This window comes from Garra rufa, chromosome 2 (genome assembly GCF_049309525.1).
Source record: "Garra rufa chromosome 2, GarRuf1.0, whole genome shotgun sequence".
NCBI lineage: Eukaryota > Metazoa > Chordata > Actinopteri > Cypriniformes > Cyprinidae > Garra > Garra rufa.
The window spans coordinates 47569619-47633323 of NC_133362.1; the positions used below are offsets into that span (position 1 = coordinate 47569619).

General features: G+C 38.9%; 2 protein-coding genes and 1 long non-coding RNA gene across 3 annotated transcripts; 1 reads left to right on the forward strand and 2 right to left on the reverse strand.

Annotated features, from left to right (window-relative positions):
• Positions 1-4832: 4832 nt before the first annotated feature.
• On the reverse strand, positions 4833-15214 carry LOC141326504 (uncharacterized). Its single transcript, XM_073835247.1, has 2 exons — positions 14698-15214; positions 4833-7857 (listed from the first exon to the last, which is right to left on the reverse strand). Exons 1-2 carry the CDS (start codon positions 14780-14782, stop codon positions 6506-6508), a joined length of 1437 nt encoding a protein of 478 aa, XP_073691348.1. The 5' UTR covers positions 14783-15214; the 3' UTR covers positions 4833-6505.
• A 33340-nt stretch (positions 15215-48554) lies between these two features.
• On the reverse strand, positions 48555-59405 carry LOC141325559 (uncharacterized). Its single transcript, XM_073834311.1, has 2 exons — positions 59276-59405; positions 48555-52894 (listed from the first exon to the last, which is right to left on the reverse strand). The coding sequence occupies exons 1-2, from the start codon at positions 59358-59360 to the stop codon at positions 51372-51374; spliced, it is 1608 nt and encodes a 535-aa protein (XP_073690412.1). The 5' UTR covers positions 59361-59405; the 3' UTR covers positions 48555-51371.
• On the forward strand, positions 52762-56832 carry LOC141325560 (uncharacterized). Its single transcript, XR_012353778.1, has 3 exons — positions 52762-53620; positions 53996-54097; positions 54990-56832. It is a non-coding gene; the product is annotated as an uncharacterized lncRNA (long non-coding RNA).
• Positions 59406-63705: the final 4300 nt, after the last annotated feature.

A 63705-nucleotide genomic window follows, 5' to 3' on the forward strand; every position in this document is an offset into this window, starting at 1 on the left:
GTTGTCTTCACTTTGAATAATATATTTACAGTTTAAGTTTATTTCATTAATGTCACAAATCTGGTCTGTGGCCTTCCATCTGTTCGGCAGCAGATGTCTCTCTTTTACCACATAGGCTGTATCCGAAATCGCCCCCTATACCCTCAAATAGGGCACTATTTGAGGGGACAGCCATTTTAAGTGGTGTTCGAAACCATAGTGGACGTTCTAGAGTGCACTCATTCAATCCCACAATGCACCGCAAAAACGAGTGTACAACCGATGTACGCTCAACAGCTAGAGATAACCCATAATGCACTGTGAGAGTCGCGCGCCGACTGAATTCCCGCGTCTCTCCAGACGATGGCGCCCGCAGCTGTATCATCCATCTGTTCATTTTACAACGCGCTCGTCCACTGCGTAATGCAGCGTACAACACAGGTACAAATTTGTTGTAAATTGATTATTAAATTGTTTAACCAAGGTTTATACATAAACTCCTTGACATAGTTCAAGATAAATCCTTTAATCTTACTACTCGAACTGTCCGTTTTAAATGATTGTTAAACAGTAAGCAATACTATGCAAAAGCGGCAGTCCTTCCGGTGCACTTAGTGTCCGAATTCACTCACTCGTTTTCATTCACTCCTTCAAGTGAACTGTACGAGTGGACTAATGTAGGGAATAGTGAATAGGGTATAGGGGGCGATTTCGGATACAGCCATTGACTCTTACACCACACAGACTCTTACATGTCACCACAGACTACATCTCCCATCACCCATTGTACTAATTACACCCACACAGCTGCCACCAATCAGACACCCTATTTAGGGCCATGTCCACACTAATACGTTTTCGTTTGAAAACGCATCTTTTTCTCTCCATTTTGGCCTTCCGTCCACACTGAGACTGCGTTTTTGTCAAGGAAAACGGAGCTTTTTGAAAACGCTTTCCAAAGTGGATAAATTTGAAAACGCCGTTTTCGCGTTGTAGTGTGGACTGTGAAGACGGAGGCTTTTGAAAACGGTGACGCATATTTAGTCATGTGACGCATATTGTACCAATAGATATCTATGTTTACACCAGTAATTGTGCCTGTGCTATTCACTGTCACACTGCTGCTAAAGAGATTTACCTTGTACACTCCTCAAATTACAGTCCTAAAATGATGACAGAAAATTTACTCACAGTTGATGTCCTGCAAAACATAACGACAACTACTTTTCAGATAAAATATGAATGAGCGCGATATAGACGCATCAGTGGATGATGAGATATTTCCGTAAATTATCCCGCCAGAAGAATTGCATGAAAACTTATTATGTCTGTATAATTTGAGGCTTTACGCATGCGCGGTAAGGCGAATTTGATGTTTTCCTACGTTTCAGTGTGGATGAGAAACTTTTGGAAAACGCTTGGAAACGCTAGTGTGGACGGTGAGCGTTTTCAAACGAAAACTCCGTTTTCAAATGTATCCGGATTAATGTAGACGTAGCCTAAGCCTGGGATTTCCTAGTTCACAATGCCAAATTTTGTTTTGCCTACCATTCATACAAAGTGTTTTTCCCTGTCTGTTTCTCTGTTGCCTACCTAGATTGTTATAACGTTTCCTGATTGATCACTGCCTGCCTTTTCGACCCTTCCTGCTCTTTGGATTTACTCTGTGTTTTTGCTTGCTGCCTGCCTCGACTCTCTGCCCAGACTCTGATTACGATTAGCTCTCTCTATGTTGTGTTTGACGCTGTCTTTCGACCCCTGCCTGTACGACCTTGATTTTCATATTAAAGCTTGCACATGGATCCGCACTCTTTACAATTACACATTACAATTAATTTGTGTTGCAAGTACATTCATTTTTATTTTTGACATAACTAGCTGGGCAGTGGATCTGTAATTGATTGTTGATGATTTGGCATGATCTTGGATTGTTTGGTTCCTCAAAGCTCATCCCAGAGTTGCTGTCATATAGCAACAGGTCCATAAGCTTAAACCTGCTCAGGAGCAGGCTTATTTCATGTGAACCCGATTAGATTGCATCTTAAAATCTGTCCCAACCACTGCTACTTTTTACAAGAATTCTAATGATCCAGGAAAAATAATAATTTAATAATAATATAATAATGTTGTGTAGTCTATAATAGACACAGTTAAGCTTACTCATTGAAGGATTTACTCGTAAAAAAAAATAAAAATAAAAATACTTTATAAAAGTATCAGAGTCTTACACATATGCCATACAGATAATGTAGAGTTGTGCAATAATTTGAGTGATGACAGCTATTATGGGAGTGGGTTATAGCTGTCATCACAACCTCCTTTGTCGCATTTAGACAGACAGAAGACTTGGGAAAGACCTCCTTGGTCGCATTCAGACAGAAAACTCAGAAATAACTTTCTTGGTTGCTTCTAGACTTGCAGGAAATCTGGGCAAACAGGGAATTCAGGAATTCACCTCCATGGTCATATAAATACAAGAAATTTGGGTGCAAATACCTCCACTTCACAAATACCACCAGGCACTGGGCTGAGATCTGGGATGAAAACTGTTACTAGGCTGAGCTCTGGGAATAGAGCAGACTCCTGGTTTGGGGAGGGGGGAAATTTGGAGTGAACTCACAGATGGGAACGGGCACTTGAATAGAATCTGTGGTTAGAGCAGGCTTTGATGCAGATTCAGGGGTCAGAGTGCGCTTGAATTCCGGGGCTACGGCAGACTCATTACTGAACTTTGGGACTGGAGTGAAATCAAGGTTAAACTCAGGGGCTGAAGAAATCACTAGGACTCAAGTCAGAGGCTGGAGCCATCATAGGACTACGGTCAGAAGCTGGAGCCATCAATGGACTCACGACCCAACTCTACGACAGAATTAAATTCAGGGGCTGGAGCAGGCTTTTGACTGTGTTCAGCGAAATGAGCGGATTCTTGGGATGGAGCCAAGATCACTGGACTATATTCTGTAATGGACTTTTTGTCTGGGTGGAAATGTCGTACAGACTTAAATACTGAAAAAAAATTTATAGTTATTTCAAAGGTATGAGTGGGTTCCAATTCATGGGATAGAGTGAGTTCCCATGTAGATTTAGAGATTGACACTGACCTCTGTGGCTGGAACACACTTGTTACTGAATCCTGGAGCTGGAGAGGACTTGTGACTAAACTCTAGGACAAGATTAAATTCAGGAGCTGGAGCAGGCTCTTGACTGAGTTCAGGGAAATGAGTGGATTCTGGGGCTGGATCCAACACTGAAGTGGACTCAGGAGCTGGAGCTGACACTGAAGCAGACTCAGAGGCTGGAGTGAACATGGAAGAATGTCATTAGCACATCATCCTCCAAATAGACAACAGAGGCCAGCTCCAAGAATTCCTCTGTCTATTTGACTAAGGGACGGCTATTTTGAGTTAGGGAGTATAGTTGGCCAACAAGACTGAGAGAAGTGCTCATACTGCAATTTTTGCTCTGGTCTTCTGTCAGAACTTATACACTTGCACAGAGGTTAGGTGAATCCAGCACAGCTTTATGGCCTTGTTGGCTGGCTTGAAATTGACTAGAGTGCTTGCTGGTGTCTGGAGTGCCGGCTGGCTTGCCGGCATCTGGAATGCCGGCTGAGAGACTGGATAAAGAAACAAAAAGAGAAACAAAGAATTCTAGGCCCACCTTCATGGCCGAGATGAGAGAACATTGATATGCCTCCGTAGTCATGATACTGAAAGGGACGTTGATCAGACTTTGTGGCTGTTTTCTGTGATTGGTTTCTGTGACCGTGCTTGAATTGATGTATACCTGCCTCTGTGGCCACTTCAGGACAAACAGGTAACTTGGGGTTGACAACTTTGGTCTCAGACAGACAGGAACTTTAAGAATGACCTCCTTGGTTGCATTCGGACAGAAGACTCAGGAACGTCCTCTTTGGTTACATTCAGACAGAAAGAAGACTTGGGAACAAGCTTGGAAAGGTTCTAATGACCTCACTAAGGTTTATCAAGATACCTTGCTCTATTGCATCTTACCTTTCCCTTGAGTCCAGTTAAGTGGATCACTCACTAATGTCATCAAATAGCTTTATAACAGCTTTTTAACACTCCACCTATTATAGTAACAGTTGTGGCCTAATGGTTAGAGTCAGACTTGTAACCCAAAGGTTCAATTCTCACTGCTGATGGTGTCTCACATTTTGAAAAATCTGATTAGTGTGGGCCAGCCTTAAAGGCACAATATGTACGTTTTTGCCGATATAGGTTGCATTTTCAAAACAATAACAAGGTAAACCTTGAGAAAGAGATGAACAATGGAAGATGCTGTTTTCACCATTCAGAGATATACTGAATTCACAAATCATTTTCATGGATGAGATGATGAATGAATGAATTAATAACCCTATTACCTGTGCCAGGGGTGGCAAACTCCGATCCTGGAGAGCCGCAGCCCTGAGTTCAGCTCCAACCCTAATTAAAACTTACCTGCCAGTATCTTTCTAGTAACCCTTCAGACCTTGATTAGGTTGTTCAGGTGTGTTTTGATTATGGTTGAAGCAAAACTCTGCAGGGCTGCTGCTTTCCAGGACCAAGGTTCGCCACCCCTGACCTGTACGTTTGATCACTCTATTATACGTCACCGTTATGAGCTAGCTGCAAGGAATGTGAAATTTAATGCTATTTTAGCCTGTAACTTAAATATGACTATTTGTCAAATGAATTATTGGGTTAATGCTGCACAGTTTACATGTTTAAAACAATCCCACAGTATTTGCAAGTATTCACTCAATATTTTTGCCATTACTTTTTTTTATCAGCGGGCTCACTTCATTTTTATTCACATTACATACATGCCATGGTTGTTACTGTTGGAAACTCAGAAGCAAAGGCCAGGAGACTCAGTTTTCTTTATTAAGAAGAATGTGCTGTTGGTCACTGCTGTCACCAAGTCCAACTAGAGATCTGTACACGGTAGTTTTACATAAATACATACACTTTAAAGAAATTAACAATGCAGATTTTAACTTGAGACACTGGAAAATATTGTTTACCTGCTGCCTCATGGTATAAAGGATGAGGCAGTTGGTCAGAAGGCATCCATAACACCACTAGTAATGGCATCACTAGTGCTAAATGAAAAAATGTTCATCAGTTTACCCACCACCTGTTATGAACTTCTGTAGCAGTGCTGGGTCCAGTGGGACTTAGCAGATGACCAATACACAATTATCTAATTAAAGGAACACTCCACTTTTTTTGGAAATAGGCTCATTCTCCAACTCCCCCCGAGTTAATAAGTTGAGTTTTACCGTTTTGAAATCCATTGAGCCGTTCTCCTGTTCTGGCGATATCACTTTTAGCATAGCTTAGCATAGATCATTGAATCCTATTAGACCAATAGCATCGCGTTCAAAAATGACAAACGAGTTTCCATATTTGTGACCCTGGACCACAAAACCAGTCATAAGGTTAAATTTGACAGAACTGAGATTTATACATCATATGGAAGCTCAATAAATAAGCTTTCTATTGATGTATGGTTTGTTAGGATCGGACAATATTTGGCTGAGATACATCTATTTGAAATCAGAAATCTGAGGATGCAAAAAAATCAAAAAGACTGAGAAAATCACCTTTAAAGTTGTCCAAATTAGGTTCTTAGCAATGCATATTACAAATCAAAAATTACATTTTGATATGTTTACAGTAGGAATTTTACAAAAAATCTTCGTGGAATATGAACTTTACTTAATTTCCTAATGATTTTTGGCATAAAAGAAAAATAAAAATTTTTGACCCATGCAATTTATTTTTGGCTATTGCTACAAACATATCCCAGCGACTTAAGACTGGTTTTGTGGTCCAGGGTCACATTTGTTGTATTTAAAACTTGACTCTTCTGTAGTTATATCGTGTACTAAGACTGATGGAAATGCAAAGCTGCGAGTTTCTAGGCTGATAAGATTAGGAACTACACTCCCATTCCGGCGTAATAGTCAAGGTAGTTTGCTGCCGTAATATGGCCGAAGCAGACGGAGTATTATCAGAAATGAGTTCCCAGCTAGTTTAGCATTTGCACATGTGCTGCGTGGTATTACTGCTCCTGCTTCAGCCTTATTACAGCAGCAAACTTCCTTGACTATTACGCCGGAATGGGAGTGTAGTTCCTAATCTTATCAGCCTAGAAAATTGAAGCTTTGCATTTCCACCGGTCTTAGTACACGATATAACTACAGAAGAGTCAAGTTTTAAATACAACAAATATCGAAACTCGTTGGTCATTTTTGAACGTGATGCTATTGGTCTAATAGGATTCAATGATCTATGCTAAGCTATGCTAAAAGTGATATCGCCAGAACAGGAGAACGGCTGAATGGATTTCAAAACGGTAAAACTCAACTTATTAACTCGGGGGGAGTTGGAGAATGAGCCTATTTCCAAAAAAGTGGAGTGTTCCTTTAAATATTAGATTCCTGAGGGAGGAAACCTCTAATGCATATCTTATGCATATCAGCCTAACTAAAGGAAAACATCAGTTTGGCCCACATTCACTTGCGATGTGAAAGTAGCTTTGATTTCACAGACGTGCATGTTTTCTTGTGCCATTTTAGACTGCTGAGCCATTTAAAACTCTTTCTACAAAAACAAGAGTAGGGTCTTACTTCCACGTGACTTTTCAGGTGTATTTGTAAGTGTAACGGCAAAATAAATTTTTTATAACACAGATCACAATTAAATCGTCTGTCTCCAGGGTGAACGTGCAGATGTTTCTTTAAATGGCTCCTTTTAGTAAACTTCTTGTGACACTCTGAATGCTTTAGTTTCTTTTCAGCATGACTTTGCAAATGACATTTCAGTTCTCTATGATATGTGAAACTCTTCTTACATTTAAGACACTTGTAAGGTTTCTCTCCGGTGTGAAGCCTCATGTGAACCTCAAGGTTTCCTTTGAGTGCGAAACCCTTTCCACACCGAGGACAGGCGTAAGGCTTCTCTCCAGTGTGAACTCTTATGTGAACCTCAAGGTTTGTTTTGTTTTTGCAAGTCTTTCCACAGTAATGGCACATGAAAGGCTTCTTTCCCAAATGAATCTGTACATGATTCTTGAGATGTTTCCTGTCTGTGAAATCCTCTCCACACTGATGACATATAAAACGGTTCTCTCTTGAGTGAATTCTCATGTGGTGATTAAGAGTTACTGTAAATCTGAAACTCTTTCCACACTGACTGCACACGAATGGCTTCTCTCCAGTGTGAATTCTCATGTGGGCATTAAGGGTTCCTTTATGCTTAAAACTAGTTCCACATTGAGGGCATGTGAAAGGCCTCTCTCCAGTGTGAACTCTCATGTGGCTTTTAAGACTTGCGTTTCGGATAAAACCTTTTCCACACTCCTGGCAGGTGAAAGGGTTTTCTCCAGTGTGAATTCTCATGTGGACTTTAAGGCTTCCTTTCTGAGTGAAGCTTTTTCCACAATGTTGGCAGAAGAATGGGCTTTCTCTTGTGTGAATTCTCATGTGGACTGTCAGGTTTCCTTTTCTATTGAAACTTTTTCCACACTGTTGGCAGGAGTAAGGGTTCTCTCCAGTGTGAACTCTCATATGGACTTTAAGACTTACTTTTTGGCTGAAACTCTTTCCACACTGCTGGCATGTGTAAGGCTTCTCTCCAGTGTGAACTCTCATGTGGACTCTAAGGTTTCTACTTTGACTAAAAATCTTTCCACACTGTTGGCAGGTGAAATCACCTTTAGCCGCTGTCTTTTTAGCTTTTTTTCTTGACAAAGTCTTATCAGTCTCGAAACAACCAAAGAGTTTTTCTTCACCCATGGAATCATGTTCCTCATCTTTATCTTCCTTTCCATTCAGTTCTTGATTCTCCTCTTTAATCACCATCAATTCTAAAATGAAAAAAAAACAACAACAACAACAAAAAGAAATAATCTGGTCAATGGCACAAAGCAACAGACACCTAAACAATTAGACACTAAAAGCTGGGGCTGTATTCACTTATTTAGATACATTGCTCCCAAATTTCTAAATTAGAAGCATTTAACCTTAAGATTTTTTGTAAATGTACTATAGACCAATCTAAGATTCACCATTTATGTCCAAACATTAGAAAAATAGTGAGAAACACAATGGAGATTTGTAAAGAATTTCAGGATTTAAGTCACACCGTAGAGCAGAACATGTGCTTAGGAAAAAGTTTCCTTTTGACAACATAGACTATGACATTCTCTTGGATAGCTTGACAATTATGTTGTCATCTGTGGACAAACATTAGCAAATTCAGGTCCTAGTTATCCAACCATTACAACTTCTGTTTGTGTGAAGAAACATCTCATCAGACACAATTATAGAGTGCCACAGGGCTCAGTATTAGGTCCTTTGCTTTTCTCTTTAAATATGTTGACTAGTGATTCAAAGATGGCGGTTATATCCGCAGGCGCTGAGGATAATCTGTGGGTCAGGTAATAAAAAAAATGCATTCTGATTATTTGCGGGTGGGTCGCGGGTAGATGAGATAAATCAATAATGATGCAAATGTTAACTACTTTTCTTAAATATGAAAAGTTTAAATATTAAACTGTTTTAAATATTTTTTTTATCAGGCAGACAAATTCATTTGTGTGTTTTTGCCTGTTCGAGAAGTTGCAGTGACAGAAATTGTGATATTTCAGATAAAGTTTGAAGGGAGCTACGCCTGTGTTAATGCTATAGAGTACGGTATAATGCAGTGGTGTAGTGCATCAGTTGGCTTTGTGTTTACCCACTAAATCCTCTCTGTTGCGCATCATTCATTAGTGTTCTGCATTAGCCAAACTCATGACAGTCCACAAGAATAGCTAATTCAATTGGATGTGAATAAATGCAAATATTCCCTAAAAACACCCAGTAAAGGCAGTGATGTGGTCAGGACCACAGAGCCAGCTTCTTTTGAAATATATTTGATGAATGCACTTGATGCATCTGCTCTGTGTCCACTCCTTCTCTTCAGATGCTGCCTGTTCATACGCGAGAGCATGTCAGGGAAGGCAGGCAGAGTGGTAAAATAATTATGTTAAACCTCTGTAAACTTTTCAGTCCAAGGATCCAGTATGCATTCAAATAGTAAGTTTAGAACGGCTCTAAAACAGAGAAAACTCAACCGATTTCAGATTGTGGGGAGTCAAGTCTAGATGTCAGTTAACCGTATTTTTTTCAGCGAGGATTTGGCTTAAAAGCACGAGTGATTAAGTGTATATGCACTGTGTAGTGTGCAGCAATGTGCAGATCAGCTGAATCAATCTACTGTTAAAATGAACCATCCATTCATCATATCATGCAAAACTAAGAATTCGAATAACTGTAATATGACGATTGGGTGCACAAAATATATTTTTTAAAGAATGTGGATAACAGTAGCACTTTGATAGTGGAAAAAAAAAATAACCAAAATACTACGGAAGTGAATCATGATATTTCTGAAAAAATCATGACATGATATTTTTGCCATATCGCCCACCCCTACCCCACCTGAACTTTATTGCTTCCTTTTAAATAAATGTATTGCTCTTTAAACGCCTGCTGTTGTCCCAGGTGAAAAAAATATATACTTAAATGCAATTAAAATACACTTAAATACCCGCAAATACATTTTTAGTACATTGGGTTTTTTTTTGTGTTAAATAAAAGTTTGATGGTTATACACTATAAATTTACTAATTAAAAGTATGTTTATACTTCAGTAGGACTTTAGTACACTTGACAAAAGTATACTAAATACCAGTAATACTTAAATATTTTTTAGTGTACTACAATAAAGTATACTACAGAAAAAACATCCAAAAGAGTTTTATTAGTGTGTTTTTCAAAAGTGTGCTTTAAATGCTTTAAACATTAGTTGATTTTTAGTACACTGTTTACATACTAATCTTGAGTTTAAAATAAATTAATATATAAAAAAATCTATTAGTAATGTATTGTAGTAGAAGTACATTTTCCCAAAAGTTGTACTTAAGTACACTTAATATGAATGCATTATTATTACTAACACTTAAATTGTTTTTGAGTGTGGTAATTTTAAGTTGACATTAAATTGATTTTATTAAAAATCTATTAATAATGTACTGTAGTAGAAGTACATTTTCCCAAAAGTTGTACTTAAGTACACTTAATATGAATGCATTATTATCACTAACACTTAAATTGATTTTGAGTGTGGTAATTTTAAGTTGACATTAAATTGATTTTATTAAAAATCTATTAATAATGTACTGTAGTAGAAGTACATTTTCCCAAAAGTTGTACTTAAGTACACTTAATATGAATGCATTATTATCACTAACACTTAAATTGATTTTGAGTGTGGAAATTTTAAGTTTACATTAAATTGATTTTATTAAAAATCTATTAGTAATGTACTGCAGTAGAAGTACATTTTCCCAAAAGTTGTACTTAAGTACACTTTATGTGAATGCATTATTATCACTAACACTTAAATTGATTTTGAGTGTGGTAATTTTAAGTTTACATTAAATTGATTTTATTAAAAATCTATTAGTAATGTATTGTAGTAGAAGTACATTTTCTCAAAAGTTGTACTTAAGTACACTTAATATGAATGCATTATTATCACTAACACTTAAATTGATTTTGAGTGTGGAAATTTTAAGTTTACATTAAATTGATTTTATTAAAAATCTATTAGTAATGTACTGCAGTAGAAGTACATTTTCCCAAAAGTTGTACTTAAGTACACTTTATGTGAATGCATTATTATCACTAACACTTAAATTGATTTTGAGTGTGGTAATTTTAAGTTTACATTAAATTGATTTTATTAAAAATCTATTAGTAATGTACTGTAGTAGAAGTACATTTTCCCAAAAGTTGTACTTAAGTACACTTAATATGAATGCATTATTAGCACTAACACTTAAATTGATTTTGAGTGTGGTAATTTTAAGTTTACATTAAATTTATTTTATTAAAAATCTATTAGTAATGTATTGTAGTAGAAGTACATTTTCCCAAAAGTTGTACTTAAGTACACTTAATATGAATGCATTATTAGCACTAACACTTAAACTGATTTTGAGTGTGGTAATTCTCCCAGGTTAAAAAAAGTGCACTAAAATACACTTTATTTAAGTATACTTAGTACACTTTTCAGTAATGTACTAAAAGTACTCTATTTTCGCACACTAATTGTGTACTTATTGTACTAAAAAATAGTATTAAGTACATGTTAAGATAAACTTAATACCATCTAAGTGTACTCAACTGTGCTATTTTGAGACACCATGAAATTGAACTAAAATGTGCTTTTAACATACTATATCTGTATTTAAAAAAATATATTTAGTTACAACTAGAAATACACTTGAACCCTACTTTTGAACATTTATAAATATATTTATGACTAATTTAAAGTATAGCAATAATATATTAAAAGAATATACAAAGTGTGAAAAAAGTGTGCTAAAATACAATTTAAGTACACTTAGTGCACTTCCCTAATGTACTTAAAATGCTCTATTTTCGCACACTAATTTTGTACTTATTGTACTAAAAAATAGTATTAAGTATATGTTAAGATAAACTTAATACCATCTAAGTGTACTCAACTGTGCTATTTTGAGACACCATGAAATTGAACTAAAATGTGCTTTTAACATACTATATCTGTATTTAAAAAAATATATTTAGTTACAACTAGAAATACACTTGAACCCTACTTTTGAACATTTATAAATATATTTATGACTAATTTAAAGTATAGCAATAATATATTAAAAAAATATACAAAGTGTGAAAAAAGTGTGCTAAAATACAATTTAAGTACACTTAGTGCACTTCCCTAATGTACTTAAAGTGCTCTATTTTCGGCCACTAATTTTGTACTCTATATACTAAAAGTTATTCTTAAGTATATGTTAAGATAAACTTAAGATCATCTAAGTGTACTCAACTGTGCTATTTTGAGACACCATGAAGATGAACTAAAATGTGCTTTTTACATACTATCTCAGCATTTCCAAAAAATGTATTTTGTTACCACTTCTAATAGGATTGAAACATATTTCATAAACCTTTAAATATACTAATTATACATAAAAAATAAACTTACTGATTATTTAAAATACCTGAATAATATATAACAAATGTATACAAAGCGTATTTATAATGTATTGCCCAGATATTTTTATCAATAAAAAATACACTTGTTGATTATTTAAAATACATAAATATATAACAAATGTATGCAAGGCGTATTTATAATGTATTTCCCACATATTTTTATTACAAAAAAAATACACTTGTTGATTATTTAAAATACATGAATAATATATAATAAATGTATACAAAGCATATTTATAATGTATTGCCCACATATGTTTAATAATAAAAAATACACTTCTTAATTATTTAAAATACATGAATAATATATGATAAATGTATACAAAGTGTATGTCACGCCCTTGGACTGTTTGTCTTGGTTTTTCCCAGTGTTTCCCCCATTGGACTGTCTGTTTGGTTTCTCCCATGCCCTTTTTTGGTCTTCCTGCTCATTAGTGTGATCCCCTCCACCTGTTGTTGTAATTATCTCCCCTTTATAAGTTTGTTTGATTTCCTTGTTTCTTTGTCCGGCTACAAGCGTTACACCTATGCTCCTTCGTTGTGTGCACGTCTTCTCCCGCCATTCCTGTCTATTGTTACTCTGCCTGAGGATTTATTGAAGACTTTTTATTGAAGACGTTATTTTTTGCTTTCCTACACGTTTCGTGACAACGTATTTATAATGTATTGCCCATACATTTTTATTCATTATAATACACTTATTAATTAATTAAAATATATCAATTATATATAATAAATTTATTCAAAGCGTAATTATAATGTCTTGCACACATATTTTTATTAATAAAAAATACATTATAAATACGCTATGTATACATTTATTATATATTATTCATGTATTTTAAATAATCATCAAGTGTATTTTTTATTAATAAAAATATTTGGGCAATACATTATAAATACGCTTTGTATACATTTGTCATACATTATTCATGTATTTTAAATAATCATCAAGTGTATTTTTTATTAATAAAAATATTTGGGCAATACATTATAAATACGCTTTGTATACATTTGTCATATATTATTCATGTATTTTAAATAATCATCAAGTGTATTTTTTATTAATAAAAATATTTGGGCAATACATTATAAATACCCTTTGTATACATTTGTCATATATTATTCATGTATTTTAAATAATCAACAAATGTATTTTTTATTAATGAATATATGTGGCCAATACATTATAAATACGCTTTGTATACATTTTTTATATATTATTCATGTATTTTAAATAATTAATAAGTGTATTTTTTATTAATAAAAAACATGTGGGCAATACATTATAAATACGCCTTGTATACATTTGTTATATATTATTATTGTATTTTAAATAATCAGTAAGTTTATTTTTTATGTATAATAAGTATATTTAAAGGTTTATGAAATATGTTTCAAATGTATTATAAGTGGTAACAAAATACATTTTTGGAAATGCTGAGATAGTATGTTAAAAGCACGTTTTAGTTCATCTTCATGGTGTCTCAAAATAGCACAGTTGAGTACACTTAGATGATCTTAAGTTTATCTTAAGGAGTACTTAAGAATAACTTTTAGTATATTAAGTACAAAATCAGTGCCCGAAAATAGAGCACTTTAAGTACATTAAGGGAAGTGCACTAAGTGTACTTAAATTGTATTTTAGCACACTTTTTTCACATTTTGAATATTCTTTTAATATATTATTGCTATACTTTAAATTAGTCTTAAATATATTTATAAATGTTTAAAAATAGGGTTCAAGTGTATTTCTAGTTTTAACTAAATATATTTTTTAAAATACAGATATAGTATGTTAAAAGCACATTTTAGTTCAATTTCAGGGTGTCTCAAAATAGCACAGTTGAGTACACTTAGATGGTATTAAGTTTATCTTAACATATACTTAATACTATCTTTTAGTACATTAAGTACAAAATTAGTGTGCGAAAATAGAGCACTTTTAGTACATTACTGAAAAGTGTACTAAGTATACTTAAATAAAGTGCATTTTAGTGCACTTTTTTTTTTACCTGGGGTGGTCTCATGATATGATGTGCCTAGGTAGAAAGAGAAGTAGCCAATTTACATTTTTGAAGCTAATGCCAAGAATATCCCACAAGTCTGCTGCCGCACAGAGCTCAGGGTTGCATCAGACGTTTATGAGTTTTTATATAAACTGTCATCCCAAGAGGTTTAGTATATATGTTAGTTCGTTTGTAACGGTGTTCATTTCTATAAGCAACATGGATTCAATTAAACCAAATGTTAAACAAACCATGTTATAACATAAATATGAAACTAACTTAATTTTTCTTAATGGCTACATTTCCCTTTAATGATCCAACAGCATTTGGATCAGTTTTTAATATGCAAATAACTTTTAGAAACGTATTTGCAATTTATTATTATTATTATTATTATTATTATTATTATTATTTTGCATGCACAATGCAGAGAATTGCACAGCGATGACGTAAAGTGTGCCATTTAGATTATGTTTGTGTTAAAGATTAACTTTTTGTTCTAATAATTATGTACTGTTATTTATGACCCGTACTCTTTCTTTCCGTAAGGTCAACACTTTAAAAAAGACCAAATGACTGAGTTCAGCTTTGAGAATGATAACCAACCTGTTTGTGTGTCAGTATCTTCATGTTTTACTCTAAATGCTTCGTCAATCTTTAAGTCTTCACTCTCCTCTTTAATAAATGCCATCTTTATGATAGTCACGTGGATCTCAGTTGCTTCATCAGGCGTTCTTCTTCTTCTGTCATGTTTGGGAGGGGAATAATGAACAGAAAGCAAAACTTTAATGAAAACATTTGCAGATTTGTTTGTTAAAGTTGTCACTGCATGTTTGTGTTCTCATTGCATTTAACGTGCACAGTTTTGAACATCTGTTGTAGCTTGCGGTGATTAGAGTCACTGAATCATTTAGTAAAATAACTGGTTCGGTTCACTCTGAGTTTTGAAAAGCTCCGTTTCTCTCATCCCTGCTTGTAAAATATTGAATTCGTGTTTACGATCATTTGAATTACGACATAAGTGTCAAAACGAGATGCGCTTCACTCATAAACATAACGTTAATCATAAACACTGATGTTAAATAAAGCGCTACAAAGTTATATTCAATAATAAATAACTCGTTTTACAGTTATTGTATAAACCAACTTATCTGAACGAGTTGCACTGATTTAAACACTGTTCAATGGTTAAAACACAAACCTTAATTCAGCCAAATCACAACAGATGCAGGAGCGCAGTCTTATGACATCACATCGCAGGACCAAAACAAAAGTCTTCTTCTTCTCCTTTTATTTTACCGGCGAACTGGTGATTTGAGCACATGCCGCCACCTACTGTTAAAAGTACTGTTCTCACACACACACACACACACACACACACACACACACACACACACACACACACACACACACACACACACACACACACACACACACACACACACACACACACACACAAATTCACAATAGTGCATAGAAATTTACATACATGAAAGGACATAAATTAAATAATGTCAGAGATACTCAGAGTTGAATTCTTGGTGAAATGCATATTTTGCTGTTTACAGGTATGTGCCAAAAAAAAATTAGAATATCGAGGGAAAGTCCATTTATTTCAATAATTTATTTCAAAAAGTGAAACTTGTATGTTATATTAATTCACTACACACAAAGTGAAATATTTCAAGCCTTTATTTGTTTCAATTTGAATGATTATGGATTAAAGATAAAAAAAAACCAAATCCAGTATTTAAACAAAGTTAGAATATCATGATAAAGTTCAACATTGTAGGCTCCCTGTGTCCCAAACTAGTCAGCTAATCAACGCAAAACACCTGCAAAGATTTCCTCAGCCTTTAAATTGTCTCAGTCTGGCTTAGTAGGCTTCAGAATCATGGGGAAGACTGCTGACTTGACGGTTGTGCAGAAGACCATCATTGACACCCTACATAAGGAGGAAAAGTCTCAAAAGGCAATTGCAAAAGAAGCTGGATGCTCACAGAGTGCAGTATCAAAGTATATTAACAGAGTGTTAAGAGGAAGGGAAAAATGTATCCAGAAAAGGTGCACAAGTGACAGGGATGACAGTAGCCTTGAGAGGATTGTCAGGCAAGGGTGGTTCAGAAATCTGGGGGAGCTTCATAAGGAGTGGACTGAGGCTGGTGTCAGTGCATCAAGAACCACTACATACAGACATCTGCATGACATGGGCTACACTCCTGAACCAAAAACAACGTCAGAAGCGTCTGTGCTGGGCTAAGGAGAAAAGGTACTGGTCTGTTGCCCAGTGGTTCCAAGTCCTGTTTTCAGATGAAAGCAAATTTAGCATTTCATTTGGAAATCAAGGTCCCAGAGTCTGGAGGAAAACCGGAGAGGCACAAAAGTCAAGCTGCTTGAAGTCCAGTGTGAAGTTTCCACAGTCAGTGATGGTTTGGGGAGCATGTCATCTGCTGGTGTGGGTCCATTGTCTTTTATCAAGTCCACAGTCAACGCAGCTGTCCTGCTGCTGACAAGTTTTTTGGAGATGATGATTTTATTTTCCAGCAGGATTTGGCACCTGCCCACAAAGCCAAAACTACCAGTACCTGGTTTAATAGCCATGGAATAACTGTACTTGATTGGTCGGCAAACTGGCCTGACTTAAACCCCATTGAAAATCTATGGGGTATTGTCAAAAGGAAGATGAGGGAGCAGAGACCCCGAAATGCAGACGAGCTGAAGGCCAATATCAAAGCAACTTGGGCTACCATAACACCTCAACTGTGTCAAAGGCTGATCGCCGACTTGATGCTGTAATTAGTGCAAAAGGAGGCCCAACAAAGTACTGAGGATATAATACAGTACATTAATACACTTTTCAGAAGGCCAACATGTGTTTAAGATCCTTTTTTATTGGTCACATGAAATATTCTAATTTTGTGAAATACTGGATTTTTTTTTTGCCTTTAATCCATAATCATCAAATTTTAAACAAATAAAGGCTTGAGATATTTCACTTTGTGTGTAGTGAACTAATATAACATACATAGTTTCACTATTTGAAACAAATTATTGAAATAAATGGACTTTCCTTCGAAATTCGAATTTTTTTGGCACATACAGTACCTGTTGTACAAAATTACCCGCCTTGCGCATGCGCGAGTTGAACTCGTCCAGACTTGTCTGGCACATGCGCAAAGAAGTTTCAGTTCAGCATCCAGCATCGTAGAGTAATACGGAGTTTCCCTGGACTTGTTTATTCCTTTAAAGTCTGCTGTTCCTTTGTGTGGTATTGCTGTGCGTTAATAACTCAAGACCACACACACACACACACACGACTTGTGCATATCCACACAAACTAATAAACATTGAGATTGGACATGTTCACTCTGGAGTAGCTGCAGTTCTTTCTAACCGAGGAATTAGGCCAGCTGAGTTCCAACCATCCAACTGCGCACAGAATATCTCACAAATTGGTCCTTCGAGCCGGATCAGGATATCAGCTGCGCTATGGCTACATCCAGAGATTACTACGAGGGAGGACAAGTGGCAGATCCTTGTCCAAGTCGTACTCGGCGGGTACCAACCTACTTGGAGGATTATGTGCTTGATCATCCACCTCTGAGGCATGATCATCTTTCACCAGTAGATGTCACTCAAGGAATACCTCTTGCAAGCCAGGACCCTTATAGAGGCTATAGTACTCCTGTTCCCAGGGACAAAGACTTTGAAAATGAAAAGCTGCATCATCTGGAAGCACGATGGAGAGATTTAAGCAGTGAGATGCGAGAGCTTCAAATCAGAATGGACAGTGCTAGACAGGCATCTTTCACATCTAGATCTCCCATTTGTGGACACTATCAAAGCCTTCCTCACACTGAACTCGGTACCATTGGATTACAACCTTCAGCTGTAGCATCGTCCCCACACTATGAGGAAACTCTCTATCATGAGCCTCCTATGCAGTAGCGCCCACAACCAGGCATGCAGCCATCCAATATAGTGTGGCTTCTCTGCCAGGGCCACAGCATCAAAGACTGTTTCCTGAATTCCGACGGTCTGACTCATGGCCCCCCACAGCTGCTCAGCCTGCACCAGTCCGCATACAGACTTCTTATCAGTCAGCTGTGGTACCGCCTGTGCCTTCTTATGTGCAGCCCCAACGTCAGCTAGTTGCTGCACAATCTGCTTCAGCCTCTCATTCCACCACAGTACCAGCAGATAGCGCCAGCTCCAGTTCAGCCCGTGTCAGCACAACCAACAATGGATCCGCATCATCCTTATCAAACACTACCTCCTCCATGGCCTGGACCACAATCACAGCATTACTATCCACACACTGTGACGCCTGGACTGATGGAAATCGCCATTGCTTCCTCCTATGGCATACCCAAACCAAGGCTGACAGTATTCTCCTCAGGGAAAGAGAGTGATTTCCTGATGCTCAAGAAAGGTCTGGACAGCATCCTTGGCCCACACAGACATTTAACAGAGGACTATAAGTATCAAGTGCTCTTGGATCATTTACATCTTCCTGCTGCTTACCAGGTTGCTAAGAGGTATGTCAACAGCTCATATCCCTACACCAGTGCCATGCAAGCTCTTGAGCAGAGATACGGTCAACCACGACAGTTAATTCAGAGCGAGCTGAGAGCTATCCTTAATACACCAGCTATTCGACCAGGTGATGCACAGGGATTTGAGGACTTTGCAGCAGCTGTTAACACACTGGTTGGCATGTTGAACACGATGGAAGGGCCCTTTAGATACGAACTGCAGCGTGGTTCCCATGTTGACACCTTACTGACAAAGCTGCCAGTCAGCTACAGAGAATCCTTCATAGAGTACTGTCTCAACCAGCACATCATTGTGAGTGGCAGTTCCAGAACTTACACATTGCCAGAATTTTCTGAGTGGCTTCTTATGTTGAGGAAACAACATGCATTTCTCGTGGGCACGAGTTTTAATGCATAAACAAATCTGCGTGACCATAGTAACCCTGGATTAGCCTATCAGAGATAGGTTTATTAATATTTTATTTTTAATTAAGAAATTATTATATTAATTGTTACAGAAATTAATACAATATTAAATTATTATATTAACAATGGGCGATGCTGTATATGCGAATACTGATGCTGTCTGTGCGCGATGTAGACATATGCATCCCACAGTCTTATTATCTCCTCTTTCCGTAATATTTGTAGGCTATTATTAGTTTATATTCGTTATTTTCCCCTTCATTTCGATCTCTTTACTTAACGATCTGAATGTAGGTTCTATACCTGGGATCTTTACTGGAATGCAGTTCAAATGCTGAATTGAACATATATTGTATTTTATTTAGTCTAATTAATAGACAAATATATTTTATTTAGTCTAATTAATAGACAAATATATTTTATTTAGTCTAATTAATAGACAAATATAGTGTTTCAGTGAGAGTGAATTATTCACGTAGTTTCATCTGGAAATCATTTATCGTCACACCGCATAAAACGTTTCCTGTAGGACTATTTTATTTGATGTACTTTATGTAATATTTATTCATGATAAACTTTTGAATGTACTGTCTACATCGCACACAGACAGCATTCCCACTAAACATTGGACGTCGGATAGACGTGCAGATCATGTCTATATTGGGTCCGTCGGTCCATGACCAATTCTGGATATCTATTCGACGTCCAAACTAGGTCCACTATTCGGACGTCCAACCAACTTGGACGTCACTTTGACGTTCAACATTTGACCTAATCTGGCTTATTTTTTTGGACGTCATTTGGACGTCTATGGCAGTTGTGATATACACATTGGACGTCGGATAGACGTGCAGATCATGTCCATATTGGGTCCGTCGGTCGGACCAATTCTGGACATCTATTCAACGTCCAAACTAGGTCCACTATTTGGACGTCTATCCATGACCCAATTTAGACGTCATTTTGACGTTCAACATTTGATCTGGGTTTTTTCGGACGTCATTTGGACGTCTATGGCAGTTGCAGTAAATGTGTTTTACAAAATAGAACCTATTAACATGATTATACATACGAATACAGATTATTTATAAACAAACAAGATTTATTATCTGTATGACTATTTATTTATTTGGTAGTCCATATGTTTTTTTTATTATTATTTTTATTTTTTTTACACTTTCCTGTTTTCCTTTAACAGTTTTTATTTTATTTAAAGTAGCCTATAATCAAGTTATTATTTTTTTATGTTATATATAACGGAGGCCATCTAGTAAGTGATGAATATGTAAACCGCACTTCGTGATATCGAGAGATGCAATAGCCTCATGGAGAGGGCGTCCGCCTCCCGTCCCGGAGACCCGGGTTCGAGACCTGCGCGGAAGTGCGGAAGGACCTGTGTGTGAGGGGTTACATATACAGTGTGTATATATATATATATAAATTTATTTATTTTATATAAAAAAAAATCACTTTTGGAGTAGCCCTTATAAGGAGGTCCCACCAACGTCAACATTAGACGTGTGGTAGACGTCGAAAAAAGACGTCGCCTGGCGTCACAGAACAACCCCATCAATGGACGGAAATTGGACGTCCAAAAATGACATGGAAAAGACGTCACTACGACGTCACATTGCGCAGTGGGTTGGCATATAGCCTACAGCATCGCCCATTGTTAATATAATAATTTAATATTGTATTAATTTCTGTAACAATTAATATAATAATTTCTTAATAAAATAAAATATTAATAAACCTATCTCTGATAGGCTAATCCAGGGTTACTATGGTCACGCAGGTTTGTTTATGCATTAAAACTCGTGCCCACGAGAAATGCATGTTGTTTCCTCAACATAAGAAGTCGTGGCCACGAGAAATGGATCTTGTTCCCTCATCATCGCATCTTGTGGCCACGACATAAGGATGTCGTTACCTCGACAAAATGATCTCGTGGCCACGACATAATATCACGTTCCCACGAGTTAATATGACGTTCCCACGAATTAATATGTCGTGGCCACGACATAATATCACGTTCCCACGAGTTTATATGTCGTGGCCACGACAAACATAAGTGAACCGAAGGTGTCCCCTGGCGGGCACCGTAATTTTCTGAGAGAAGCGGAGTTTTTGAAACTCCTCGAATCACCGTATTCTGACGACCCCTACTGGTCAAAACAGTGTTTAAACATCTATAACCGCTTTTACAAACCAGTAGCAAATGTTTTCATGAAATGCTAATCTATAAAGATAATCAAATATCAATAAATCAATCAATAATATCATAAATAATTAAATATGTAAAGTCCTAACTATGACTCTGACAGACCAGAGTTCTGTACTTGGGAGCTGAATGAGACGCACCCAGAGAAACCCAGGTAAAAAAAAAAAAAGTGCACTAAAATACACTTTAAGTATACTTAGTACACTTTTCAGTAATGTACTAAAAGTGTAAAAAAGGCCACCCCTCGAAAGTGAGCTAGTCCAGACACCCCCGCCTGTATCTGTGATTTGGACTGTTCAAAAAACTTTCCGTGCTGTAGAAACCGAGACTTTATGGAGAATGGATGTGTGGACGTGTTTATAGTCAATTGTTGATAAGTTAAAGTAGTTAGAAGTGCACCGTTTAAGGATTGTGTTTACATACTTTCTTGCGAGATAAGTTAATGAGAAAGATGAATGACCGCTACAGCGGCATTCCGCATAAATGTTTACGTTCTTATCATACTAGCATGTTATCCTGTGAACAAAATGTTAGTTTTCTCCTATGTTATTTGTTTAAGTATTTAATGTTATATATATAGTAGGCTTTATGTAGACTTGAAACGGACCTCAGTGAACATGTCTGGGCTTGTTTGCATGCCCAGTTACACACTTGCGCTAGGCACGTGAGCTACGCAAATTGCGGTAGTGCATTCATTGAATAGAACGTCAATTCGTTTGTATCTATATTATTTTTATATTTTTTACTTCATGTTAAGTTCTCTAAAATAGCATTTATTTATACTGTTAATTCTGAATATTCAAGTACTGCTGTAAAGATCTGTTATTGTACATTTATTTATTCATTTATTTATATTTGTATACTGTTTTATATTTACAGAACCACACACATCTTTGCACAATAAATCATCCTAAAGTACGTTCCTGGTGTGAGACTTAATGTTCTGACCGGACATCCTGTAGCCATTCAAAGAATCCGAACCTGATTTAGACAAGAGTATTGAGCAGTTTTTTCATGGTCCTTCGAGCCGGATAGGTGGATTGCTACGGACATGTCTCACCCAGAGAGAGAAGCCCCTGCTGTGCGACCAAGGAGACGAGTTAACCCTCCTGCCTACTTAGAAGACTTTGAGCTCAGTGGACCTGGGTCTCATCGACACCAATCACGGTCGCTTACCAGCCAGAGAGAACTGGAGGATAAACCAGCAAGTACAACAGGTGATTCCAGATCCACTTCACCAGTAAGCCAAGCATCAGAACATTCCCAATGGATACTGACTGACCAATGGGACAGCATCACTGAAAGGCTGAGAGAGGAGAATGCCGCATTGCAAAGGCAAGTAGAACATTTGCCAGAGCTGACAGCCAGAATGGAGGAGATGAAGCGGGAGAATGCAGCCTTGCAACGACAAGCCAGCCAGCTCCCTGAGATCGTCTCAGCAGTCCAACAGATGCGTCAACAGAACGCTGCACTTTATCAAGAGATTCAAAACTTGAAATCGGAGCGGAAATCTTCACCTAAGTCAGTCACTCCACCAATGCCATCACCACGTTCTTACTCACAAGCAGTCAACGTCCAGACTTCACAGCTGTACCGCCCAATACCAGCTCCCCGCTCCAGGCTGCCACCCACTGTCACTAAGAGACAGCCATATTCAGCTGCGCCAGAGGAAAGCTCAGGGCTAACTGAAGATCTGAGAAACATGAACATTTCTTCATCACATGAGAAACCCCCCTTTATTGCACAGTATAGTGACTTGCCGCAGTTAAAGTATCCAGACAGTTCCCCGTATTCCCTGCCACATCAGCTGCCTGAGTTTATGGTCCCAACACAGGACCAAAGGAGGCCAGTCCATACAGAATACAGCTCAGATCATTTCATACCCTCATCTACACAGGAGAAAATTTACAGAGGTCCGGCCCCTACCATCCCTTGCCTGACGTCTCCCGACCCTAGGGAGTTTTCAAGACTGAGAATTGCTTTGGAGAACATGCTGCCAGACGATGTCACAGAACGATTTAAGTTTCAAATCCTCACAGACCATCTGAAACTGGAGGAGGCCCTCTTGGTGGCAGACTCTTACAGCAATTCCAGGTTTCCCTTCTCCAACACAATGAAAGCCCTTAATAAGATGTATGGTCAACCCCACCAATTAGCCCTACAACGAATCGCGGAGCTGATGGATGGTGCTAACATACGCAGCGGAGATGTGAAAGCATTCAGGATGTTTGGACTGCAGGTGCGCTCACTTGTCAGTATGTTGCAGCAACTGGGCCACAAAGGTAATGTAGAGTTGGAATGTGGATCACATGTGTCTCGGCTCCTAAGTAAACTGCCACATGACCTCAGATCGAGTTTCAAACGGTACACCCACCCTTTACAAGTTACCATTCCCACTTTGCTGGACTTTGCTGATTGGCTGGAATATGAGCTTCAAGTACAGGAAGACTTGAACCAGTTTGCTTGCCACCCAAGGCAGGAATCTTCAGTGCGTGGCAGAGAGATAAAAAGAGAGTCTAGGCAGCCGCGGAAACCGACAACCATTCTACTTGGTACTGAGAAGTCGCCATCCACGCCAACGTTGTCAGCCATGTCCAAACCAGCTTCTGTTAGGGAAGAGAAGGGGAGAGCTTATTGTCCATACTGTGACAACAATAAACATTATCTAAATGCCTGTGACAACTTCAAGCTCCTCAGCAAAGATCAGAAGATAGACTGGATTAAGACTAAAAATCGTTGCTGGCGTTGTGGTCGTGGACATCAAGCAGCTAACTGCACGCTAAAGACTCTCTGCCCAACATGCAACAGAAGGCACCTTTTGGTACTACATGACGTCAACGATCAGGGTAAACCATCTCAGCAGAATGCAGCTCCTTCTAGTGCAGTTTTGTATGTTGATCGCCCAACCTCAGGCAGTAAAGTGCTGCTCAAAGTGACTAAGGTGTTGATCAGGAACGGCAACATGGCAATGGAGGCCTACGCTGTGTTAGATGATGGATCAGAGCGGACTATCATTCTGCATGATGCGGTGCAGAAATTAAGACTGGTGGGGCAGCCAGAGGACCTTGTACTCCGCACAGTGAGACAGGATACCCAGGTCATTCACGGGGCGGCCGTGACTTTCACTGTGTCCCCAACTGTTAACCCTAGCAAAGCCTATAAGATCCGTAACGCATTTACAGCCAAAGCACTCGGTCTGGCAGAGCATACACACTCTGTTAGTGTTCTGCAACGAAAATTCAAGCATCTTGCCGGGTTGCCTTTACAACAGCTGGACAAGGTACATCCTGTTCTTCTTATTGGCTCTGATTGCCCCCACCTCATAACTCCCATAGAACCAGTTCGACTGGGACCCCCTGGTGGACCAGCAGCAGTAAGAACACGTCTGGGATGGACACTGCAGGGTCCAGCTCAAGAACTGAGCAATCATTTTTCTCCCAAACAATGCCTCTTCACCTCACTGCGGCCTGTCAACGACCTTTACGCAAATGTTGAAAGATTGTGGCAAATGGACGTTCTACCTTACCAGAGTGAAAAGGTAATCACCAGGTCACGCCAAGACAAAGAGTCCATTCAGTTTCTGCAAGAAAACACAGTAAGAGTAGAAATCGATGGTGTCCATCGATATGCTACGCCTCTGCTGCGCGTCAAAAACATGCCTCGTCTCTATGCCCCCAAAGAAGCTGTCTTACCCCAGTTAAGGGGAATCGAGAAGCGGCTGGAAAGAGACCCAGAGTTGGCCGCAGTATACCAAGAGGAGCTGACCAAACTCGTGCAAGCTGGGTATGTAGTCAAGCTCAATCAGGAACAGGTGGACAGAACCAGAGAAGCCTGGTACATCCCGCACCACATGGTGCACCATAATGGGAAGAATAGGGTGGTCTTTAACTGTTCGTTCTCATACCAAGGGCACAATCTGAACGAGCTCCTGTTACCTGGTCCAACACTTAGTTCATCTCTCCTGGCAGTCCTTCTGCGTTTCCGGGAGCACTCCGTTGCCATCAGCAGTGACATCCGCGGCATGTTCCATCAGGTACGCCTATTGCCACAAGATAAACCATTGCTGAGATATATCTGGAGGGACATGCAAAGAGACAGAATCCCAGATGTCTATGAATGGCAGGTACTGCCTTTCGGGACCACCTGCAGTCCGTGTTGTGCCTCGTTTGCCTTGCAGAAGCACGTTTTAGATCACAGCCAGCCTGAAGAGGACACACGAGTTTCAGTGGAGAAGTCATTCTATGTGGACAATTGTCTTCAGAGTTTTGCTTCCTGTAACATGGCCAAGAACCTGGTCGACAAACTTCGCAGTCTCCTAGCGTCTGGTGGCTTTGACCTACGACAGTGGGCTAGCAATGACCCTTCAGTTATCAGCCATCTGCCAACTGACATTCAGTCTCAGAGCAGCATCCTCTGGCTCAGGGAAGGCCACCAAGAAGCCCAGGAATCAACTCTTGGCCTGCAGTGGAATTGCCTAACGGACACCCTTTCATACAAGCGGCGCAAACCAGACTGTCAAATGCCAACAATGCGAAGCATCTACCAGATTCTTGCTAGCCAGTATGATCCCCTTGGCTACATTGTACCATTTACCACTCGAGCCAAGGTGATAGTACAGAGATTGTGGGACAAACGGAGGGAATGGGATGACCCACGGTTGCCAGAGGACCTACTAAACTCTTGGAAACACTGGGAGAGCGAATTGGAAGATCTGCAGCACATAACTCTACCCAGGTGTTACTGCAGCAAAGAATTTGACTGCTCCTCTAGTAGTAGACAGCTTCACATCTTTTGTGATGCCTCAGAAAAGGCCTATGGATCGGTAGCGTACTTAAGAACAGAGAACCCTCAAGGTAATGTGGAGATTGCCTTCGTAACAGCTAGGTCCCGTGTCGCCCCCAAGAAACAGCAAAGCATTCCACGTCTTGAGCTGTGTGCAGCACTTACAGGTGCACAGCTTGCTAAAGTTCTAAGGACAGAGCTAACGTTACCACTTGCTGGTGTCACGCTGTGGTCTGATTCCACCACAGTGTTAACTTGGCTTTTATCACATTCCTGTCACTTTAAGGTGTTTGTGGGGACCAGAGTGGCAGAAATACAGGACCTAACCGAATCCGACACCTGGCGTTATGTACAGTCGAGAGACAACCCAGCGGACGCCATCACAAGAGGGAAGTCTCCTTCTGATCTCCACAAAGAAAGCAAATGGAACCAAGGCCCAGCATTCCTCAGACAAAGACCAGACAGCTGGCCTGAGATGCCACCATTAGTCCACATGAAACAAGACAGTGAGCTGAAAAAGTCAACCTTCTGTGGACTGTTAACCTCTGCTCTGTCACTGCCAGATCCTCAACAGTTTCAAACTTTCACCGACTACCTAAATGCCATTCTCCAACCATCAGCTGAAAGCTCTCCCTCCACTGTAACTGCCGAAGATTATAAAAAAGCTGAACTCGCAGCTCTCCATCAGATCCAGGCGGAGTCATTCCCAGATGAGGTATTTCACTTGAAATCTGGTAAAACCCTGCCAACCAATAGTCGGCTTCTGTGTCTAGCCCCTGAACTAGATATAAGCACCAATCTCATACGTGTTGGTGGTCGTCTCAGACAAATCAGTTCACTAGAAGAAGATAACATCCACCCCATCATCCTTGATCCACATCACCCACTCACTAAGCTCATCATCAAAGACTACGATGATCGTCTGCATCACCCTGGACCAGAGAGGGTGTTTTCGGAACTCAGAAGAAAATACTGGATATTAAGAGGGCGAGCAGCTGTCAGACATCATCAACGCCAGTGCACAGAATGCCAGAAATGGCGGGCCAAGCCACATCCCCCCAGAATGGCAGACCTCCCACCAGCCCGGTTGAGAATTCACCAGCCAGTTTTCTATTCAACAGGGATAGATTGCTTCGGTCCCTATCTCATAAAGGTAGGACGCCGAAATGAGAAGCGTTGGGGGATCATCTTCAAGTGTATGACCACCCGTGCAGTGCATATCGATCTCCTCACAAGTCTGGACAGTGATTCCTTCCTAATGGCCCTTCGTCGCTTCATTGCCCGACGAGGAAAACCTTATGAAATCCTATCAGATCAGGGAACAAATTTCAAAGGTGGAGAAAGGGAACTTCGAGATGCCTACACTGCTATTCAGCCTGAGCTCCAAGCTCAGCTCGCAAGCCAGCAAATAAAGTTTGTGTTCAATCCACCTAATGCCCCACACTTTGGTGGATGCTGGGAGCGGGAGATTCGGTCCCTGAAAACAGCCCTGCAAGTGACCCTCGGAGCACAGACAGTCACTGAAGAAGTATTGCGGACTGTTCTCATTGAAATTGAGGGGATTCTCAATTCCAAACCCCTTGGTTACACATCTTCAGACATCGCTGACCCAGACCCAGTTACACCCAACATCCTGTTGATGGGGCGGCGGGATGCCTCGCTTCCGCAAGTGACATACCAAGATTCTGAGCTTCTGAGTCGACGGAGATGGAGGCATAGTCAGCTATTGGCCGATCACTTCTGGAAGCAATTCATCCGCAACTATCTGCCTGGCCTTCAAACTAGACAGAAATGGATGTCAGAAACAGACAACCTACAGATAGGTGATACTGTTATGATTGTAGACCAGCAACTACCTCGTGCACTCTGGCCCATTGGAAGGATAGTTCAAGTTTTTCCTGGAACGGATAATCGAGTCAGATCAGCTGAGATCAAGGTGAAGGACAGAACTTACCTAAGGCCAATGACAAAGATCATCAGCCTACCTCCATTGCTTAAGTGAAATTTCAATGCAGAGTAGGGCCTTTCTTATTGTTCAAATTCAACGTGTGAATTTGGGGGCGGCTGTAAAAAAGGCCACCCCTCGAAAGTGAGCTAGTCCAGACACCCCCGCCTGTATCTGTGATTTGGACTGTTCAAAAAACTTTCCGTGCTGTAGAAACCGAGACTTTATGGAGAATGGATGTGTGGACGTGTTTATAGTCAATTGTTGATAAGTTAAAGTAGTTAGAAGTGCACCGTTTAAGGATTGTGTTTACATACTTTCTTGCGAGATAAGTTAATGAGAAAGATGAATGACCGCTACAGCGGCATTCCGCATAAATGTTTACGTTCTTATCATACTAGCATGTTATCCTGTGAACAAAATGTTAGTTTTCTCCTATGTTATTTGTTTAAGTATTTAATGTTATATATATAGTAGGCTTTATGTAGACTTGAAACGGACCTCAGTGAACATGTCTGGGCTTGTTTGCATGCCCAGTTACACACTTGCGCTAGGCACGTGAGCTACGCAAATTGCGGTAGTGCATTCATTGAATAGAACGTCAATTCGTTTGTATCTATATTATTTTTATATTTTTTACTTCATGTTAAGTTCTCTAAAATAGCATTTATTTATACTGTTAATTCTGAATATTCAAGTACTGCTGTAAAGATCTGTTATTGTACATTTATTTATTCATTTATTTATATTTGTATACTGTTTTATATTTACAGAACCACACACATCTTTGCACAATAAATCATCCTAAAGTACGTTCCTGGTGTGAGACTTAATGTTCTGACCGGACATCCTGTAGCCATTCAAAGAATCCGAACCTGATTTAGACAAGAGTATTGAGCAGTTTTTTCAAAAAGTGCTCTATTTTCACACACTAATTTTGTACTTATTGTACTAAAAATAGTATTGAGTGTATGTTAAGATAAACTTAAGACCATCTAAGTGTACTCAACTGTGCTATTTTGAGACACCCTGAAATTGAACTAAAATGTGCTTTTAACATACTATATCTGTATTCAGGGGCGCCGCTCGCAATTTTGGGCCCTATGACAAAATATGAGGTTGGGCCCCCCCTACCACACAAAAGCAGATCTCTGGGGGCCCCTACAGGGTGTGGGCCCTTTGAATTGTCCTAACTTCCCCCCCTTAGCGGCGCCCCTGTCTGTATTTAAAAAAATATATTTAGTTACAACTAGAAATACACTTGAACCCTAATTTTAAACATTTATAAATATGTTTATGACTAATTTAAAGTATAATAGTAATATATTAAAAGAATATACAAATTGTGAAAAAAGTGTGCTAAATACTGTATTAAAAGTGCTCTATTTTCCCAAACTAATTTTGTATTTAATGTACTAAAAATTAGTATTAAGTACATTTTAAGATAAACTTAAGACCATTTAAGTGTACTCAACTATTTTGAGACACCATGAAATTGAACTAAAATGTGCTTTTAATGTGGGGCAGCCGTGGCCTAATGGTTAGAGACTCGGACTTGTAACTTGTGGACGTCTCCACCCTCAATACCACGACTGAGGCGAGTCCCTTGAGCAAGGCACCGTACCCCCAACTGCTCCCCGGGCGCCGCAGCAATGGCTGCCCACTGCCCACTGCTCCGTGTGTGTGTTCACTACTGTGTGTGTGCACTTGGATGGGTTAAATGCAGAGCCCATACCCCTAGTATGGGTCACCATACTTGGCCTCACGTCACCTCCTTTCTCCCTTTCCCTTTTAACATACTATATCTGTATTTAAAAAAAAAAAACTATATATAGTTGCAAATACACTTGAACCCTACTTTTAAACATTTATAAGTATATTTATGACTAATTTAAAATATCCCTTCTGCATGCCCATCCTTGGCTTTCCTGATCATTCCTTGACTTGACCTACAACACACACACATACCTCAAGGCAATAATGTTTTGTTAGAATTACCACACTCAAAATCAAAGTGTTAGTGCTAGTAATGCATTCATATTAAGTGTACTTAAGTACAACTTTTGAGAAAATGTACTTCTACAATACATTACTAATATATTTTTTTATATATTAACTTATTTTAAATTTAGGATTAGTATGTAAACAGTCTACTAAAAATCAACTAATGTTTAAAGCATTTAAAACACACTTTTGAAAAACACACTAATAAAACTCTTTTGTATGTTTTTTTCTGTAGTATACTTTATTTTAGTACACTAAAAATTTATTTAAGTATTACTGGTATTTAGTATACTTTTTTCAAGTGTACTAAAGTCCTACTGAAGTATAAACATACTTTTAATTAGTATATTTATAGTGTATAACCATCAAACCTTTATTTAACACAAAAAAAAACCAATGTACTAAAAATGCATTTGCGGGTATTTAAGTGTATTTTCATTGCATTTAAGTATATATATATAATTTTTTTTTTCTTTGGGAATGTGCGTTCATTTTTGTAATCTTTAAGGTATAGTTCACCTAGAAATGAAAATGATTTTATCATTTACCCATCCTTAATTTGCTCCAAACCTGTGTGCATTTCTTTTTTCTGTTGTATATCAAACATATATGGGGGGAAAAGTACTATGAAAGTCAATAGACAACAGAAACTGTTTGGTTACACATATTCTTCTTCATTTTAATTTGTGTTCAGGAGAAACACATACAGGTTTGGAACTTTGCAATGTGTCTAAACGCATAGAAAAACTAGATGGTGCTTATTAAAGAGGAGAGTGAAGACATGAAGGTTGAAGAAGCAGTCAGAGTGAAACATGAAGAAACTGAGGAACAAACAGGTTGGTTTATGTTATGTTTTTATATGAAAAACATTTGAAAAAGCAAACAAAAAGGACAACTGCTGATAATTACTTTATTGCATTTCTAACAATGACTATGAATAACAAATATGTTACAATCCAGTTTAACCATCTCATCATTATAATGTTACACCCCCGTCTAGGGTGAGGGCGCAACATGAAAGAGTGCAAAGACGGAGTAAATGAATGAACAGTTTTAATGAAAATGATTAATTTTACAATATAGATGGGGGAATTATGTCTTCAGGAGCCGACCAGGCCAAAATAACTAACAATTCGTATACCTCTAAATTACCTATTTACAAAAGAAAAGAAAATACAAATCACTTCCCTAACTCCCTAAACAACCAATAAAAGGTTTAAACAAAAATGGCGTCGGTCTACCTACCTCCCCAATAATACTATATACACAATTATTTACAGGACAGCAAGCAAATCCAACAAGGGCAATCCAGAATCAAAGTAAAAACAGGCGGAAGTCAGAATCACAAGTGGAGGGCTAAGAACACTAACAACAAACAAACAGTAATCAACCAAACTCACACTGTTACACACTCACATGCACACACACACACACACACACACACACACACACACACACACACACACACACACACAGATTCTCAGTCTTACTAACACAGGTAACTATCTAACAGCAAAGGCGAAGTAACAACAGCAAACGAGCATCAGAGCTGAAGCAAGAAGTGAGGGGAGAGTCTTTATAGGCAGCAGGGAGTCAGCTGACCAGGCAGGGTGTGGCATCAATTAGGCTACAGGAACCAATCAGCTTCGCCCTGCACAGAACACACAAAACACTTCCCAAAACAAAGAAATAACACAAAAAGCGACGTAATTTGTAATTGTAAGCATATTTTAAAGTTGACTTGAAACTCACTTGAAAAGACAAAGTTTTGTTCAAATGTTTGCTTGCATAACTGCCCTTGCCCTTGTGTCACACTAGTCATTGCAATTGAGTAAAATGTTTACAGAGATGTATTAAATCGGCACTCTCAAAGGTATCTTGTGAATACCTGCAGAAAGCACAACGAAATGTTTACAGAGCACATAAAATAATGAAAATGGAGTAAATGGATTTTTTAAATGAAAGACTTTTACAAAATATTTGTCACGATTAATTATTTTGTATTATTAATATTATATTGTGAATAGGCTATTTAATTGTCGCAAAATAATGACATTAGGCCTCATTCATGAAACACGAGCGGAACAATTTTTTGTGTAAATCGTTCGTAAAGCCGTTCTGACATCAACTTTTGAATTAATGAAAATGTTCATATTTTAAAATCGGACGTTTACAAAGCGTTTGTAAATCTGGAGGAGAGTTTTTGGGAAGGTATTTTTTTACACGCAAATTGCTCAGAATGAGGCCCCTTAAATGTAGGTAAGAAATTATCAGACATTGTCATAAAACAGTGTTAACTCCTATATAATCTAAGACCTTATAATGTAATAATCTATTAACATTTAAAGATTAATTTAAGATTAATTTACAGATTAATTATGCTTATAGAGTTATAGGCAATAATATGTTACCTTATGGCCAATTCTCAACCAATGTAATACAAATCTTAAACTAGACACCTTCTAAGTATCTGCTAGATTTTGGGATGGTTGAGCATTCAAATATGATGTTATTAGCGGAATGCTGGATGCCTGTATATTTGCAATGCTTGAATGGATAATAATCTTTTTTTTCTGCTAGTTTAGAGCTGCTCTGTGCAAGATTTAAATTGATGAAGAAGAAGATTGGTAGAACAGTCTAGGAGGAGTTAAAATAAAATAACTTTTTTTTCAATTCGCAAATAATGAGGGGAAACAAAAACACAAGACAGCTAAAAACAAATTGTCTATAACAAAACAACAGCACAAAGGACAAAGCATGCATAATAGTACTACTGCCTGAATGTTTTCTTTGGGGCAGTTTGGGGAGTCAAGAAGACGACTAGGAAAATTATAGTAATGTATTCCTACAAACTGTTTTTTTTCTTATAAAAATATTATGTATTATCAAAATATCTTTGCCCTCATTACTCCTTTAAAGGGGTCATCTGGTGCCACATGCACTTTTACAAGCTGTTTGAACTGAAATGTGTGTTGGGAGTGTATGTACAACACAACCACCCTAGAATGACAAAGATCCGCCCAGTAGTTTTCTTTTAATTTAGTAAAATAATTTGCCCCTTCTCATATCGAGCCGTTCTCAGATGCCTGTCGCTGTGGCGTAACACCGACAGAGGCCGCTCCTGCGATAGTTGATAGACAGCAGTGTTTTACCATAGACCCGCCCTGAGTGAAGTAAACTGACAGCACTGAGGGAATGTGACAGCTGATCTATCTAAATGGGTTCATGTTTACGTGAATCATTTCTCACCATACTGCTTTATAAACGAGGGTCAGTATAAAGCTTAGCTTTGTAAGGCTAGATGGTTTAAAACGGTGTCTGTTAATGATTAAGATGTAACCTTAACGCAATACCTGCAAACGTGTTTACAGCCCGCAACTGCACATGAGTAAAGACTATAACACTCACATTTATGTATTTCAATATAAGGACAGGGTAAGTTATGTTAACCGACAGGGTTCGAATTACAAAGTGGCTTTCGGGGGAGCCCTATTTTCCGATCCTGCCTGACTGACTTTAACGCTTTTGGTGCATGTTCGGGCATTTGAAACAATAGGTTTACAGTAAACCTATTGTTTACTTAGTAAACCGTTTACTTCAAAACGCAAGCGTCAGTCAGTGTTGTCAGTGTTAGGGCAAACAGCTCTGTCCACGGTTCTGAATCAACCGCGCTTAGGCCTACATCATGCAAATCATGATGAAAACAGAATAACTCACATAACAATCATAAAAAAATAGTAGCTGGTGCGCTGTCATCACTTCTCTTCGTTTGTTTTGTAAATCCAAATTGACTGAGTTTTGGCTGCTTTCTTTTTGACATTATTATTAGTATCCACAGAGTGTTCCAAAAAACGAATAAAGTATGTTTTGAACTTGAAGTTAAGCTAACATTCAAATACCAACTCAGTGAGAAGTTCAAATGGTGACGTAAACGTAGTAATTTCAGTGCAGCGCTGCCACGCATGGATGGTCACAGCAGGAGACAGCGGAAAATAGTGTTCGGAAATAGTAATGTAATGAGCGAATAAACACACAACTTTGACACATTTTTAATATCATCATTTATTTCAGGAACCTTAATGTACAGAAAATCAAAATCTATATGCGACACAAAAAATGGAAAGTGTTTTAGAGCTCCCCCTAAATGTCTCAAAGTAGGCTTTCAGGGGAGCCAAGGTCCTTTTCAGGGGAGCCGAGCTCCCCTTAGCTCCCCCGTAATTCGAACCCTGTTAACCGATCACTTTTTTGCTCTTGTTCAATCAGCTATGCCTCAGTAAACACACTGTGTTCTTCTCTTTACCACAATAAATACAGTAAACACACCGCGTTCGTCTCTTTACCACAGTAAACACAGTAAACACGCCGCGTTCTTCTCTTTACCACAGTAAACCCAGTAAACACACCCGCGTTCGTCTCTTTACCACAGTAAACACAGTAAACACACCGCGTTCTTCTCTTTACCACAGTAAACACAGTAAACACACCGCGTTCTTCTCTTTACCACAGTAAACACAGTAAACACATCGCATTCGTCTCTTTACCACAATAAATACAGTAAACACACCGCATTCTTCTCTTTAACACAGTAAACACATCACGTTTGTCTCTTTACCACAGTAAACACATCGCGTTCTTCTCTTTACCACAGTAAACACAGTAAACACACCGCGTACGTCTCTTTACCACAATAAATACAGTAAACACATCACGTTCTTCTCTTTACCACAATAAATACAGTAAACACACCGCGTTCTTCTCTTTACCACAGTAAACACACCGCGTTCGTCTCTTTACCACAGTAAACACAGTAAACACACCGCGTTCTTCTCTTTACCACAGTAAACACAGTAAACACACCGCATTGTTCTCTTTACCACAGTAAACACAGTAAACATACCACGTTCGTCTCTTTACCACAATAAATACAGTAAACACATCACGTTCTTCTCTTTACCACAGTAAACACACCGAGTTCGTCTCTTTACCACAGTAAACACAGTAAACACACCGCATTCTTCTCTTTACCACAGTAAACACACCGCGTTCGTCTCTTTACCACAATAAATACAGTAAACACATCACGTTCTTCTCTTTACCACAGTAAACACATCGCGTTCTTCTCTTTACCACAATAAATACAGTAAACACATCACGTTCTTCTCTTTACCACAGTAAACACATCGCGTTCTTCTCTTTACCACAATAAATACAGTAAACACATCACGTTCTTCTCTTTACCACAGTAAACACAGTAAACACACCGCGTTCGTCTCTTTACCACAATAAATACAGTAAACACATCACGTTCTTCTCTTTACCACAGTAAACACAGTAAACACATCGCGTTCTTCTCTTTACCACAATAAATACAGTAAACACATCACGTTCTTCTCTTTACCACAGTAAACACAGTAAACACACCCGCGTTCGTCTCTTTACCACAGTAAACACAGTAAACACACCGCGTTCTTCTCTTTACCACAGTAAACACAGTAAACACACCGCGTTCTTCTCTTTACCACAATAAATACAGTAAACACACCGCGTTCGTCTCTTTACCACAGTAAACACAGTAAACACACCACGTTCTTCTCTTTACCACAGTAAACACAGTAAACACACCCGCGTTCGTTTCTTTACCACAGTAAACACACCGCGTTCTTCTCTTTACCACAGTAAACACACCGCGTTCTTCTCTTTACCACAGTAAACACACCGCGTTCATCTCTTTACCACAGTAAACACACCGCGTTCTTCTCTTTAACACAGTAAACACAGTAAACACACCGCGTTCTTCTCTTTACCACAGTAAACACACCGCGTTCTTCTCTTTACCACAGTAAACACACAGCGTTCTTCTCTTTACCACAGTAAACACAGTAAACACACCGCGTTCGTCTCTTTACCACAGTAAACAGTAAACACACCGCGTTCATCTCTTTACCACAATAAATACAGTAAACACACCGCATTCTTCTCTTTACCACAGTAAACACAGTAAACACATCGCGTTCTTCTCTTTACCACAGTAAACACAGTAAACACACCGTGTTCTTCTCTTTACCACAGTAAACACACCGCGTTCGTCTCTTTATCACAATAAACACAGTAAACACACCGCGTTCTTCTCTTTACCACAGTAAACACACCGCGTTTGTCTCTTTACCACAGTAAACACACCGCATTCTTCTCTTTACCACAGTAAACACACCGCGTTTGTCTCTTTACCACAGTAAACACACCGCGTTCTTCTCTTTACCACAGTAAACACACCGCGTTTGTCTCTTTACCACAGTAAACACACCGCGTTCTTCTCTTTACCACAGTAAACACACCGCGTTTGTCTCTTTACCACAGTAAACACACCGCATTCTTCTCTTTACCACAGTAAACACAGTAAACACATCGCGTTCTTCTCTTTATCACAATAAACACAGTAAACACACCGTGTTCTTCTCTTTACCACAGTAAACACACCGCGTTTGTCTCTTTACCACAGTAAACACAGTAAACACACCGCGTTCTTCTCTTTACCACAGTAAACACAGTAAACATACCACGTTCGTCTCTTTATCACAATAAACACAGTAAACACACCGCGTTCTTCTCTTTACCACAGTAAACACAACACATCGCGTTCGTCTCTTTACCATAGTAAACACAGTAAACACACCGCGTTCTTCTCTTTACCACAGTAAATACAGTAAACACACCGTGTTCTTCTCTTTACCACAGTAAACACACCGCGTTCGTCTCTTTACCACAATAAATACAGTAAACACATCACGTTCTTCTCTTTACCACTGTAAATACAGTAAACACACCGCGTTCTTCTCTTTACCACAGTAAACACAGTAAACATACCACGTTCGTCTCTTTATCACAATAAACACAGTAAACACACCGCGTTCTTCTCTTTACCACAGTAAATACAGTAAACACACCGTGTTCTTCTCTTTACCACAGTAAACACACCGCGTTCGTCTCTTTACCACAATAAATACAGTAAACACATCACGTTCTTCTCTTTACCACTGTAAATACAGTAAACACACCGCGTTCTTCTCTTTACCACAGTAAACACAGTAAACATACCACGTTCGTCTCTTTATCACAATAAACACAGTAAACACACCGTGTTCTTCTCTTTACCACAGTAAACACACCGCGTTTGTCTCTTTACCACAGTAAACACAGTAAACACACCGCGTTCTTCTCTTTACCACAGTAAACACAGTAAACATACCACGTTCGTCTCTTTATCACAATAAACACAGTAAACACACCGCGTTCTTCTCTTTACCACAGTAAACACAACACATCGCGTTCGTCTCTTTACCACAGTAAACACAGTAAACACACCGCGTTCTTCTCTTTACCACAGTAAATACAGTAAACACAGTAAACATACCACGTTCGTCTCTTTATCACAATAAACACAGTAAACACACCGCGTTCTTCTCTTTACCACAGTAAACACAACACATCGCGTTCGTCTCTTTACCACAGTAAACACAGTAAACACACCGTGTTCTTCTCTTTACCACAGTAAACACACCGCGTTCGTCTCTTTACCACAATACAGTAAACACATCACGTTCTTCTCTTTACCACTGTAAATACAGTAAACACACCGCGTTCTTCTCTTTACCACAGTAAACACAGTAAACATACCACGTTCGTCTCTTTATCACAATAAACACAGTAAACACACCGCGTTCTTCTCTTTACCACAGTAAACACAACACATTCGTCTCTTTACCACAGTAAACACACCGCGTTCGTCTCTTTACCACAAAAAATACAGTAAACACATCACGTTCTTCTCTTTACCACTGTAAATACAGTAAACACATCGCATTCGTATCTATCTCAGTATGCTACCCTGCCAGTACATATAAAGATAAATCAGTGACATTAAGTTTACTAACCATTCAGACACGTCAAGTATAAGCCATAATTTTGCCGAACTTCTTTGCGGGTGTCATCTTGTTTCGGTTCCAACTCCGGTTTTTAAATTAAAATTTAAATGGATGGGGTTGTACAGTGTCTTCAAAGCCCCCCAAGTGCCATTTTCCCCCAAACTATACAACTATACCCCCAACTGTTGTCTAGGCAACACCCCGTGTGCTATGTGATGACACGCCCCACAGAACTGAGGGGCAGGGTGAGCAGAGGTTCATTTCATTTAAAGGGCCAGGTACTGATATCGCTTGCTGAGAACAGAGGCACCAGGTAAAATGGGTGAGAATCCCCCAGTTTCTACGCCAGAGCGCGTTCACATGTAACGAGCCGGATGATGAGCTCGTGCTCAGGACAGATGAATGTGGCTGTGTATCAAAGGTAAAAAAAATGATATAAATAATGTTCAGTTTCTCGCAAAAAACGATCGTTTTGTGTCTTAAGACATTAATGTATCGTCACGAGCCGCAGGGTGTAATTTGGATTTGTCTGTGTGTGTTTTTGTTTACTTTTAAAGGTCTGGTGCCCATCCACGTCCATTATTTGGCTGACAGACCGCACCGGTTTTCGTTAAAAATCTTTGTTTGTTTTCTGCAGAGGAAACAAAGTTACCTACATCTTGGATGCCCTGGGGGTAAGCAGATAAACATCAAATTTTCATTTTTGGGTGAACTATCCCTTTAAAGCTGTGTCACGACTGATCTTGGGTATTTCTAGCTTGTTTATTAGTGAAGCCAGTAGTATACAGCCATAACACATGGTTTTTTTAAAGGACACACATTGATAGTATGCAAACACATAGGTTTCATAGGTGGAACCAAATTAATGTTGGAAGTCTTGTTTAGGCCACTTAAAGGATTTCTCCACTTCCAAAATAAACATTTCCTGGTAATTAGCTCACCCAATGTCATTTAAGATGTTCAAGTCTTGACAGTCTTTAGGCCTATTAGCAATTTCCACTCAAAGGACAGCAACACTCTCCCCTTAAACCAGTGTAACAGAATGCCGCTGAACTTTAACAGGCACCTAGCGAACTGAATCGCATAGCCGAGCCCAGTGGCCCTGAGGAGACAACGGAAAGGGATGGGAAGTCCAGACATCTTGCCAATGGTCTCAGTGGGACTATGTTTGACAAGCATGAGGCAGCGTTCCTGCTACTTTGTGGATCAAGACTCGCCATGGCAGAGGATGTTATGCCCTTCAAGGCTTTCGGTAAAGGGTTCGCAGGACCATCCTTGTCCACCAGGTCTGCCGGGGAAGCCAGAGGGAGTACGAGGGAGGTTTGCCTAGGTTTATCATACTGACTTGACATCAGACCTGGTGCATCAAAACATGAGGTGGCAGAAGTCTGCATCATAACATGCTTTGATGCACAATTTCAGTACCTGGCCATTGTGATACTAAGGGCCAGAAATGCTGTGTGAGTAAATATGCCCCAGTAAAGAAGGACTTTTACTATACTGACCAATTGGTGGGCATCTTCCAAATGGCAGTTAGCCTAGGTCAGTGGTTCCCAAACTTGGGGGCGCGGAGTTATGATAAGGGGGGCGCGGCAAGACTAGTGTGTAGTCGGCCGATTTTTATAGAGATTCAAAGGAGATAAATGGATAGACTATCTGCCGTGCCGCCTGGCATTATTCAACGTGCACTGCTCAATGTGTGACGCTTTGATCAGTATTCCGCTCTATGAATGTGTGTTCCGTTGAGTTGCTCACGGCCCATATGAATGCTCCACTCATGTAACGCTTATGCTCAACGGAAAAGCAAAGTCCGCTCAAATAAAGCGCAGACAAAAAATGCTTATGCATACTTGTTCCTGTTTGCAATAGCGCCACATACTGTGCAGTAACCATAGGCGGATTAACCATATGGGCAATTGGGCAAGTGTCCAGGGGCACCACGTCCAGGGGGGGCACCACGCAAATAAATTTTCTCCGGTAAGACGTCTGTTTAGCCATGGCCTATGTATACCCTTTCATCAGAACGTACTAAGTCAGTGGATGCGCGATCTATCGCCAGATTCACACAAACTGTTATACTATGTAATATATGCAAAACTATATATTACTCAACCAGATTCTAGGAGCATGCTGTGCGGTGCGTCACGCAAATCCCATCTCTTCAACTTAAATTGAATTTTAAATCTTGAATTTTTGTTATTCTGCAAAAGGGGGGCCCGGCAGAAAAAGTTTGGTAACCACTGGCCTAGGTGATGCAGCATTCACCTCCAGCCCTCAGACGGAAGTATGGCTAGCAGATCAGCAGATATCTAACTGGGTTGCTCATTTTAGGTCTGCTTTTAAGCCTACTGAGGGTTCTAAGTATAGCTAGGCAATATGGCAAAATGTATGCCAATATGGCATTTGTAAAACATTTACAGTTATTTTTGCCAGAAAGACTAGTCTGTCAACTGTGTCTTGCTTTAAAGCTGTTGACACAATATAAAGCTGTATGACACAATATATCCACCTGTGCTGAAAGCACACTGTGAGGGTGAGTTGGTGGCAGGAATACACAGGAAATGTTGCTGAATTAATCTTCCACTATGACTAGGGGGTTGGTCTCACTGTCTGCAATAGGACCTTGCAGGTAGCTGTTTAGTTCTCAAAAGCCTGCTGTTCTGTGAGATCAGATATTGCAACAGACTCAGTGTAGGAATCCTTGAAAAAGCTGATTATTGTCGTCTTCTGCCATTTGCCTGGCGTAGCAGTACCATCACCTTTGCCTCCTCCTAGTGCAGTGGATGGGAATGCAGGAGTAGCTTGAAATGTGCTCTGACATTCAGTCAGCACCTGAGCCACGCTCTGGATTTCATAGCCTCAACCATGTCATCTTTGATGTAGCATGTCTTAAAAAATGAGGATCAGCTAGGGATGCTGTGTTCAGGAGGTGATCAGTGGTAGCATTGTCATATTTCTCAGTTAGATAATGACAGAAGACTTGGTGGTCTTGGTAAGCTCTGAGTCATCAGCTACAGGTTTCAAGACCTCATTAAAAGGATGCAGAACAGGTATCAGGTACAACACACTTATTCTTCACCAAAAAGAGTATCAAGTCAGCAAGTGGGTTTAGAGTCTTGCAAACAGACTCAAGAACACCAATGTCGTGCCATGACATTTTCACTCAACATAATGAGAAACTACATTTACAAAACACAACATTTTGTGTTTTGTTTATCAGCCCAGCTGGTGGTGCCATCTTCCTGTAAGACAATTGCCTTTGGTCAGGCTTATCTGCCAGTCCAGGCTGCTGCAAAGTGTTACAAAACACGTGCCTTCCCAGATGTCTCCTTGCGCAGGGAGTTTTAACAGCAATATAGTTTCTCTCACCCAATTAATGAATGTACATTATTTATTTAGCCCATGAGGGTCATGTGGGATACCAAATGCTGGTGTGAAATAAGATTAACAATTTTATTAATACCACAAGGGGCAATTAAAATAGGGCAATAGCATCACAACAAACATAGAAGAGATAGACCACAAAATCACAAGCCATCATGCTCTAAGTTCCATAAAAAATACAATTTTAGAATTAAGAGAATACATAAATTAATTAATCCGTTAAATATATGGGGTGGAAGTGCTTTTTAATGTATCTAGAGTTTCCTGTAAGATGTTTAGAACAAGCCTTTGCCATGACACTCAAAATTGAGCTCAGGTGCATCCTGTTTCCACTGATCATCCTTGAGATAGTTCTACAACTTGATTGGAGTCCACCTGTGGTAAATTCAGTTGATTGGACATGATTTGGAAAGGCACACACCTGTCTATATAAGGTCCCACAGTTAACAGTGTATGCCAGAACATAAACCATACCATCAAGTCCAAGGAATTGTCTTTAGAGAAAAGATTGTATAGAGGCATAGATCTGGGGAATCTGGGGTACAGAATAATTTCTGCAGCATAGAAGGTTCACAGAAACATGTAGTCTCCGTTACCCTTAATGGAACAAAAATTAAAACAACCAGAGCTCTTCATAGAGCTGGCCTCCTGGCCAAACTGAGCAATTGATGGAGAAGGGCCTTGACTGGTTGACCTGATGGTCACTCTTGTTGAGCTTTATGATCATATACGCAGATAGGATAAACCTACAGAAGGACAAACATCATTGCAACACTCTATTGATTTGGTCTTTGTGGCGGTGTGGCCAAACTCAATTCTCTTTACAGTGAAGACACATGAAAACAGACTTCTGTTTAAGAAAGTAATTGTTGAATCAATGGAAAAAATAGCTGTGCACTTAAAAGTAAAAATTAAATAAATCAACACTTACCAGTCTCATTCAGGAGCCTTTTGGCTCTTTCCATTCTTATAGCAAATATGCCCTGATCAGTAGTTTCAAATGTTGCAGGCTTATTTAAAAGCACACATTCAGCTAGCTGTTAAGATAAAAATCTGTTATTCACAATATAATAGGATATAGCTGAGAAAAGGTACAAAATGTGCAGTTAAACTTACTTTGCATACCAAAGCCCCACAAGATGTGCCATCCATCCATTTGAAGTGAGTGCTCTATTGTGGCACATATCCAGAGTAAGGTGTTTACAACCCTCTGTCTAATGAAGGTTCTATAAATTAGATGCAAATCATTAATTTACATAACTTACTAATCATATATTAAAACACACACACACAACTTGCCTTATCTGCACATACCTATTTATATCCCTGCATTTTTCTGTATCCACTGGCTTTGCCCCAAATGGGTCTATGTACTGGGATTGCTTTTCCTTTGGATAAACATCACTGACAATGCAATACCACACATGTAAAAAAAATATTGATCTTAACAAGGAATAGTTGATCTTAGGATGCTCTGAGGAACCTACAATGAGTGCGTAGTGGTGGTTTACAAACAAGGCTCCAACTAGCACATCATATTCCAGTGGATCTAGCTACAAGAACGTAGATGGCTGTTCAGATATAGACCTTTCCACATGGTCAAGAAAGCAGGATAGGGTGCTTACCTTTCTCATTCCTCATTGACTTCCTTGCTAAATGGTGGCCATTTGGGGGGCCCCTGTTTTTTCGCCAGCCCATATAGCCTCTACCACTACAAAAAAGTAATTATACAATTCAATTTATTTAATCAACTTTCTGATGCATCAGTTGGAGACTGTGTGGAACAAGATGATGTACCTTTAATATTATTTAGTGCAGAATTTCAGGGAAACATAACATAACATATATTGAACTTACAGTGCTGCAGAGAGGTGCCTGTTGGTGTCTCTCCAGACTACAGGGCATGTAGGTGGGGACTGGAGAGAGGTGCCTGCTGGTATCTCTTCAGACCCAGGGCATGTAGGTGGGGACTGGGGAGAGGTGCCTGTTGGGGTCTCTCCAGACTCTACAGGGCATGTAGGTAGGGACTGGAGAGGGGTGCCTATAGGGGTCTCTTCAGGCTCTACAAGGCATGTAGGTGGGGACTGAAGAAAGGTGCCAGTTGGTATCTCTTTAGACTCAGGGCATGTAGGTGGGGACTGGAGAGGGGTGCCTGTTGGGGTCTCTTCCGGCTCTACATGGCATGTAGGAGGACACCGGATAGGAATGACCATGGTAGCGCCAGTTTTAGGCCATTTGTGCAGCAACCTTGGCTCTGGCTCAATGTAGTGGGTAAGGTGGTTCACATTTACCTTTACCATGGTCTTTCCTTTTTCAGAAACTAGGTCCACACTTTTACAGTCAATGTTAACTATTCTAAAAGGGCCCAGCATGGCACTTCCCATTTTCCCTCCTTTTCGCTGTTCTTCTCGAATGTTGTTCCTCAAAACGTTGTCTCCAAATTCAAATCTGTCCTCCTGGCCCTGCAGAGCTTTTCTCTTCCTCACCTTTTCTCTAATCTTTTCTACATTCTTCAAGACCACTTTGGGTACTTTTGGCAGATCTTGCCGTAGTCAAGGCTTCTAATGCCACTCTTCTCTCCACCATGTCATCATTTACCTGAAAGATACAAAACACAGACATTCCTAATATTAGTTTTATCAGCAGTTAAAGATTCAGTAGATGTATTGGATAATTAAGAATCCACCTCATAGTTATCAGGAAGTTCGGAAGGGCATCTTACCTCCTGACCAAACATGAGGTAGTAAGGAGAGAACTGGGTTGTGAGCTGTTGGTCCTAAGTGCAAATAAAGTTGACTTTAGGTATGTGTCCCAGCTCCCAGCATTAGAACCCATTAACTTTGTTAGAACACTGAAAGGTAAATATTTTATATTTTTTATATTTTATAATATTTTTTATCTGTTAAGGTTATGCAGCTACAGTATAAACAATCCAGGTCAGCATCATACTTTTGGATGGATTTATTTAATTTCTTCACAAGGCCATTAGTTTGGGGGTGGCAAGGAGAGCACAAGCTCCTTTTAATACCCAACCTCTGACAAAGGTCAAAATTAATCTGTAAAAAAAAAAAAAGTGTACAGTATACTGAAAAATGAGAATTGTCCAATTTTTATCAAAGCACATTATCTGACAAAAATGTTACCCTAATAACAATCTCTTTGCCTTGATCAGTCAAAACCCTTTTTGGTGCTCCAAATTTATAGAAGAAATCTAAAATGAAGTCAAAAACTTCTTTTGCACTTTTTTATTTCAGTGGGTAGGCCTCTGTCCACTTAGTAAAATAATCAATCATAACACAAATGTATTGATTCCCCTGCTTGGTTGGAGTCAATTTCCCAACCAAATCCATTCCCACCAGTTTCTGAGGCTCTGTGATCTGGTAAAAAACAAAGGTGTATAGAAGGACAAAATGCATTTTACCAAATTTTGGAACACTGCTGTCATTTGTCATCTGGATCTGATGGCATCTCGAGTTTTTTTCCACAATGACCCCCCTAAACACTAGCATGGAGGCTAACAAAAACATAAATTGCCTCCTTTGGTGAGCAGGCCATCTGATAAAGAATAGACAAAGGCTAAGGTGATTATTTGCACTTGTGCCACTTACCTTTCATTATATAGCTTTCAGCTCTTTTTTTAATGATGAACTTATCCTGCTTGGAACATCCAGGAGGATATGTTCCATGGAGAAGAAAATTCTCCAGCTCTCTGACTTTTACAGGAACCATCTTCTCAAAATCACCTCTTGTCACCTCTATGCTCATTCTCTCACTATCTCACAACTATCCACATTCACTCACTTAACCGCCACAACTATCTACACAAAGATGGGTGAAAAGTGAAATATATAGGCTTTTCAATTGACTGATTAATTTTTGGTAATATTGAACATCTGTTTGGACTTGTCATGTGGACAGAATGAAACTGATAGCGTAACGGTTTTAAGGTGGACAATTAGATGACCACTTAGGTTACTATAATTATGGAGAGCTGATTTGAACACTAACTTTTCAAGGTTTTCAATTAATATTTAATCATTTGATACAATGCACTTATTGTGTGCATACATGTTTTTACATCGTACTTACGTCACTACATGCAGATTTTTTTTTTAAATGTATGTAATTAATTTCTGTAATTACATTCATAGTTACACTTTAACCCAACTTTAAACCTACCCATACCATTAACCTGTCCCTAACCATAAATAGCAGCAAGAGTTTTGCAATACAATATGAACATATGTACTGTAACAGTCACTTGTCTCACCAGCCACTGTCACAATTCCCAGATTTCCTCCTGTTACACACCTGCTACTCATCCATCAATCACCCGCACCTGCATCCACTCACCTCACTCCATAAATAGTCTCCTGCTTCACTCCTTCAGTGGCTTGTCTCCTCCATGGAAACTCACCTGTCTCTGTTTGTCTGTTTGTCTGTGTCTGTGTCTGTATCTCCTCATTGTGCTGAAACGGATCATCTCAGATAAGACTGTGAACTTTGCCATAAATGCTTCCTGTTTATCTGCACCCGCCTACTTGACTTCTTTTGTTGGAAGCTTCTGAGTTTCTGGAATAAACTTACTGTGTGTTTAAAAACTTGACTTGCCTTTGCCTCTTCTAACTGTTACATGTACATTGTACTTGTTTTTTTTAAGTAAATACATAGTAGTTGATGTAACCTAATATAAAGTGGGACTGTTACATTTTCTGACATCCTGACAGAGGATTTCAACAAATGTTGAAACAGAGATTTAGTTGGCGTTTCAGTGTGTGATGTAGACTTCATAACATTGGCAATGAACAGCAAAACTAGATGTATGCAGGATTTACAACAAGTGTAATTTACTTTTGTTTAAATAACTTTGCAATTTATTTTGTATTGGAATCCACTAGACACAGCATAGCACAATTTACAAAATATTGTCATTACAGACCTACATAAAAAGACCATCAGAGTTTTGATTTAATACAAGAACCCAAATGTCCAGTTTCCATGTGTCAATGTCATCAGTCATCTTTAATCTTTGGAATATTCCCCGTGTTTTGTTTTGTTTATATTTGTTGGGTTTACATTTATTGATATGAATGATTATTTTCTATTGTTGTTTAATGTTAGGGTTATTTTTCTTGTCTAAGGTGCACATTAGGTTAAGAAACAGAGACACCAAGAGGTTTCTTTCTGGAATTTTTCCTCTGGGTTTATGACTACAGCATGATTCTGGGGGTAGGGGTTTAAGAGGAAGTGTGGCCTTCCTGTTTCACATTTTATACCATCATATGGAATTTTGGGTAGTGTAGACATAGTCTACTGGTTAGTCTGTACCAGGGTTCTTGACCATTTTAAAAGTAAAATTTAATGCTTTTTAAGACCTCAACAAATATAATTTAAGACCAAAAATTTCATAATTTCTTTGGAATAGGCTACTCAATTTATTGCCTCCTAAAATGGAAATCAAAACTTGAAAGTTTTCCATTTGGTATCAAGTATGTGCAATGTGTAAACTCGGTAAGTAAAAAAAAAAAAAAAAAAAAAAAAAAAGTAAAAATACTTTTCTATGAGACCTTTTTCTTTTCTTTTTTTTGTTCCTTGTGATGTAGAACAGAGCCAACGTAACATAGATAAGTTGGATTACACTAAACGTAGTGTGTGCCAGTCTCATCTTCAGTAGTCCAGAATCGCAAATGAAGGTCCATTTGTTTGTTCTTTGTCATTTTATTCAAACTTTCGTCAAACATGACGACATATGGCTTCTCACTAACGCTGCACGATAGCTCCTTCTTGATGAATGAAGTGATGCCATATTTGGCGACATATGCAGTTTTATTTTCACCACAGGTGAATGACTTTGCAAGCTGCGAATCGGGGAACATGGCAGCAAAGATGTCACGTATATCCTCGTTAGATTTAAATTAATTGTGCCTCGTCACAGTATGGAGAACCCACAGTACCTCTGCCTTTTGGGTGTCTGGCGGTGAAATGAAACTTGTTATAGCCGATTGAGAGGTGGCGTCTGAACTAGTAACATTGTTAGGTCGAGCTTAGTGGTGCAACGGATCCCAAAACTCACGGTTCGGATCATATCACGGAGTTTGAGTCACGGATCGGATCATTTTTCGGATCAGCAAAAAACAAACAAAACAAAAAAAAGGTTGTTTTTTTTGTTTTTGTTTTTTTACTAATTACTGAATGCTTACTTTAAGTACTTCTAATCCACAGCAAAAACTACAAGGCTGAACTAAAGTCAGTAACAAAACAAGAACAATTACACAAATGACAAGTGTAGATGAATACAATAAAATCAATAACCCTAGTATTCAGGTGCGGAGATTTAATAATTAATTGTAAAATAACTAGTGCTTCTCACTGCAGGTATTTATAGGATGCTATCTCTTTAAGGCCTAATGCACGTACCTAATACTGGCACGCATCTCTTTCTCAGCAGTTTCGGTTCACTGAAGATATAACCGACTGTGTTTACCAGAAGACCAAAACGGGTATTTAGACATGACTTTGTATGTACGTTTCCGTTCAAATAGAAGTTAAAGTGGAATCAATCTGTGTGAATCGCGCCTCTCTCTCTCTCTGTGCGCGTGCTCGCTTCAGGTGTGTGCGGCAGCAGTAAAAAATAAAAAATAAGAAATCAGCGTGTTCCCTTTTTAAATTGTTTGAATTGGTAAACCAATTCAATCCAATACATGGGGGTTGGTCCGTACGGATCACGGATCATCTACGATCCGTTGCACAGCTAGCAATTTACACTTTCCCATCTTTGCATTTTGAACCTCACCTCGACAACCTAATGGCAGCACGCAGGTGCAGACCGACTTCAGCGTCTGTAGCCGACCTACCGTAATAAGCTAATAAATCACGGAGACTGTCATTTCACTCCTGTTTCACACATACTAAATTGATCAACTATTAGATGTTTTACGATGGACCACTGTGCTATCGTCATTAAGCACACCGGCTGAAAATGTAATACCTGCAGCAACTTTACGGTAAATTTAAGACAATTTAAGACCTTAATTTCCCGGATTTTAATTTAAGACATTTTAAGACTTTTTAAGGACCCGCGGGAACCCTGTATACAGGGGGTCATTATTAATTGTTAACATGGGCACAGTGCCTTTAAAGTGCCACATGCAGTCTTCCCAGATTTATAGCACCTGTGAATTCTGGACACCAATATAATAATAAAATCATATGTAAAATGATGTAAAACGGACTCGACGACAGCGTTGAAGATCCAAATGCGAGCTTTATTGAACAGATCGTTTTCAGGACAGGCAGGGTCAAACACCAGCAAACATCCAAGGCAAGACAAAAAGCATAATCCAATAACACAGGCGAGGGTCAAAATACAAATGAGCAGTCCAAAGTAACAAAACAACAAGGCAATGAAACAAAGACAAACTAGAGAGCTTGGGTAGCCATGGCAGAGCAGTCAGTTCAGGAGGCCATGGTGGATCAGGGAGCTTGGGTAGCCATGGCAGAGCAAACAGTTCAGTAGACCATGGTGGATCAGAGAGTTTGTGTAGCCATGGCAGAGCAGGAAACCATGGTGGTGCAGGGACAGCAGGAACATGGACAGTGGTTGAACAGACAGTAAGTTCATCTATGGGTGGGTACCCCCTTTTGAGGATCTGCAGCGGGAGCTGCCACATCAGGGGGTTCCGCTGTGGACACCGCCTTCATAAGAGGCATTGGCGCAGTGGACACGTGGACAGACAAGGCCTCCGGAGCAGACTCATGGTAAGACAAGGCCTCCGGAGCAGACTCGTAGACAGATTCATGGACAGACAAGGCCTCTAGAGCAGCCTCGTGAACAGACTCGTTGACAGACTCATGGACAGACGAGGCCTCTGGAGCAGACTCGTGAACAGGTGAGGCCTCTGGAGCAAACTCGTAGACAGATTCATGGACAGACGAGGCCTCTGGAGCAGACTTGTGGACAGACTTATGGACAGATGATGCCTCTGGAGCACAGTGTGCAGCCCATACACTCAAAATGGCCATCACAGGTAGTGCAGTAGGCAATGGGATGGCCACCGGGCTGGAAGGTTTGAGGCTTGGGAGCGTCAGCTCTGCATGGCTTGCTTGGCTTGGGAGCGTCAGCTCTGCATGGCTTGCTTGGCTTGGGAGTGTCGGCTCTGCGTGGCTTCCTTGGCTTGGGAGCGTCGGCTCTATTGGTATGCCTGCAGCCCGCACTGACATTAGAGGAGGGTCCATTACACTGGCAATCATAACATGACGTGACTCTGATAGATCAGACAAGACATGGCGTGGCTCTGACAGATCAGACGAGACGTGACTTGGCTTTGAAGGGATGGCTGTGACTTGACTTGATGTTGGAGGAGCAGCTGTGACTTGACCTTGAGAGAGCAGCTGTGACTTGACTTGGCTTTGAGGGAACAGCTGTGACTTGACTTGGCTTTGAAGGAACCACTGTGGCTTGGCTTGACTTAGCTGGAACAGCTGCAACTTGGCTTGACTTTGCTGGAGCAGCTGCGGCTTGATGTGATTCAGGGGGTGCTGCTGTGTCTTGACGTGACTCTGTAAGTGCTGCTGTGTCTTGACTTGACTCTGGAAGTGCTGCTGTGTCTTGGCTTGTCTCTGAAGGAACAGTTGCGACTTGACCTGTCACATGAACCTCAGCTGCAACGTGACTTGACTTAGCAGGAACAGCAGCTGTGATATGACTTGACTTAGCGGGAACGGCAGCTGTAACGTGACATCTTGGCGACAGGCTCTGGTGTGGCGGCCATCTTGGCGACAGGCTCTGGCATGGCGTGAGCAGGCCCTGGAGCGGCAGGCATAGTGTGAGCAGGCTGTGGCTTGGCAGACATGACGTGAGCAGGCTTTGGCGTGACTTAAGCAGGCTTTGGCTTGGCAGGCATGATGTGAACAATTCCAGACGTGACGTACAGGATGTGAAAATGTTCCAGTGGTGTGGATACTGTGGGATTGTGGGACCCCACAATCCTTATATGCAATAGGAGTTTTGCTGTTTTAATGGGTTTTGTTACTTTCCACAATTGTATGATCAATCCACTTGTTCGTTTAGCTTAATAGTTTACGCATATATTGTCAAGCCTGAAATTATTCATACCCCTGGCAAATTCTGACTTAGTTACTTTTATTCAACCAGCAACTTTTTTTGACTGGAAATGACACAGGCTTCTCCCAAAAGATAATAAGACGATGTACAAGAGGCATCATTGCGGAAAAAAATATTTCTCAGCTTTTATTTACATTTGAACAAAAAGTGGCATGTCCAAAATTATTCATACCCTTTGCAAACTGTCACAGTCTATTGGAAAATCCAAAGTTCAATACTATTCCAAATAGTCCAAGCTGTTGGTTTGTGGACAGTCACGCTAAGACAAAGGAGTTCACTGAGGACCTGCGGCTGCACATTGTTTTGCAGTGGCCCAGCCAGAGTCCTGACTTAAATTTAATTGAGAATCTGTAGAGAGAGGTAAAGATCAGGGTGATGGCAAGGAGACCCTCCAACCTGAAAGAGTTGGAGCTTATTGCTAAAGCAGAATGGGCAAAAATACCAGTGGAGACATGCAAAAAGCTGGTCAGCAATTATAGGAAGTGTTTAATTGCTGTAATAGCCAATAAAGGCTTTTCTATTGAATATTGAGAAAGGTATGAATAATTTTGGACATGCCACTTTTTGTTCAAATGTAAATAAAAGATGAGTAATAATTTTTTTTCCACAATGATGCCCTTTGTACATCATCTTATTTTCTTCTGGGAGACGTCTGTGTCATTTCTAATAAAAAAAAAAAAAAAAAAAAAAAAAAACTTGCTGGTTGAATAAAAGTAACATTAAGTCAGAATTTGCCAGGGGTATGAATAATTACATGCTTGACTCGTGTCCACCAGCCTGGTTATAAACTTCCCCACCAGTGCTGGGTCCAGTGGAACTTAGCAGATGACCAAAACACAATTATCTAAATAAACATTTACATTCCTGAGGTAGGAAACCTTTATTATATCTTACGCATATCAGCTTTACCAAAGAAAAACATCTGTTTGGCCTACATTCACTTGCGATGTGAAAGTAGCTTCGATTTCACAGACGTGCATGTTTTCTTGTGCCATTTTAAACTGCTGAGCCATTTAAAACTCTTTCTACAAAAAGAACAAGAATAGGGTCTTACATCTGTGTGACTTTTCATATGTATCTGTAAGTGTAACGGCAAAATAAATTTTTTATTACACAGATCACAATTAAATTGTCTTTCTCCAGGGTGAACGTGCAGATGTTTCTTTAAATGTCTCCTTTTAGTAAACATCTTGTTATACTTTGAATGCTGTAGTTGTTTTTCAGCATGAGTTTGCAAATGACATTTCAGTTCTCTATGATATGTGAAACTCTTCTTACATTTAAGACACTTGTAAGGTTTCTCTCTGGTGTGAAGCCTCATGTGAACCTCACGGTTTCCTTTGATTGTGAAACACTTTCCACACTGAGGACAGGCGTAAGGCTTCTCTCCAGTGTGAACTCTTATGTGAACCTCAAGGTTTGTTTTGTTTTTGCAAGTCTTTCCACAGTAATGGCACATGAAAGGCTTCTTTCCCAAATGAATCTGTACATGATTTTTGAGATGTTTACTGTCTGTGAAATCCTCTCCACACTGATGACATATAAAACGGTTCTCTCTCGAGTGAATCCTCATGTGGTGATTAAGAGTTACTGTAAATCTGAAACTCTTTCCACACTGACTGCACACGAATGGCTTCTCTCCAGTGTGAATTCTCATGTGGGCACTAAGGGTTCCTTTATGCTTAAAACTAGTTCCACATTGAGGGCATGTGAAAGGCCTCTCTCCAGTGTGAACTCTCATGTGGCTTTTAAGACTTGCATTTTGAATGAAACCTTTTCCGCACTTCTGACAGGTAAAAGGGGTTTCTCCAGTGTGACTTCTCATGTGGGCATTAAGGGTTACTTTATGCTTAAAACTAGTTCCACATTGAGGGCATGTGAATGGCCTCTCTCCAGTGTGAACTCTCATGTGGCTTTTAAGACTTGCATTTCGAATGAAACCTTTTCCACACTCCTGGCAGGTGAAAGGGTTTTCTCCAGTGTGAATTCTCATGTGGACTTTAAGGCTTCCCTTTTGAGTGAAGCTTTTTCCACAATGTTGGCAGAAGAATGGGCTTTCTCTTGTGTGAATTCTCATGTGGACTGTCAGGTTTCCTTTTCTATTAAAACTTTTTCCACACTGTTGGCAGGAGTAAGGGTTCTCTCCAGTGTGAACTCTCATATGGACTTTAAGACTTACTTTTTGGCTGAAACTCTTTCCACACTGCTGGCATGTGTAAGGCTTTTCTCCAGTGTGAACTCTCATGTGGACTCTAAGGTTTCTACTTTGATTAAAAACCTTTCCACACTGTTGGCAGGTGAAAATACCTTCAGTCACTGTCTTTTTAGCTTTTTTCCTTGACAAAGTCTTTTTAGCCTCAAACCAACTAAAAGATTTTTCTTCAGCCATGAAATCATGTTCCTCATCTTCATCTTTCTTTCCATTCAGTTCCTGATTCTCCTCTTTCAGCACCATCAGGTCTAAAATGAAAACAACAAATAATTTAGTTAATGGCACAAAGCAACAGACATCTAAACAACTGGACATGTAAAGCTTCAAAAGTGTATGTGTTCAAAAGTGTTCAACATGTATACTTGATCCTATTCACAATAAGCTACTCCGAGAACCTCTTCAGAAACATTGCTCCTGAATTTCTAAATTAGGAGCATTTATCCTTAAGATTTTTTGTGAATATGCTTTAGATAAGGGATAGCCAAAATCGGTCCTGCAGAGTTTAGCGCTAACCCTAATCAAACACACCTGAACAAGCAAATAAAGGTCTTCAGGACTACTAAGGCTATAGACAGGTGAGTTTTTTTTCAGGGTTTCTGAAACTGTGTTTTGCCGTCAAATTCAAGTGGTGACTCGCTCAAGAAACATTCTGTTCAGCTTCCATAAACTAATGCCAACGAGACAAGGTAATATCCAGCAATGTCAGTAAACTGCAGTGTCTACCCTCTACTGCACATGTTTCCTTGCTTCTTGGATGTTAAAGGACTGGTAAGTATTAAATAATAATTAAAAATTGCATTGAAAAAAATACTGTTACATTAGGTATCTGAACGGTTATCTTTTTTTTTTTTTAGAGGTTGCTACAAGGTTCCTGGAAAAATGGAGCACTTGGAAAGTCATCCATGAGGCCAAGAACCTTAAAGAGACTGCTCTCCTAAAACAGCATCTGAAAGCTTGAGGATCTGATGATCCAGGTACAGTCATCATCAAAATAATAATGTTATTTGAGCCAATCTTCAGGTTAAAAAGTTGTTCTTGATTATTTCCCAAAAGCATTTTCCCTAGAAGTCTGCTAAAAACACAGTTATTGTTTAAAATATATTCTATCAAGAAAGCTCATCAGTAAATTCATGCTTTGTGAATGCTGATTAAAACTATTTACATAAAAAAAATGTAAGAACATAACAAGAGTTAAAGTCCCCTTAGCATCTACAAAACTATATCAACTACCCCACTAATAGTTTGTTTGTTTTATAGTTTATTTTAAGATATTATGATACACAATATACAGGGGCAACTTAGAGATGCCATAAACAGACTAGTTCACTACTGTTATTTTCTGTTTCCAGAATGCCCTGCTGGATCTTCTTTCTCCACAATCAGCTGGAAGAAAGCAGCCCATCAAGGTCAATGTTGAAGACCCAACATATCATCTGGTAAAATTTCATAAGGTTTGTTAAGACAACACTATTCTATTCCAAATATTTAACTTAAAGGATTAGTTCACTTCCAGAACAAAACTTTACAGATAATTTAGCCAAGATGTTCATGTCTTTCTTTCATCAGTCGTAAAGAAATTGTTTTTTGAGGAAAGCATTCCAGGATTTTTCCCATAGTGGACTTCTATGGTCCTTAACGGATTGAAGAATAAAAATGCAGTTTCAGTGCAGCTTCAAAGGGCTCTAATCGATCCCAACCAAGGAAGAACGCCAAACGATCAGTCATTTTTATAAATAAATTGAAATTTATACACTTTTTAACCCTAAATGCTGGTCTTGTCTAGCTCTGCGATGTGCATGTGTACTCTGTGCACTCTGGTTCGGTACATTTAGGGTATGTTGAAAAACTCCCATCTCATTTTCTTATTGCTGTTCTACCTTTTCTTTTTGCAAAGGGCGTTTGATCTTCTTTGCACGTTCACTTTGGGTCGGTACTTCTGCAGTGATGTAGGACAATTTTGAAGTTGGAGGAGAAAATGAGATGGGAGTTTTTCAACATACCCTGTCTTGAACCGGAGTGCACACAGTACACATGCTCAATGCAGAGCTAGACAAGATGAGCATTTGTGGTCAAAACATGTACACATATTCATTTATTTATGAAAGTAACTCTTCGTTTCACTAGATAAGACCTAGATTGAAACTGCAATTTTGAAGTTCAAACTCACGGGCACCATTTAAGTCCACAACATGGAGAGAAATGCTGGAATGTTTTCCTCAAAAAAAACATGAACCTCTTGGTTGACAAGGGGGTGAGTAAATTATCTTTTTTTTTGTTGTTCTGGAAGTGAACTCTTCCTTTAATGCCTATTGTTTATAAAGGGATGTTTATATTGTGTTTCAGTCATGCCAAAGTCTTGATGATCATCTCCTGACCACTGAAGGAAACCCTCAGCCATATCTTCTTGCCTCAGGGACTTCAGAAGCACAGGTTTCCACCTTTTACATTGTCTTGGACAGAGAAGTTTCGCCTTGTCGGTCATGTGCATCATTAGATGATTTTGAAGAGCTGTTCAAGTCCTATTTTGTTTTCAGTGTGAAGTATCATGATGTTCTGTCCAGCCTGTACACATTTTTACAGACAACTCTATATAATATTGATATAGGTACAACTGAAGTCAAAGAACTGACCGCAAGCTGCTGAACAAGCAGTAATTGTCTTATTTATGTTAAGTTGTTTCCTCTGCACTCCATCCTTTAGTTCAGCTTTGTTTCTGTCCAGGCGCCTCAAACTAATTAATTTAATGTATCCTGGTATAACTGTGGAGATATTCCTTGTTACTTCATCTGATGTATGTCTACCTCTGGTTACACAATCCTACTGCACTATTTTATAATCCTGCAGGCTTGATTTTATATAATGCAGTGATGTGCGGTTGACAATGCTGTATACAATTTTACTAAACATTTTTTGTTGGCACTCTGTTAGCTGCATAAATGTAATAAATGTTAATGTTTTGCTGTTAGATTTTACAGTATTTTATGACAGCAATTAATTTCAAAGTGTTTACTTTACATGCATGAAATTTCTAAACCTAATCTATGGATTTGCTCAAATAAAAGCAGCAAGTCGAGAGCATGGCATTCAGTGTAGTCATTTCCACATAAAACATTATATTGTGTTAGCTCTAATAAGTGTTCAAGTGTTTTTAACACTGGTTAAGGAGTTTAAATTATAATTAACTCAATTTTAGAGTTACAATTACTCTCCAGAAGATTAATATTTTAACTCCAGAAAGTGTTAAATTTTAACTCTGAAAAAGTGTTAAAAATTCAACTCCAAGAGCAGAGTTATTTTAACTCTCTGCTGGAGTCTATTTGATGGTCACGCATGTACACTCAGATTGAGTTGATTTTAATTACCAGGGAGTTTATTCCAAAGACCAGAATTTGCTGTGTAGTACATCAGCACTCCAGGACTGACGTTGCCTACCCCTGCTATAGACCAATCTAAGATTTGCCATTTATGTCCAAAACATTTGAAAAAAATGTGTTTCGCAGAGAAACAGTATGGAGAATATTGAAGAATTCCATAATTTAAGTCACATCGTGGTGCAGAGTCTGTGCTTATTAAAGAATTATGTTGTCATTTGTGGACAAACATTAGCACATTTTGGTCCTAGTTTTCCAACCATTTCAACTTTGTTTGTGTGAAGAAACATCTCATCAGACACAATTATGAAGTAATGCCACAGGGCTCAGTATTAGGTCCTTTACTTTTCTCTTTGAATATGTTTACTATTTGAGATATTAGGTATCATTCTGTTATGCTGATGATGTTCAGTTTTATATTCCTTATAACCTGACAAAAATCTTAGAAAAGTGTTTTAATGATAGACGGAAGGGGGAAGGGGGAATTTTGGAAACAGAAGCATTTTTAGGTGGAAGAAGAGTCTAGTTGGTTTAAAATGCAACAGTTAATAAGCTTAATATATTCAAACAAAAAGTCATATATTAGCCCAATTTTATCAACACTAAACTGACTACATGCTAGGTTTAGGATCAACTGTTATGTTCTATACATCTTTGTTGTTTGCTGATATTGTGTCTCTGCATTTCTATTTTTTTTCCCCACTCCTTGTGAAAGAGCTGACTTCTTTTAGGTGTTTAAATTGATCTGTGATTGTTGGCATGCCATATTTTGTATCCTTCTTGTCACATTTCTCATTTTGCTTACATTGGCCTGACCCCACCTTAACTTTATTGCTTCCTTTTAAATAAATGTATTGCTCTTTAAATGACTGCTGTTACGGTCTCATAATATGATGTGCCTAAGTAGATGGAGATGTGGCTAATTTACATTTTTACACTTGATGCCAAGAATGTTCTACAAATTTGCTGCTACATAGAGCTGAGGGCTGTGTTTCCCCGATAACATTGTCTCTTAGCATGCTACAAAGCTTTTGAAGGTATATCTTAACTACAGGTGTACCTTTTCTAGGTGTGTTCCTCAAACTATACCTTAGATCAGAGGTCTTCAACCCTGTTCCTGGGCACCCACTATCTTGAATAGTTTAGCTACAACCCTAATCAAACACACCTGAAACACCCAATCAAGCTCCTCAACATGGCTCGAAAATTACATGCAGATGTGCTGAAGCCGTTTGGAAATAAACTTTCCTGGAGAGTGTGTCCCCAGGAGCAGGGTTGAAGACCTCTGCGTTAGAAGGTTGCTTAAGATATACCCTCTTATGTGCGACATTACCGGGTGCTGTCCATGGCGGTGGTGCTGAATTGATTGCTATTGATGGCTCAAAAATGGATTATTCACTCTATGCAGGTTCTGCTTCAGTGCGGTACATGAGAAAGCAGTGTTCTTTATAAAATAAATGTTACATTTAAGTACATGACACTAGAATGAGAAAGAAAAACATACAGTCCAACAGTGCTTTAACAAAAAGCACTTCAGGAACAGTTGAAATTGCATTTATAAGGACTCACAGGATCTTAAAAATAAATTAAAAAATAATTCAAATTGCAAACTAAATCCAACTCTGCAAATTTTATATACGAGACAGCAACCTCATGTCCAAACAAGCGTATCATTAACTGGCTGCCTTTTAAAAGAGTAATTTATATTATCATAATATATTTTCCATAGTGTCTTCATTTACTTTCAACCAGGGTTGATTGCCCAGCAGGCACATCACATTATTGATGTGAATCTCTAATTTCTGTTATTGGATGAGCTACTCCATAAAAACGCAACACGCGAAACAAACAACTAACAGCTATTACACCGGAGAAAAAAAGAGAGCAAGTGGAGAGCCGCCAGCAGCTGAATTTCATAGTAGCTCCATTGAGTTTGTCTCTACAAATTCGGACCAACAAGATCTAGAAGTTGCTGAATATGCTGCTATTTTCATTTTTGTTTTCAATTGCAGCTTCTGACATGGTAGCCAGTAGACTAAAGTTTTAGTACACATATACACTATGTATGGCTCTGCGGATGGTCACCGTCTTTGCTTTTGCACAGCTAATCGCAGTTGAACAAACTCCCCATTCTTTACTGTCTAATGGCTTGCCAGGTGGTGTATCTTTGGATAATATAGCCTAATATAAAAAGAGCTAATGACCATCAGTGTAACAACATTTTTTTCTTTGCGTTAAAACACTTCAGTTAGCCTAATTCAACACTGGGTGTATTACAGCTTAATTTTTATATTTCAGTCTATACAAATGAATTCTTGTGATCTATCAAAAGTGATAAGGTATAGCTAAGCGCTGTTCCAGACCAACGTTACAAAAGTACAGTGAGGAAAAAAAAAAATTTGATCCTCTGCTGATTTTGTATGTTTGCCCACTGACAAAGAAATTATCAGTCTATAATTTTAATGGTAGGTTTATTTTAACAGTGAGAGACCGAATATAAACAAAAATCTGGAAAAACACATTTCAAAAAAGTTATTAATTGATTTGCATTTTAATAAGTGAAGTAAGTATTTGATCCCCTATCAATCAGCAAAATTTCTGGCTCCCAGGTGTCTTTTATACAGGTAAAGAGCTTCGATTAGGAGCACTCTTATAAAGGGATGTTAAGAACGTTTTGGGAGACACAGCCCAGGATTGGTTGCATCAGCCGTTCCTAAGTTCTTATATAAAACTGTCCTCCCAATAGGTTTAGTAACTATGATTATGAAAAGGGAAAATGAGTTTTTCGACATACCCTAAATTTATGGAACTAGATTACACAGAGCACGCACGTGCCTGGCAGACCTAGACAAGATGAGCAGATGAGTGTTTTTTTTTTTTTTTTTTTTTTAGAAAATGACCAATTGTTTTGCTAGATAAGACCCGTATTCCTCAACTGGAATCATTTAGAGCCAATTGAAGTTAAGGAGAATGTGAGGGCTTTGGTGTTGATAGCGTTGCCATAAAAACACACAATTCAGATAGAGTATGTCAAGTATTGTAATTCCGGAATTACGACATGGTGTGAATGCATCATTAACATCATATTGGCTGGTCATGTGATCTCAACATGTCTGTCCATGGACACTCCATATCAAATAAAACCATTTTCATTTTTGGCCACTAGTGTGGCATTCTTCAAAAATAGCATTAATTTCTGTGGAGTTTGACATAAAAAAGATCAAATGAATGAGTTTAGATTTGAGGATGAAAACCAACCTGTTTGTGTGTCAGTATCTTCATGTTTTACTCTAAATGCTTCATCAATCTTCACGTCCTCACTCTCCTCTTTAATGAATGCCATGGTTATACTAGTCAGGTGGATAGTTGCTTCATCAGGTGTTCTTCTGCGTCTTTGGGCACATGTTTGGGATTAGAATAATAAACAGAAAGCAAAACTTTAATGAAAACATTTGCAGATTTGTTAGTAACAGACAGTTATAATTAAATGTTTGTGTTCTCGTTGAATTTACATTGTTTTGAACTAGTGTCGCTTGCGTTGATTCGAGCTCTTCGAATCACTGAATAATTTTGTAAATTAACTGGTTCAGCTCGAAAAGCTCCGTTTCTTATATCTCCGCTTGCAAAAGATTGAATTCGTGTTTACGATCATTTGAGTTATGACATAGTACGGGTCGGAACGAGAAGATGCACTTTTTGTTATTCGTGCGGATGCGCTTTACTCATAAACATAACGTTCATTAATGTTAGACAAAGCGTTACAGTGTTATATTAAATAATTAATCATTCGTTTTACAGTTCTTGTGCAAACTATACACTTATCTGAACGGACTGCACTGATTTGAACAGTGTTCAATGGTTATAACACAAACCTGTCTTCAGCCAAATCACAACAAATGCAGGAGCAGAGCGCAAGCCTTATTATATCGCTAGACCAAAATAAAAGTCTTCTTCTTCTTCTTTGGAATTTTGCACCATAGGCACATACCGCCACCAACTGTTTACATTCATACATGGATGTCCCGTGTCTATTCATACTTTATCGTTTTATTTCGGGTTCACCCAAGCTGTATTTCTGGCTGCTGCATGTTCAGTTCCCATGCCAAAAACCCAGCTTGTGTGCTCCCCTATTCGTTTGCTTTATTATTTATTTTTTCTTTATATTTAATTCCCTTATCAAATTCGTTTGTTTCCACAATATATTCCATTACTATTCTTTGATTAACTCTTGTGCGACCTTATGGACATTTCTGTCCATTTTAGTTTAGTTTTTTATTATAATGCCAACCTATTTATTTTGAAATTTTAATATTTAATATTTATATAGCAGACTGGTTGTAGAGGGGTTCTGGCCACTTTCCCAGCCTGGCCAGGCTGGTCTTAGCTGGTCAGGCTGGGAAACCAGCTAAAACCAGCTACTTTCAGCTTAAACCAGCTACGACCAGCCAATCAGCCTAGGCTGGTTTTAGCTGTTTTTTTTTTTTTTTAGCAGGAAAATCACCTCATCTTTCCTACATCTTCCAAAATGGTATACTTCTTTAACGGATGAATTAATTTTAGAATAAAATTTATTAACTGATGTTGATAATCTTCACCATAAATGCTAACATTATATGACACTACATATTTATGTGAACATTTTGTTGGTTCTTTGAGGTTTTTTTTTGGTTTTTTTTACTGCATCTGTATACTGTTTTCTTGGTATTTCTTCTGCCATGTTATTTTGTTCTTAATCTCTCCTTTTTTGCACTCTTTCACAGCAACTGCATACGTGATTTTATTATCTATCATGTATCTCTGAATTTCTTGTGCTTGTTTTTGTTTTGTTTTCTGTATACTGCACCATGGTCTCTTCCACAGTTGCAGCATTTCCTAGTCCATGCATTACATTGTTCATTCTACACCAAAACTCTTCTCTCTAGCTTCCAACAGTTGTATTGGATGTAGGTGCCCCCCGTCTTTGTTTTCAAACTCTAATATTCTGTTTCTTCTATTATATCCACACTTGAGTCTTCTACTTCAGCCCTAGGTCTTTTCTTTATTCTTATCTCACTATTGTTCTTTTTTTTTTTTGGTGACAAACAGTTTAAACCTTTCCTCTTTGTATCTTACTTCCTCATATCCTTTCTCGTCTTTGTCTGCCTACTCTTTGCCATTCAATGTTTTATGTATTTATCAGTGCCAACTTGTTCTCCATTTTTATTTTAATCTTTCTTCATTTTAATAGTTCTACCCAAAATAAAAGTCTTCTTTTTCTCCTTTTATTTTACTGGTGAACTGGTGTTGTGAGCACATGCCGCCACCTACTGTTAAAACTCCTGTTCACACACAAAAATCACAAAAGTACATAGAAATGTATTATGATATAATATGTAATATGATGAATTCATTCTAAAATACAAAACTGTAAGATTTAGGTGCAGAACCATTTATACCATGAGTTAGGAATATATACAAGGTAATTAGAAGTGCATTTGATATATGTTTTTGTTTTTAATTAAAATAGATGCTGTTTTAATCACAATAGTCAGGTCAAGTCAAGCTTTATTGTCATTCCATTACACATGTGGACATACAGTGGAACGAAATGTCGTGTCTCGCAGGACCACGGTGCTACATAAATAAAAATAAATATAAACATACAACACTAGACATAAGAGCAATTTTTTAAACCTATACACAGCTAACTTACTGAAGCGGTAATCTAACTATACGTATACTATAAATAATTGACTATAAACATAACCTAAGACAGACTATACAAGTACTTTACATAATACTGTACAATATTGTGCATGATATTGTGCAAAAGAGGTATTTAAGGTTTAAAAGCAAGTAGTGCAATATGACTTGTGGTGCATTCACAAGTAAACATTTGTGTTATCTTGTTGAGTCCATGTAATATAGAGTGTTTATAAGAAAGTGTCTGGTACATATAGAGAGAAGAGTCTCTAGAGAACATCAGAGACATGTTGGAAAGAGACATATGTACACTGAATGTAGGAAGCACTACAGACTCAATTCGTACCTGGGTCGCTGCGATACAAGTGCCACACTGTGCAAAACTGTGATTACTTTGTGTCCTTTTTTTTACTGTTACAAGCACTGCTATAGGCAAATTAAATTTATTTTCATCAAAGACAGCACTAAAGATATAGATTTAAAGACTGTGCAACGCTGAGAAAAAAGTCTTACGATAGGTGCAGTAAACAATGCATGAAAATAAACGTGAAACTGCCTGTATAGCAGGGGTTTTCAACATGCGGGGCGGGGCGGGCCCCCCGCCAGGGGGGCGCCAAGACCTGCAAAGGGGGGCACGAGAATCTGACTCGTTCACCCGAGTAATTATGAGGACGAGCTTTCAATGTTTTAGGCATCCACTAGGGGGCAATCTGATTAAGGCCGCAGCTAATTGTCAGGCAGCTGTTAGCAGAGTTGGTGCGATCGAGTTAAGTAGTCTGGCATTCAAAATAAAATGGACAGATGGCTTTTTAAGATTACTAACAGTGAAAGTAAAACAGGTGAAACGTCTAAAAAAAAAAAGAGGAGTGCCCGTCTGAAGCATTTCAACTTCAAACTGATGGCTTTGTGAATCAGCATTTTCTGTATATACTTACATCAAAAGCAAGTATCGCTCAGGCTTATTGACAGTGGAGGATGATTTACGGTTGGCCATGTCAGGAATTTAACCACGGATTGGCATGTTGTGCTCTCAGAAACAGGCTCAGCCATCACATTACATTAGGTAAGCTGGTTATACATTTATGTTTAAATGTAATTAATGCTACAAACTTGATACGCAGCAAATAATATGTAAATGATGTTCGCATATGCATTACGCCGGAGAGGAGGGGGGGGGGGCGCGAATGAAATTAGACAAACTTGGGGGGGGGGGGGGGCATATCCTAAAAGGTTGAAAACCCCTGCTGTATAGAACACAAAACTGCATAAAACTCGAAGCTGTTAAAGACAAAGCTAGTGGACACAACATTATCATCTACAGAATGTTTTGCTTCCCTTTTACCTGACATGATCTGTCATTAATGCTGCAGGAAACAATTGCATAAACCAGCATAACATTAGATTTCAGTGCATGCAGAAAGAATAAAACCATCCGTAACATTTCTCTGCCCATGCACTGCACAACTGCTCCAAATGTAATTGCAATTAAATTATTTGGCGACTTGACGGTCTCGCATTACGCTGCGGGTTTAAATATGGTGCCTTAACTGAGGTTCATTTAATACATTATGACATTGACATTTTATTTTGGTGTGTGTGTAATCCGGACATGCAATAGTCCAGGCGTGGTGCAAACAAAGTCCGAAACGGCAAGACAAAGGGATAATTCAGGACTGGCTAAAGTCCAAGACAGGCAGAGAACAGAAAAGACGAGTTAAACAGGCTAGGATCAAGACACGGGTCATACAGGCAAGGAACAAGACTAATCTAGACTAGGATACAGGCTCCGTAAGGTAGCTATTGGCTAACCACCGATAAGCACTAACCACACTTGGCCCTGAATGATAGTTGGGGCATTGTATTTATAGTGTGTGATTGGCTGCAGGGGAGAGTGTAATCAGCAAAATGCAACATGGGAAGTGTAGTCCAGGGCGAACAGTCTGTGTAGTTTAAGAGTCAATTTAATAGGAAGGTGGTGAGCAGACAGAAGACCACGAACAGGATTC

Coding starts and splice junctions, on each gene's coding strand:
- LOC141325559 (XM_073834311.1), bottom strand. CDS start 59,360: ATGGCATTCATTAAAGAGGAGAGTGAGGACGTGAAGATTGATGAAGCA. Junction 52,895..59,275: donor AGATACTGACACACAAACAG/GTTGGTTTTCAT, acceptor TTTTCATTTTAG/ACCTGATGGTGCTGAAAGAG.
- LOC141326504 (XM_073835247.1), bottom strand. CDS start 14,782: ATGGCATTTATTAAAGAGGAGAGTGAAGACTTAAAGATTGACGAAGCA. Junction 7,858..14,697: donor AGATACTGACACACAAACAG/GTTGGTTATCAT, acceptor TTTTCATTTTAG/AATTGATGGTGATTAAAGAG.